General features: G+C 37.0%; 4 protein-coding genes across 4 annotated transcripts in view; 2 read left to right on the forward strand and 2 right to left on the reverse strand.

The window, feature by feature from the left end:
- Positions 1 to 9,973: 9,973 nt before the first annotated feature.
- LOC116198204 (vacuolar protein-sorting-associated protein 33 homolog) lies at positions 9,974 to 18,185 on the forward strand. The gene is made up of 22 exons (XM_031528559.1): positions 9,974 to 10,134; positions 10,232 to 10,271; positions 10,991 to 11,071; positions 11,219 to 11,413; positions 11,518 to 11,628; positions 11,706 to 11,771; positions 11,918 to 12,025; positions 12,114 to 12,158; positions 12,590 to 12,646; positions 13,032 to 13,126; positions 13,295 to 13,346; positions 13,451 to 13,507; positions 13,808 to 13,870; positions 13,955 to 14,061; positions 15,429 to 15,551; positions 15,672 to 15,753; positions 15,866 to 15,936; positions 16,556 to 16,636; positions 17,089 to 17,146; positions 17,459 to 17,514; positions 17,618 to 17,711; positions 17,820 to 18,185. The coding sequence occupies exons 1-22, from the start codon at positions 10,082 to 10,084 to the stop codon at positions 17,907 to 17,909; spliced, it is 1,785 nt and encodes a 594-aa protein (XP_031384419.1). The 5' UTR covers positions 9,974 to 10,081; the 3' UTR covers positions 17,910 to 18,185.
- Positions 18,186 to 18,311: 126 nt separating this feature from the next.
- Positions 18,312 to 21,661, reverse strand: LOC116198203 (U-box domain-containing protein 14). The gene is made up of 5 exons (XM_031528558.1): positions 21,301 to 21,661; positions 20,885 to 21,193; positions 20,188 to 20,304; positions 19,693 to 20,106; positions 18,312 to 19,547 (listed from the first exon to the last, which is right to left on the reverse strand). The coding sequence occupies exons 2-5, from the start codon at positions 21,152 to 21,154 to the stop codon at positions 18,468 to 18,470; spliced, it is 1,881 nt and encodes a 626-aa protein (XP_031384418.1). The 5' UTR covers positions 21,155 to 21,193; positions 21,301 to 21,661; the 3' UTR covers positions 18,312 to 18,467.
- Positions 21,662 to 22,619: 958 nt separating this feature from the next.
- Positions 22,620 to 25,599, reverse strand: LOC116198205 (ras-related protein RABF1). Its single transcript, XM_031528560.1, has 8 exons — positions 25,375 to 25,599; positions 24,949 to 25,025; positions 24,532 to 24,615; positions 24,240 to 24,334; positions 23,987 to 24,092; positions 23,798 to 23,887; positions 23,614 to 23,700; positions 22,620 to 22,905 (listed from the first exon to the last, which is right to left on the reverse strand). Exons 1-8 carry the CDS (start codon positions 25,397 to 25,399, stop codon positions 22,867 to 22,869), a joined length of 603 nt encoding a protein of 200 aa, XP_031384420.1. The 5' UTR covers positions 25,400 to 25,599; the 3' UTR covers positions 22,620 to 22,866.
- Positions 25,600 to 70,664: 45,065 nt separating this feature from the next.
- The window catches only part of LOC116193495 (probable protein S-acyltransferase 15), a 2,769-nt gene continuing 1,344 nt past the window's right edge, over positions 70,665 to 72,089 (forward strand). Inside the window, exons 1-3 of the mRNA XM_031522217.1 lie at positions 70,665 to 71,021; positions 71,692 to 71,784; positions 71,914 to 72,015. Coding sequence (XP_031378077.1) covers positions 70,749 to 71,021; positions 71,692 to 71,784; positions 71,914 to 72,015 — 468 coding nt within the window. The 5' untranslated portion in view covers positions 70,665 to 70,748. The remainder of the gene's footprint in view (positions 71,022 to 71,691; positions 71,785 to 71,913; positions 72,016 to 72,089) is intronic.

Below are 72,089 nucleotides of genomic sequence, written 5' to 3' on the forward strand. Positions count from 1 at the left end.
ATTACATGTGTGTGTTTGTCTTATGACTCTTATTCAGTTAAGTGTCACTGTGGTTTCACCGAATTAACCAAACTCGTGTTTCGACTCTAGATTGGAATCTAATATTCCGCCTATCCATTATCTAATATTTGAATAAGTCGGGTGCACAATTAGTCCGGTCCTTGGTGTTTTGTAACTGAAATAAAATACTCCCCACCGAATCTATGATAGAAAGAAAGAAACACCGAAAACAAACGAAATGGACCACGCGAATGAAACTCGCACCCGAACGGGTTGTCCTTTCTCGTTCATAGCTCTAGGTGTTTCCAACTCCCTAAAGCCTAGGGTATCGGTGAATCATGGAATGACGGTTATGCCCTTGGATGATAAAATTGTGATGTTCGTGTATAAATTGGAGATTTGCGTCACGCGAAGGAGTCTAAGAAGGACTCTCGTGCCCCGACTCGGGCCGCCTCAAATTGGGCCCGGACTCGAGTCACGGCACGTGAGTATTCCCTAGACGTCAATTCTATTCGTGTTACGCATCTCGGTATTTTGAAATTGTGAATTTTATTGGAAAAGGGCATTCACGCCGTTCCGTAAATCATCGATGCGTTTTACCAATTAAGGATCAATTAACCCGATTATTTAATCCAAGTGGTTTAATTAACCGAATGATTCGTCCTATTTCCCCGTTTGTGAAATTATTCGGTGGTGGTAATTTCATGTGGTTATCTCGGTTTTAATGGGGGATTGTTCAAAATTTATGTATCCATCATCTAATTATCATGTGAATAACGAAAATATGAGACACGGATACAAACAATCCCAAGGGACGATTCCAATCATGCCTTACATGCATAATATGCTTAAACTCAAGAACGAAATCTATTTCAACGAAACAAAAGAAAGTCGACGCCATCAAGGTCTCTCAAACGCAAACGGACACACAAACACGTACACATGACACATAATATAACGAAATCCACAAAGAATGACGTCGACTCATACGATGGAAAAAATGTGAAACATGGGAACCGACTCATTTCGGGATGGGAGAAACCACCTTAGACCCGTGTGGTCCAAGGGGACTCTCGGCCACACCCATCCAAGAGTGGCCGTGGGTCCTCATGGCTCACGCGAGTCAAGGGGGGCTCTCTAAACCCGATCTAAGCCTATTCCCACCATGCTAATACGTGGTACATGACAAAACAGCGGCAAAAGGGAACGGGGACCGGCTAGCTTCGAGGAAAGAGAAGTACCCTAGCCTCGGAGGAACCATAGAGGCTCACGGGTCACCCCCTCAAGGCTAGACCGTGGGTTCTATGGTTCGGCCGTGACTCGGGACCTCTCCCGCTTCGATCCACGTCGTCTCCCCTCATGAGATATACATTCATGTAGTTTACGAGCATGATAGATAAAGTAAATAGATGCTGGACGTTGTATGGCATGCATGAGACATCCGGATCCGAGAAAAAAATGCAAGCTTTCACCTATCCCGAACCTTTAAAGCATATTAACACCACACGTAAGTAAATATCAAAGATCCTAACTCCTCTAAGTTAAAAGGGGTGTTACCTAGCCTCGATGTACGAGGGAAAGAATCGGGGAAGCGGCCACGAGAGTCGCAAGACTCGGTTTGGGCGGCTACGGGTGAGGGACCCGTAAGTGGGCAGGCGCGGCAGTCTCGGGAGAACGGCTTGGCACGCTCGCTCCGATCACGGAACGGTGCAAGGTCGGGCTCGTTGGACTCCTAAGAGGCAGATCTAGGTGGGCACGGAGAGCTCCGAGCGTGCCGAACCCTGAATAAGTCGGAAATGGTGAGAGAAGTTCCAGTGAAAACACAGAAAAACTGGTTAGCGAAAATGGACCAAACGGAGGTCGTGCACGGTTGGTCGGCCCTCGGATCGTGACCACCTCTTCACGAGAGAGGGTGAGGGTTGTGAGGAACCCTTTAAACTTGATGGCACGACTCTCCGAAGTCGTGGGAAGAAATGGCACGCGTGGAGGTGTCCGGTGCACGCGGGTAACGCCTAGGAGACCCGATTCTTCATGCGACCAGAACTCAACGTTGGGGGCTTCAAATGGAAAATCTAAGCCCGGAAATGGACTTAGGGGGTGGAAAATATGTAGGCTATGAAGTTTGAGAATTTTTGGGCTAAGTCGGGCCGGGTGGTTACCAGAATACTGGGTGGTTTTCCGGCGGTTTTGGCCGGTTTCGGCCTTGGTAAGGGGAGACGGAAGTGAGGGAGTGGGCTGAGGTTTGAGAGAGTCCTTGAGAGAGATTGGCTTGAGAGAGAGTGAAGTTCAAGAAGTGATTAAAGATAATGATGCAAAGGCTTATAAAGGGGTGATGGGTGTGATGGATGGGTGATGGGAGTTGATAGATGTGAGAGGAAGTGATGGGTGTAAGAGCCAAAATTTGAATTTGTGGAGGGGAGGGCTTGGAGCCGCCGGCCATGGGGGCTTGAGCCGCGGCTCGGGGCTGTCAATTCGAGCCGAGGGTTGAGCCGTGGCTTGGGGTTGAGCCGCGGCTTGATGGCTTGGCTTGGCTAGGCTGTGGGTCCCATTCGGTTGAGGGAAAAGCCGGGAAACGCTTGAAACTTGATTGAACTCACGTCCGACCTCCGATGTCCAATTAATTTGAAGATTTGGAATGCTTGGACTACGAGGATTTGAGCGAGTCCAATATCGCCATACGTCGTGTGAATGAGCGTTCGGGCGACATGGCGGCCCGGGAGTCGGTTTTGCCCTGTTTGGACGTTCGGAGTGGAATTTGACACCCCTTGACCTCCGATTGATCTCTGTGCCTTCTTGCATTCGTTTTGGCAATCCTTTTGCCCCGTGGGGGATCGTTGGCCCGTTGTCCTCGGTCGGGGACCGTTGGCCCGGGAAGGCCTAGGGACTTCGACCGGGATTCTCTCAGTGTGCCCTGAATGCTTTGAGGTGCTCGGGGATTATTGTGAGGTGCTCAGAGATCGTCGTGAGGTGGTCGGGGATCGTTGTGATCCCTATCTTCTGTGGACGTGCCCCGAAGGCTTGCCGGGAGACGTTCGTGAACAATGAAACGTCCCTCGGGAAATCGAGTCGAGTTCCGGAAGGTCATCTGAAGCTTGTTCCCCGACCTTGGTGGTCCCTGGGTGCCTGTAGGCCTATCTTGAGGGGCCGTTTGCTTGTCAGTGGAGCGAACCCCGGGAGCTTTGTCAGAAAAGGCGTCCGTGGGGAATCGAGGTGTCCCGGCTTAAGCAGGATGCCCCGGAAATGCGACCGGACGTGCCGTTGGTCACTTTGGCACTGAGAGGGATTTTTGAAGCCCCATATTGGGCACCTTTCGGTGCTTCGGTGACTCGGTGATGAATAGTGCCACAGTGCCAGCTTCGCGGTTTTCGGGGTTCTTTGTCCGTTCATTCTTCTGACCGCTCTCGTCTGCCTTTCTCAGTGGGCTATGCTCTTCTCCTACCGCTCATGACCTCGTGCCCGCGTATTTTGCCTCTGATTGCCGGGCGATGAATAGTATCCCGGGCTTCGGTCGGGAATCCTCGTGTGGGAAGCCGGTGGGCCAAAATGGGGTGCTGACAGATGTGGACCCTAATGTGTTATCTGATATCGAAATTGTGAATAGGTTGAAAAAGCTCGGGTATAAGAGTAATTTGCATGTGGCGTATTATAGGGGTCCGAGAAAGAGATTAAAAGATGGCTTCTATGAACTTTACGACGATTCGGTCATTGAACTCATAGGGCACCTAGCTCAAAAAAACCATTGCGAGTTATATGTCAAATACAAATTAGACGAGGTCCAGATTGTTGAGGGGGTTGATGGGATTGGAGAGCTTATAATACCATCTCTCTTTTCTGAAGCTGCTCCACACACCAGAATTGAGGGGGTCGAGTCCAATATTGTTGAAGGAGAGATAAGTGTAAGGGAATTAATTGAAGAGAGAGACCAAGGATCTATCGGGGACCAAGCTGAAGGAGTTAATGCTGAGGGAGGAGTAAACGTTGTAAGGGAGGAACCGAGCATAACTGACACTTTTGGTGTTAGATATGAGGTGCAACAACAAAAAAATTCACAAGTACCACCAGAAGATGGTGATGATAGTGGCAGTGAGAGTGGTTCTGATATACTGGAGGATGTACCTGGAAATGAGAGCGAGAATGACGATCCTGAGCTGGCGGCTATTAGGGACCAAGTGCAAATTGCCAAGAAGAATAGAAGAGAAAAGTTGAAGTCTATTAGACTTCAGAAAAATTTGGAATCTGTTATGGCAGAGGCTAAGCAGGATAAAGAGAAAAGGAGATGGAAAAATAAAGGTCGCCAAGCTGCTTTAGGGACTGCGAGTGGAAGGACATTGGAGGTAGTTGAAGAGGGTTACCTGACATATTACCCCTCTTCCGATGATGTTTGCAGTATTGCATCAAAATCTATACCAGAGTATGAATCCGATGAAGACGGAGATACAATGAGAGATAAAGAACCCAAAGCATGTTTCAGAAAATCAGGTACATTTCCTAATTATGAGCCAACATCTAAGATTCCTACCTTTTTTGTTGGCCAGCTGTTCGATGACGGAAGGCAGTTTAAAGATGCAATAGTTAAATGTGCTGTGAAAACCCAAAGAAATTTATATTTGAAAAAGAATTGTAGAGAGTATTTGAGAGTTGGGTGTAAAGGAGAGAATTGTCCTTGGAAGATTACTATTGCATTCATGAAGGATCTGGGTGCTTACCAGGTTAGGAAATTATTGGACATGCATACATGCAGTGTCACTTTCAAGAACAGACGAGTGAATAGCACATGGTTGTCCAGACATTATCTGAGCATACTTAGGACCATGCCCTCTATCAAGGTTATAGAATTGAAAATGTTAGTCAAAGAGCAGTTAGGGGTAGAGGTATCTAGAACACAATGTATGAAGGCAAAGGAGAAAGTTTATGAGTTGTTAGTTTGTGATTTCAAAGTTGAATATGCCATGATGTGGGATTATGGTGATGAGCTCCAGAGATCATATAGAGGCTCCTTTATGTATATGATGGTTCAAAGGCAAATCCCAAATGAGCCAAGTGTATTTGATAGATTCTATGTGTGTTTTGAGGCTATAAGGAGAGGATTTATAAAGGGCTGCAGGCCAATTATTGGGGTGGATGGTTGTTTCTTGAAGACCATTCGCAGAGGGCAACTTCTGACTGCCATTGGGAGGGATGGGAACAACCAAATGTTCCTTCTTGCATGAGCTATTGTTCAATCCGAGACTTTTGATACGTGGAAGTGGTTCCTCAATCTTTTGAAGGAAGACTTGAACATCACTGATGGCTTTGGTTGGGCAATCATTTCTGATCAACAGAAGGTAATGTATATGTTATTTATTATTTTATCAATTATTTTTCTTATGTAAATGATAAATGTTTAACCAGTTGTTTTTGGTAGGGATTGATACCTACAATAGCATAGGTGCTCCCAAATGTAGAGCATAGAATGTATGCAAGGCATATATATGCTAATTGGGGTGGAAGTCACAAGGGTCCAAAGATCCAAAAGCAGTTTTGGATAATTGCAAGTCAACAACTGAAGTTGACTTCAAAGAGAACATGAAGGAGCTACGCAAAATGTCTCCACAAGCTTATGAGGACTTGCTCATGAGACCTAATCTTAAGCATTGGTGTAAGGCCTTTTTCAATCCCATGATTAAATGTGACATTGTGGATAACAATTTGTGTGAAGCATTTAATGGGAGAATACTAGAAGCTAGGTGTAAAACCATTTACTCCATGTTAGAGGATATTAGGAAGATAGTGATGGAAATGATTCACATACAGAGAGTTAGTTGCCAAAGGTGGAACAAAGCATTTGGACCACGAATTGATAGGAAATTAGAGGAGAATCTGAAGTTCAGCAGGTATTGTCATGTCGTTTGGAATGGTGAGGATAGGTATGAGATTATGGCTTGGGGCACCAAATATGTTGTGGATATCAGAAACAAGTCATGTGACTGTAGGGTATGGCAACTGACCAGAATCCCTTGTTGTCATGCCATATGTGCCTTGCTGGATAAGAACCTAAAACCAAATGACTATGTTGATAACTACTACAACAAAGACATGTTCTTAGAAACCTATGGAAAAGTAATGCAACCAATTCGGGACCCTAAGTTTTGGGAGAAAAAAATACTACTTATGAGCCACTTGGCGCACCTAAGTTCAAGAAGAAGAAAGGTAGGCCGAAGAAACAAAGAAGGAGGACCATGTTGGAGATTAATATTGGCAAAGAAGGAGTTCAACAAATGTCTCGAAGCGGGACTAAAATGACTTGTGGCAAATGCAAACAGCTTGGCTATAACAAGAAAACATGTCCATTTATAGGCAAAGACACTGCTCCAGTTGTAAGTTGTAAATAATTTGTGATTAATTATATCAATTCTATTATGGCATAAGCTAAAACTTCTTATTTTAGGAGACTATTTGTGATTCCCACCACAACACCAAAACAGCCAACCAGGCCATTCCAACAGTTGAAGGAACTCTTACAATGAACAATGCTATACAGACTACCAAGGTCCTTTTATTTTTATTTTTTATTCTTAATTTTAATCTCATCTGTTTGTTATGCTCCATAATTTTTAATTTAAACATGTTTGATCTTTAGGGAAAGAAAAGGAATGTCAATGTTGAAGATGTTATTGGCAAGAAAAAGCGAAGGCCACAGAAGGAAAAAGAAGACCCTGGCTCAGCTAGGAGAACAACCGAGAAGGCAAAGTCAATGAATGAGCTCAATGCTGCGACACACTCACACCATGGCCCATTAAATGAGGCATTAACCCTCAGTAACAGTGAGAGGACAACAAATTTAAATGCTAATAAAGGACTCATCATATTAAATATGAGTTCATTGCTATAAGAAATAACTTTTTTTCTTTTTAATTTCATATGCAATATCATATTGACTCATTGTAAATAACAGTCTGGAAATTAAGGTGCATTGAATGTGGGCAGAGAATTTTACTTCCCTAGAGAGACAATTAATCTCAAGCAACTTCAAGTGCAAGCACAAAGGAAATAAAGACAAGAGGAAGGCAACTTCAAGCAAAAGCAGGGAACCTTTGTCAACTCAAGGAAGTTCAGAAGAGATGTAGAAGTGATGCATAGATGTTTTGGATTTTGATGAAATTGTTCTTTGTGAATTTGATTGTAAACAACTGAGAATATTTGGTTATTTTGGCATCATGATGACCTTTGTGATTTTAGGTACCTTTGCGGTTTAAGTATTTATGGATATATATACATATATATATATATATATATATATATGTGACAGTAGGTTGCTCTTACAGACAGAGGACTACTTGCTGCATTTTTTTTTCAACTTTGTAAGAACCAATATGATGTTATTTAATATATAATGTTATTCAAATTGCATATGTTGGACTTCTTGTTGTAGCAAAATGCATATTGCAGCAAATTGAATATTGCTGCAGCAAATAAGCTATTGCTGCCACAAAGGAGTATCTCGTTGTAGCAAAGAAGCAAATTGTTTCGGGATTTCTCAATTTTTCTTCTCCGAATTGCTTTGTTCGTAGCAAATAAACATTAATATGCTTCAAAGTTCCCAGCTACCACATTCACTTGGTAATGGGGCAAGAGATATATTATTTATGCTTCATTCTTCTTCTTCATGGCAGAAATAGCAAGTGTGTTGATCCCTAATCAGTGGCAACTCCCTTAAAATGGCTAGCTTGTTAGTGATACTCACAAAGGAGTATCTTGTTGCAGCAAAGAAGCAAATTGTTTCGGGATTACTCAATTTTTCTTCTCCGAATTTTTCTTCTCTCTGACCGCAAGTTGCTATGGCATGCAAAGGAACTCCCACAAAGGAAATTTTCGAAAACAGTTTTTGATTTCTTGACTGGTGGATCGAAATCGAAGAGAACCACAAATGAAATAGAGACAGGAAATAAATTTTGGATCGGAACTTTCGAAGATTAGAAGGGGATTTGAGATTTTTTATTTTGGGGAATTTTAGGGTTTCCATTGATTGTTGAACAGATGAGGACAAATGATGGAGTTAGGAAGAAAGGAATATGGGGGAAGACGTTTAAAAAGGGCAAAAAAAAAGAAGGATTTTAAGCCACATCAGCATTTATGTGGCCATTTTTGAGAAAACCCATCCTTGTCGGCGTAATCCGTCAACCCATAGTCACTCTGTCAGGCTCCGTTATGCTCTGTTAGTTGCGTGACGAAATATATTTTTAGGACTGTTCGAGCCAAAGTGAAACATTTAGGACTGATGTTTAACTTTTGCTATAGTTTTAGGACTTCTGCAGTATTTTTCCCTCTACTGATATATAATACTACATCTAAGCTATAAATATAATAAGTCATAAAAACATAAAAAAATATTTATTTATTTATGAAAATTAACAAGAAAAATCACAAGTGCGGGCACATGCCTCAAGTCTAGTTTTTTTTTCTTAAATCAAGTCAATCCATATTTTATCTAGTTTCCTCCCTCAAGTTGGCCCACATAGAGAGAGAGAAAGAGACGAGAGATTAGATTGAGAAAGAGAGGAGAGAGAATGGGACCCGACATAGGAATTGATGAGAGCTAGAATTATGAGAGAGAAATTGAAAAGGAATGTTAAAAAAAAAGAGAAAAATGGTGAAAAGGTTCGAAAGGACGAAATTGACGTAAACATATATTTATGTCCAAGATTAAAGGTTGACCAGAGGACATAGACCAAATTGATGTTATAAAAAACCTAATTGGTGTTACAAAGGATCTTATTGATGTTACAAAGGACCACATTAATATAATAAAAGGCTCGATTGATGTAACCGATTAACTCCGTGACTAAGATGATTTAAAATTCATTTCAAAGATCCACTTGATGTAATTCGACTAAATCAGGAACGAATTTGCTAGTTAACTCCCCAAATAAACAAGTGACTTCTTCAAATTTTCTTCCCAAATTAAATTTTCTTCTATAGTACCCAACCTGCCCTTTCCCTTCTCATCTTATCTATTTGCTCATCTCCACTTTCAAAACCCGATCACTTCTCCAATCCATTGTCTTCCACTTCTCTTTTTTTTTTTTTTTTCGACTATTAGGACACCAGTGAACTTAGTATAATAAAATATAAATTCTAATAATTAATAAAGGGGCATGGGTACCAACAAAATAAAGGGACACAAATAATCTATTGAGTATCAAATCTGCAACCTCTTGATTATAAGGTAAAAGCGTATGTGATTACACTACACTATCTTTAATATACTGGAACATATATACCCTTTCTTCTTTTTCCTCCGTCTTTTACGTAATTGCTCAATATTCGAATATCTTATCTTGATCACTCCCCCTCCCATTGCCTATGTATGAGGGGATCTGATTCCGACATTGCAGGGAAATGAATTTACTGTATTTGGGAATTCGGAAACACATTTTCACTCAACAAGTATATTTGGCTGAAATGAAAAATAAGGTTTAAAGTGCAATCACTTTATAATAAATAGCTTAATATTAAGTAAATTACATGTATTTCGAATATATTTTACTTAGAGAAATTAGTTGGGATATGTTATATAGATTCTTAGTAAGTTAATTATATATTCGAAAAGTCTTTTACTTACGATCGTGATGGTTATTTTTGCTAATTAAAATCTTCAATTTTCAATAAAATATTTGAGTGTACCGTACCGCTTCTACTTATAATTGCATTATAGAATTTTCCGAGATGAGCAATTCTCTTTCCATCTTCTTAGATTGTTTTTAACCAAAAAAAAAAAGGACTTGAATCTGAAGTACATCGCAGATGCCTTTACCATGCCCGACATTTTCGATAATCCGAACATATGCCCAGATCGTGCATAAATACATTTTTCTCCTTCAAGCTACTGGGCATGTGCGCGAACGACTTTATTGGGCCAGGCTAAGTGGGCCAGAGCTGGCAATTGGGCCCACATGCTTGGTTATCGGGTCGGATCACAAGGCCCGAATTCCTATAGCTCGGCCGGAGGTTCGTCCTCGTCTCCGTCTTCGTCTTCTTCCTCCCCCGATTCTGCTTTGATCGTTAATGTACAGAGAGCAAGAGATCTCAGCAGCTCTCTTCCATGGCGCAGATTCCTAATCTGGACAATGCTCCAATCAACCTCACGTCTCTCAGGTAGTCCGCAATGTCTCCGCTCGAATTCGAGCTGTCTAAGCTTGAAAACTCTTTGACGAGTCTGATCACCTTTCCTCATCTTCTTCGTCTGAATCAGGGAGCAGTCGCAGAAGGAGCTCCTCAGCATCCTCAAAAACGTGAGTCTGCTGAAACTTTGATACGTATGCTGTTTGTTTTCGGTTGGTTTTGGATGCTATTTGGGACTTTCCGATTGTTTGCCGGGGAAAATGAGAAAGCAGAGGAAATAAGAGAGAGCTGAGCCATACATTTCTCCAAAATTACGCTCTCCTTCGCCTCAAATAGCTGAAAAATTTTATTCACTTGACCTCCTCTAGCCATTCGTTCCACTCGCAATTCTGTGCTGAAGTTTATAATCTTGTTCGGCATTCTTAGCTATTCATTTTGCTCTCAGTCGTATTCATTTGTATATCTGAAGTGATGATAACTGGAGTCTTTAATGGCTGCGTCAACTTGGTGATTCAGAAACTCAGTAGTTGTTATCGTAAGGATTGCACAGTTTCTGAATTCTTAGCTATTCATTTTGCTCTCAGTCGTATTCATTTGTATATCTGAAGTGATGATAACTGGAGTCTTTAATGGCTGCGTCAACTCGGTAATTCAGAAACTCAGTAGTTGTTATCGTAAGGATTGCACAGTTTCTGAATTCTTAGCTATTCATTTTGCTCTCAGTCGTATTCATTTGTATATCTGAAGTGATGATAACTGGAGTCTTTAATGGCTGCTTCAACTCGGTGATTCAGAAACTCAATAGTTGTTATCATAAGGATTGCACAGTTTCTGAAGTTTATTCATTGGTAATGATATTTGTGTTAATTTTGGCCCTTTCCCCCCCCAGATTCGAGGGAAGAAATGTATGGTTGTCGACCAAAAGCTCAGTGGTTCATTATCGCTCATCATCCAAACCTCGCTTCTCAAGGTAATCATAATTTATTGCGTACGTACTGTGTTTTTTAGAAGCTCTACCTGTCATGGAGTTGAAAGTGAAAATTTTCATAGCAGTTCCTGCTTGATGTAACATTTTTAAAGGAGTAATTCATGATTTGTCTGCTGGTGGCATTAACAGGAACACATGGTGGAGTTACGGCATCTTTCTGCGGAGCCAATCGAAACTGATAGCACCAAAGTGGTCTATCTTGTTCGATCTCAGCTTAGTCTTATGAAGTTCATATGCTCACATATCCATAATGACATCTCCAAAGGGTTGCAAAGAGAGTATTATGTATATTTTGTTCCTCGCCGTTCAGTGGCTTGTGAGAAGGTATGAACTTAATACTCATCTTGTCTAAACCATCACAAAGAAATCCTAATTAATCATCTTGCCATTTCACTTGTAGCATGAGTATTTACCTCACTAATTTGCAGATTTTTGAGGAGGAAAAGGTTCACCAGTTGATGACTATTGGGGAGTACTCACTGTACATGATTCCACTGGATGAGGATGTCATATCATTTGAACTAGATCTTGCCTACAAAGTATGTCATATCATTAATCTGGCTACTAGTTTTAATTCTCTTTGAACATCTTCTCTAACCTTTTTTTATCACTTTAGGAGTGCCAAGTTGATGGTGATACAAGCTCGCTCTGGTATATTGCAAAGGCCATTCACAAGCTTGAGGTGGTGCAAATTATGATATATATATATATATATATATATATATAGTAATCTTATTCTTGGGTCTCACTTTCAAGTTTTGACTACCTTTTCATTAAATTTCCTCTTCCCCTGGTTTCTAAATGCAGTGATCTGACCTATTTTTACAGTTTTCTTTTGGATTGATTCCAAATGTGAGAGCCAAAGGAAAAGCATCTGTACGCGTGGCCGATATTCTCAATAGGATGCAGGCAGAAGAGCCAGTCAATTCATCTGATGTAATGATGAATCATTTACTAGTCATATCATGATCTTTGGCTCAATATTTATATTCTTTTTAATTAGTTGATCTTTATGTTTCTTCAGATTGTTGTGCCAGAGATAAATACACTTATCATTCTCGATAGAGAGGTAATTTCTTTCATTACACTTACGGAGAAAAATCCTCATAAGCCTATAGCGAAATTGCTTAATTTTCATACGGAATTTTCATACGGTGTGAAGGCTTCATTACATTAGCATAGCAGATATTATGAATTCTGCAATGTTTCGTCGTTGGTGATCTAATTAATCAAGTGAAATAATCATTTAAAATATGAACATGACTGATATCATGAAACTTTAATCTATGCTCTCCCTTATGCTACAATTGGATAAACTTGTTCTGGTGATTTAAATCATTTACACCTCAATATGGACCCTTGGTGTGTACCAGTCTCTGGTTCTTTCAACTTAAAATTATTGGTTTCCAATTCTTTCTTTAATATGAACGTAAATATCCTGTTTTACATTTCTGCCATGTCTAAACTCAAAAGGATACAATTATAATTTACTGGTTGCAGGTGGACATGGTCACTCCTATGTGTTCTCAGTTAACATATGAAGGGCTTCTGGACGAGGTGAGCTAGTAAAAGGAGGACTATCATACATTCAGTTAATAGTACATGACATGACATTTGCTTGAGATGGCAATCACTCCTTCTGCTCTGGGCATGCATGACGTAATCCATTTAGTTTTATAACTGCAGTAGTGAAATTTCTTTCATCTCAGAGTCAGTGATCTGGCTATGTGAATTTATGATTTTTCATGAGAGATTTTTTTTTTTGCTGAATCTACTGAATAATAATTAGACTGTTTGAATCTTTTCGACTGTGCAGTGATCCAAGATTCTTAGCATGTTTCATGTGCAAGATGTCAATTGTTATCGTAATTACAGTAGATGTGCATTCCTGTTTCTGGTCTTCTGAATTTTCTTCAAATTATCTCTGATGTACTTTTCACAGTTTTTACGTGTCAACCATGGTTCCATGGAGCTTGATGCATCTATCATGGGTGTTCAGCAAGAGGGGAAGAAAATGAGAGTTCCACTGAATTCTAGGTAAAAGTTCGTTGCACAGTCTATTGAGAATTCATTGTTATTGATTATGCTATCTATCAGAAACTATAGCCAATTGTAGTTGCATTTCCTTTTTCATTTCTGCTTGCCCGTTATTTTTATTTTTATTTTTTTCTTGCCACTCATGAATCTTTGTTTCTTGAACTTCAGTGACAAACTTTTTAAGGAGATACGAGACCTCAATTTTGAAGTTGTTGTCCAGGTTGATCTATCATAGAATTTTTTTTTTTATCTATGCATACTTTTCCTTTTTTGTTTTTCCTTTCTTTCCCCCATCTTTAAGATCCATCTGCAGTTTTCTTGCAGGTTTTACGTCAAAAGGCAACATCCATGAAGCAAGACTACACCGAGATGACTACAACTGTAATTTAATATCTTTCCAGAGCTGTATCTAACACGTTTTTAGTTTGCTATTTTGGAAGTAAATTACTTTGGTGAAGTTATATGCAATAGCTATAGCTGTCTGTCTCTATGTTGTAGAACACAAATAGAGAATTAACAGGTTTTTTCGTACTTTCTAGGTAATCATCATGAATAGCTAGGATAATTTGAACTGCCTTCATATTACCAGATAAAATATAGCCATAGTTTAAATAGTTAGAGATGTCTTGTGCCTTTAAGCAACAATTCCAAAGGTTCTGAATATTGCCTTGTCCTGGGCAGACTCAGTCAGTTTCTGAATTGAAAGACTTTGTGAAGAAGCTCAACTCACTACCAGAAATGACTGTAAGTAGTGTTGCTTTTGGCTATCTCAACTTGTTAAAGCTCTTAATTGTATCTTGTGAAGATTTGATGTTTTCCATGATGCAGAGACACATAAATCTTGCTCAACATCTGTCAACATTTACTTCGAAGCCTTCATTTCTTGGACGCTTAGACATGGAACACACTATTGTAGAGGCTCAGAGTTATGATATGTAAGCTAATTTGAAAATCCTTCCTTTTTTCCAATAGATTTTGCATTTGTGATAGACTAGAGAATACCCGCACTACATGCGGAATCATCAAAATAAATATGTGGATTTTATTTTATTTTATTTTTTCGGTATGTACCCTGTTATCTGGAACCCATTGTCCCTGACTAATCCAATTCGAGCCGAGTCGGCTTACTAAGGGATAAAGCTCTCCCGGTGTGGATTTTCTTTATCCACAATACTCAAACCCGAGACCTTGTTTAAGGAGAGCAAGTGCCGAACCGCTTGAACCAATATTCAATTATGGATTTTATACAATTAATAGGCATTTATTTTATACTACCGCTGATTAATTTAATATTTTATTGCAATGTAATGAAAAAAGATACAGTGGTCAAATTCTTAACTGTAAAATAGGAACTGTAACACAACGAAAAGAGGAGAGAAGAGAGAGAAGAGATGAGAGAAAAGGGAGACAGTGAGAAAGAAAGGTTAGTGGGTAGTTTCTATTAGTAATTTTACAATTTTAACTTTAAATTGGTAGCTCCTATAAATTTGAATATATCTAATATGGGCAATTTGGGGAAGAGAAAGTTAGACGAAGAGATTGCTTCTCCTTTTATAATAGTATAGATCTACTTTTTTTTTTGTTTTTTGCTGGATGTGTGTGATAATGTACTGTTTACATACATTAAAGTAGAGTTAACTCTTTGTATCTTCAAAAAGTAACAGTATGCTGGTGATAATTGTCTGTCTTCCCAGTCATTGTAGAACTCTTTTTGTAGTTTAGTCCATTTAGGATTTACACTAGTTTATTGCTCAAAGGGCTTGAATTTTGCAATGCTGGGATCTTTTAAGAGTTTTCTCTTTGGACATGTAAATTGATTGGTGAACTAATTTGGTAGTTCATTTGTAGATTAATCTCCGAGTCCTTATCCATCCCCAATTGAGGTTATCTTCTATCTGCTAATAAAAAGTATACGACTTATGCTGAGACTGAATTCAAAATACAGTAATCTGGCAGTTTGTCAATATCCTTGCCATGCCTAATCATATTCATTTTATAACAAGATTTCCCCTGCCTTTTACCACGTAGAACTCTCAAGTATACGAGCAATGAAATGGTGTTTTCTGCCTAAAGTTCATGCAATACAAATCTTCTCTCTTCAACGTCTTCATTGCTGAATTGCATCTACTAAATATGTTGACTAAATTGTATCTCATTTTGTGTTCTCCCCAATCCTTTATGTTGCTGGAAGCTTGAATAGTTTTTCTCTGGTCTTGGCTGTTATTTAGGAAAGTCAGGATCTAACTATAATTGACGTTATAGCTTAGTTTGACATTTTAGCTTGATGTTGTTTGTTTAACAGATGTTTTGAGTATATTGAAGAGATGATTCATAAGCAAGAACCTCTTGTCAACATCCTGAGACTTCTTATATTATTTTCCGTCACAAACTCAGGGTTGCCAAAGAAGCATTTTGATTATTTGAGGCAAGTATGGCTTGGTTTTGATAAAAGTTAGTTGTCGGTTTTGATAAAAGTTAGTGATTTGAGGCAATTATATTATTTCTTATGTACCTTTATTGAAATCTCTGTCTTCACTTTATTCAGGAGGGAGTTGCTCCATAGCTACGGATTTGAACACATGGCTACACTGAACAATTTGGAGAAAGCCGGACTGTTTAAAAGACAGGTTTTTTTGCCCTGTCTATGTAGAATTTAATTTTAGCGTCTGGATAGAGAAGCTAAGTAGACTGTTTCTCTAAGCAATTCAGTTAATCAACCATATTATCTGAGACTTACAGGAGACAAAAGGCAACTGGTTGACAATAAAACGTGCCCTGCAGCTTGTTGTTGAGGACACTGATACTGCCAAGTACGAGTCTCGTTGAGCATTTCTTTTCTATTTTGTGTTTTCTTTGATAAGGGGGTGCTACTATTTGGTTGTCGCTTGTGTTAAAAAGTAGTGAACAAAGATCTAAGAAACTATGAGCAGAGACCTTCATGGATCTCAGTGAGGATCGTTGTTCCTTTACACTGTTTGGATACACCTCATAAGGGGATCAAAATGATAGGAGAAGAAAAATGTTATCCCTTATTTAGATGTTGTTTGTAAAGGAAGGGATGAGAGGAATCGGTTTACATTGTTGGATGACAATACCTACTCTTTAAAGACATTCCAATGTAATTTGTTGGATTAGAACATTATGTCAATTTGGAGAATTGAGGACCCAAATTTCCTATGACTTCCTCCGGTCCAAAGAAAGTCTTAGAATGCAATGGCGCAGGATAATATGTCTATGCTGATTCATGGTCCTCAACATATGAGAATATGCGTGCCTTTGTTATTGTTAATGTGTCGGAAGATCTTGAAGTATAAAAGTGTCTCATACTCCAGTGATCTATAACAGTATTTGCAGCTTTCTGTTTGATGTTCCTTTATTACTTGATGTGCTTCAGTTGGAAGCTCAGGCTAATTTATGATCTTATTGCAGCCCTAATGATATCGCATACGTCTTTTCTGGATATGCCCCTCTCAGTATTCGGCTTGTTCAGAGTGCTATTCGATCTGGATGGTGGGTTTCTTTTTCTTTTTTCCTTTTCTTTTTCCTTGTTTTTGCTTTTTGCTGATATTCCTCTGTATTTTCTGTTGAGTTAGCCCAATCAACACCTTTCGCTCCTCACGCTTGGCTTCTTTGACCATGATCTAGTATTTTCACATGGCATATTAAATTATCTCTCTGATTAAGCTAATTTTCTCTCGTGCTACATTACAATGGGACAAGTATATCCAAAGAGTGATAGTTAAAGCACCCTGCATCGCTTTCCCTTGCAAATCATAAATTCCAATATGATCTTTAATCGATTGGCAAGTGTATCAGATTTAATTTTATCTAAAGTGAAATGATTGAAAAGGATACGAGTTAATATATGTCATAAGGTCGAAAGCGTCATTATTCTTTTTTTCTGATTTGCATATCTTAGCAAGCTCTCACTCATGCCTTTATATGATCATTTGGTCTTCTAGGCGTCCCATTGAAGAAATTCTGAAGCTGCTGCCTGGACCTCATTCGGAATCGAAGAGAGTACGTTTTCTCATTCTTACCTTGTTGTCTTGCTGATTGTGGTCCACACTAAATTCTCTCTCTATGGCTAAATTAGGGAGTCTCTATAGTGACCATTGCTTGATAGGTCACCAAAAGTGTGATGGACAAAAAGTGATATTGTTCCACCACCTAATAAAATCCACTCTCTTTGATTCTACCAGCAATGACCACATATACAACTTGCTGACAGATTAACATACCGAGATTTTCATTTTCTAAGTTTTTGTTAGATACTGTGGGCCTTGAGGTCATTTGCATTGATTTGATAAATATTTCTTATTACACCTGCAGAGTGGATTTGCTACCAGTCCGTCATATGACTCGCTCAATGGTGCTCCAGCAGACAAGTAATGCTTCGATTTCTATGTTTTACGTGATCTGTGTTCTTCGTTGTTGTCCTTAATAGTTTCTTCACTGTTTCCTTGGATGATGTTTCTTTGTGCATTCCAGATTATCTGACGGAAGGCGCTCCTTAGTACTCGTCGTTTTCATTGGAGGGGTGACTTTTGCCGAGATCTCTGCTCTCCGGTTTCTCAGTGCTCAGGTATGCTTGGACTTTTAACCTTTTATGGTCATCTATTCAGAACTGTTTAGTGTCTGAGTCGAATAATGCTGTCTCCCTTTTCTGATTCTTGTGTCATCTGTACTGCAGGAAGGAATGGCATACGATTTGATTGTTGCAACGACAAAGATTGTCAGTGGACATACATTGACGGAGACATTCGTGGAGAACATGGGCTGATTGTTGTAAGTTGTGCCACATGCTCGGGAAATCTGTCTTCTGAGAATCTCCCCATCCCCTGCTATGATCACCAACGTTTTCCGTTTGAAAGTCTTTTGTACCTCGAGGCACGCTGTTTATTTCTTGAGATCTTGTAATTCGCTTCTCCATCGTGTAATTCCCACCCTTTTGATCATGTGAGGAAATGGATGATTAACTTGATCTTGATGGAATGATTTTCGGAGGATTTAATGTAAGATTGTATGCGTAAATATCTCATTAACATTAACCTGCGAATTTCAGTCTTCCATCTTTCATCTCTATCACCACTTCACTCTCTCTCACTCGAAACCCAATACTTAAGCAGCCTTCCAGCCTTCTTCCACTTGTAATTTGTATCACCACAATCTCGAACTTCTCAGATTTGCTGGAAATTTCAGTCTGCAATTCTGCATTGCACTACTTTCAATTTCACTTGTACAAATGTAATTTTACATCTTTTGAGGAAGAGTATTGATATCAACTACCTCTATAACATTACCCATTACATTGAGAAAAAACAGCACACTAGCAAAGATGTCACAAAGGAGGAGCTGCATCGAGACGCGGAAACTGCTCGAGCAAAGTCCCAGCCTTCCTCTTAGCCCGATCCGTCCCACTCTCCAAGAGCTCCCTCAGGATCTCCTCCGCCCCGAGCTCCCTCGCTAGCCTAAGCTGCTCCAGATCTCCCGAGCAGAGCGACCAGAGGACAGCAGATGCATTCTCCCGGTTCCGTGGTGAGCCAGTCCTGATGACCTCCACCAGGACTGGGATCGGCTCCGCTAGCCCTATTGCAGTCTTCCCCTCTGGGTGGCTGACGAGGATTGCCAATATCGCCAGGGCCTCATCCACCATCCCACCGCCGGAGTCCCTCAGGAGCCCCATGAGCGGGCCCACAATCCCAGCCCGGATTGCCCGGGCCTTGTTGCCCTGGTAGATGCAGAGGTTGAATATCGCAGTGGCAGCGTCCTTCTTCCCCCTCGGAGACCCATCGCACAATAGGCTTATAAGGGCCGGAATTGCCCCAGCAGCACCAATTGCCACCTTGTTCTCGTCCACCACTGATAGGCTAAAAAGGGTTGCGGCGGCATTCTCTCTTGCCTCCATGCTCCCCTTCTTCAGCACGTCCACTATGTCCGGAATAGCTCCCGCATTTACAATTGTCCCTTTGTTGCTCTCATTTATCGAGAGGTTGAGGAGAGCTGTCACCGCATGTTCCTGGGTCCGAGGATCCGGTGAGGATAGCAGTTCCACAAGGAGTGGAATCGCACCAGCCTCTGCAATGCAAATCCTATTATCAGCATTCCTCTTGGCCAGGAGACGGAGCTCACCAGCAGCAGCCCTTTGTTGGTCGGTGTTCCCATTTGCGAGCTTCTCTAGGAGGGCATCAATGGCTGCCCGATCACAGTCAGAAGCACCACTTCCCCCTCCTGACTTCTTGCTCCGGCAGCTGCCTTGCTTCTTTGGAAGCTCGACTCCATTGCTGTCGCACCAAAGGGCGATTAGGCTCTTGAGGACATAGTTTGGAGTCAGGGCTGTGTGAAGGAGCGTCTGCTGCGTCTTTGGGCATGTGCGATGGCCAGCATCAAGCCATTTCTGGATGCACGATCTCTCGTACGTCTGCCAAAATAGAAAAGCAACAAGAGATTGTATTCAGTTACCAATGAATATGATCACTGTGCTTCAACATATCATCTATCAGCTCAAGCTTTCAAATTCAAACTTATCGAGAAACAATTAGCAGAAACTGGACATCCTTAAGCACCTGTCCAGTGGAAACGATGACAGGATCTTTCATCAGCTCGAGAGAAACCGGGCACCGAAAATCATCAGGAATGACTGGAGACCTATGCTTCATCGGACTCTTCTCACCCTCACTGGCATCAGCCTCGGGATTCTCCTTAAGGACGCAGTCCTTTAGCTTCTTTAGCAACGAGGACATCACCTCCAAGCAATTTTCGGGATCGGCCCCGCTAGCAATAACCAGTTCGTGTATCGCAAGCGACTCTTTCTTTAGGTCATTGATAGTCCTGAGCTGAAGCTTCTCCGACAGCCTCTTCAGCACTGTGGGTTCTACGTCCTTCTCCTTCTGTGCCACGTCCAAGTCCATCACGAGCTGTAAGTCAGTCCCTTCCCCCTTCGATTTGGCTCTCTTGAATTGAGCATGCACCAGTTCAATCTGCACACAGCACATAAGAACATGTCCAAAAATCTGACATTTCCATCTTAAAAACTAAGCAAAATAAATTTGACTATCGACCTGTTCGCGAACTTCTTCCGGAATGTCGAGCTTCGTATAAGGGACCTGACTGAGTGCCTCTTCTATCTGCTCCGTCACCCGGTGGAATTTTGCAGCACTCTTGTCCCACTGGAAAGCCTGCAAAAGAAAATCAACTGCTTCTCAACTTCAATAAGAAGACTGATTTGTTTCCATGACAATTTCATAAACTCGACTTCCTAACGAGACCGTATCTAACCAAGGTAGAATAGTCTTTCTCCTGGCACAGTTGGTGCAGTTCTTTCACAAGCTGCATCTATTGTCGACAATATAAGGGAATAAATATTCTCTGTTCTCGACAACAAATTTGCAAGAAAACTGAACCAACTTCACCGGAAAAATTCAGCATTCGGGCTACTGCTAGAATCTCTGCTGCTAATTTTAGGCAAGCTTCCAACAGCAGTCGATAACCGTAGACTTTACGAATATCTCACAAAATCATGCGCTGTTCCTGAGTCTTTGCTGATCAAGTGATCATGATTCCGAGAAACATCAATCACGAAACAAAATCCTTCTACTGCTTCCACGTTATACAAGTCAACAATGCATACCATCCTTAAACCGAATCATTCTAATGAACCGATATAGAAAGAATGCATGTAGTTCTTCACATTAATAAACCAAAGAAACTGAGACACAATCCTCAAAATTCCGATGAATAATACTGAAAAGTTCGCACCTGGTAAAGCTTGCTTCCCTGATTCACAGACTTGAGCACAACCTTAGCAGAATCCAATGCTCTCTTCAGCACCTCCAACCCCTCCAAGTCTTCTTCCCCAATTTCCTGGTCTCCATCCTTGAGCTCCTCAAACAGGGGGCTCAGCAGCTTAATCCTCCGCACCAGGTTGCTGTACATGTTCTTGCAGATGTTCCTGCACTCGGGCAGCCCGGCGATCTCCCTCACCGAGTCGGCGAGCGCCCCTACCAACTCGCCCTTCCGATCCCCCATCTCCCAACTGCACCCTCGGGCGAACAACGATTCCTCCCTCTGGTGATTTCAGGGCAAAACGAGGAATTCCCAGAACAGAATCAGCAACCCTCCATCGATAAAGATTCAGAATTTGAGACTACAAGGCCAAGAGGAGAGAGACCCACGTGAGGGAATTGACTGAATTGCAGCGAAAACCCAACCCGGAAACGGAACTACGACAACAGACAGAATTTCGGTAATCCCCAGGGACGAATAAAGAATTCGTTCCCCGCACAGACAGACAGAGCTTGCAATTCTCGAGCTGTGACGTGGGAAGCTAATGAAGAAACGCAGGAGTCGCCATAGATATGATATGGAAGTAAGGCAGACGGTGATCGCCCTCCCGGTAAAGAATGGAGAACAGAAACGAGGAAACGAAAGAAATGACGGAAATGAAAGAAAGAAAAAGAGGGAAATGATTAAATTCTTCTTCGGGTCAAGGTTAAACAGTGTGATATTGGGTTGGTTTTGTTTATGCAATTAGATGATTATTATTGTGATTGTTGATTAAAAAAAAAAAAAAAAAACCGAGTCGTCGGTTGTCTTCTTCTTCTTCTTCTTCTTCCTTCTGTGGGGAAAGAGAGAAGTTGCAGAGAAAGATGTGGCGTGACCAAAAGGTTTGATGACTTTTTGGACTTCTTTGCTCCCCTTAGCCAACTGCAAAATTAACTAACTCTTTTATCCCCCCCAAAAAAAATAAAAAAAGAAAAAGAAAAAAAGAACTACCTCTATCTATCCCTTCGCCTCCAGGCCTGAACCGACATTCGACTAGCCTCCTAATTAAGAAAAGTCGTGTTTCACAACGCCATACACTGCTCCTAAGACTAGAGAGCGTGTCGGAATTCAAATTTTGCCACTATGAAAATAAAATGTTTAGTGATTATAACACAACCAGATTATTGCGTAAAACTCAACAACAACTGATATATGTAAAAATATACAGTTTATAATTTATTAAAATATCCTTCTTCGCCTTCACATGTATCGACCGCTAGTTGAGTTTTTACGGTCATATAATCATGTAATTGTCACCGAATATTTTCCAAGTCCATGGTCGGTGCACACGCAAGCAATTAGACCTGTCGGCCCACGCTGGAAGGTCCCAATAGTAACGCCGCTACGGTACCGGAAAGGCCAATTACGGTCCTCCGCTATGTCAACGGTATTCGCAGCAGCAGGTGAGAGATCAATCCCATCCACCAAACGCATCACCGGGCCCCGCATCCCGTCTAATCATCACCGTCCATCCCTCGCTTTCCCTAATCACGGGTTCGTCGTGTTCGAGCAGGAGTTGGTGACATAGAATGATATTGATTATCATCATGATGAAACAATAATTTTATCAATCAATTAATTAATCTTCTATCAACACATTATTATTATTGGACCATTTCAATTCCTCGCCTTGCGTACAAGAATATATAAATATATAAAAAAAAATCCCTGAAAAATTAGTTACATCAATTAAAAAAAAAGGGTAAACAATTGGCAGTGAGAATTGGGATAATTTTATTATCACAATACATGTAGAGCAAACAAGAGGGGAAAATAAAGCCACCTTTTATGATAGTGAGAATAGAGCGCCTCGGCATACAATAATGGTATGTACAGACAAAATATATCAAAACACCCGGAGCAACGTGTTCCTTCTTCCTCCCCGTGATGCCGGTCGAGTTCGGGACGCACTTCGATCACGAAGAGGCTGGGCGCGGCAGTCGCTTTGCGATTTCCTGTTCAAGAGTAGATGTTCCGTTATCTCCTCGGCATATGTTCGAGCCCCAACATCACAAATCCAAACAGGAAAGCGAGACAACAATCTAATCACATAGTTGCCCTCTAAATAAAAGAAATTAAAAAAAAAAAGAAAAAAAAAGCCTCAAGTCCAAACCTCTCTGAACCGAAGCACCTTTGAGGGTGGATCTCATGGTGCCCAAGCTCAGCCTAGGAAGGCCAAGTCCTCCTTGGCCAAGATATGCCAACCCGCCTTGCCGAGGCCGACTAGCCTGGCAAGGCAGAGAAGAACACAAGGAGCCCCTCAAAGGCAATATCTCAACTAGATGTAGCGGCAAATAGTTTGGCAGGAACATACATGAGAAATTCAAGGATGTTGTGGTTAGTTTTTCAGTTTCAAATTTGTCAGGAAGAAGCTGGCCTGCAGTGTCTGTCCATAGAAGTAAAGAGCCGAAATACCAAATCAAGTTTACACTGTCACAACTTGCTCAGTTTACAGGGCAGTCACGCAAACAATGTTGATTTTATTAATCCGAAAAAATCTATAGGGTACACTCTGTTCAAGGTCAAGTAATGCAGACCAGCAAGCACAAATAATTGTGGCTTCTCTGTAATCATATTACTGGGACTATAGGGGATCAATGCAAATATACATATTGCAGCTAAGCCAACACATGAATAAAAGTAAATACGTCCAACGAATGTACCTCAAACAGCTGGTTTATATTATCTGCAGTTTTTGCAGATGTCTCGATGAAGAACATCCTATTCTTCTCAGCATACTCCATGCCATCCTTTCAAAACAACATGAATTTGCATCAAATACATTCAATTGAACATGGCAATTAAACGGCTAACAAATTACAATCAACTCCAGATTGTTTCCCTTACCTGGTCAGAGACCTCTCGATTCTCAAGAAGGTCAGCCTTATTGCCAACTAAAGCCATCACCATATCAGGGCTACCGTGTTTCTGCAACTCCTGTAGAATAAAACGTGCCTTCAACAATCTCGTCCACAACATCACTTCATTCAAATAATACAGAAACATCGACAACTAAAATTTCCAAAAGAGAGATACCTTTACCCAATACTGGGCCTTCTGAAAAGATTCAGGGCTTGTTATATCGTAAACCACCACTGCTACTGAAGCACCTCTATAGTAAAGTGGTGCAAGAGCTGCATACCTTGATAAGAGAAGGCAACCAATTCACCTTTTGATAGGAAAGCATCAATGATCCAGTAAAGGAGATGGCACGTTGAAGAAGACAAATGAAAAACCTAGAAAGACTATTTGTCATATTAAGATACATCAACCAATCCAACTTCAATACCTCTCTTGACCGGCAGTATCCCATATTTCAAACTTGACTGTCGTCGAATCTTGCAATGCTATAGTCTGAGACAGGAATGATGCTCCAATAGTGACCTGAAAGTTTCAGAAGAAGTTAATTATCAAGAAGGACCTTCCTCGCATAATCAAATGCTAAAGCCCAGACGCATTATGGAGAGAAGGATAATGACAAGGATCATAAGGAATTAGCCAATAAGATACATTTCATAAGAATCATAAGTATATTTAAAAAAAAAAGATGTAAAATTCAGAAAGATATCGGGATCCCTTGCCTTGGATGTTGGATCGAACTGACCACGAACGAATCGGAGAACAATACAACTTTTACCGACGCCTGAATCACCAAGCAATACTAGCTGTAGAAGAAGATTGCAGCAGAATGTGAACTTGTCATGGAGATTTTGGAGAATAATAAAAAAAGGTACCCCTTCCTTCCCGGGCAAAACTTGCAGTCGGATGTATATAGACAACTCAATCACAAAAACCAAGGAAACATCAAAGAATCCCAATCGTGGGAAGTCAAATTTGAAGAACAGCTTGGAACATTGCTTCTAGCAGACTATAAGAATCACATAAAAGAAAAATGTAATTTTGCCATCTAAAACAAATAATTCTCTGAAAAAAGCACGACTTTCGTGTTTGAGAATACTAAAGAAGATGTTGCGAGAGAAAACATGACGCGGATGAACCTTGACGCGCAGATTTTTTGCATCAGTTGCTCCACTATTCTCTGAATTGAGTCCACTCAACCTTCCCGAGTTCCTATCTGCGAACAACCAATCCCAATTCAATTGAAAAACACCACGCGAATTCCCGAATTAACCACGAAATCTATCAGAGCCGCGCCCAATTCGAACAAATGCACCAAATCAGGACACTCCCACAGCTCCCCCATTCGAGAAAACAGAAACAGAAACCCTAATTACTGAACGCTAGAACAATAATCGACAACAATCACACGCATAATCACAAAATTCGATCCGAATTACAGCAGAGCCCAAGAAGGAACCAGTGATTCTAATAAACTAATCAGCTGAGCAAACCAGACAACCGCAGAATTCACCCGAATTGAATCTTGTTCAGATGAAAGGATGACCAAGAGACGGGGCTTCTACCTGGAAGGGAGGAGGAGCAGCCCATCGGTCACGCACGTACGCAAGTAAGTGTCCGGAAAAGGGACGGACGGAGGATCGCTGACCGTCGGACGAGAGGGCTCCAGGGGGGGAGCGAAGAGGCGGAAGCGGTGGTGGGCGGTGTTGGCCTGAGAGTCTCCGATTAAGCTGTCAGCTGACTGGTTTTTCCATGAAAAGTCTCTTTCGTTAACTTTGCTTCCTCACCATAAACACGGCCCAAAACGCACCGTTTTTGTCTTGCTTGTCTCCCAACTCATTCCCCCCCTTTGGATTTTTCGACAAAATAAGTTGTATTTTGTTAAATACGATATTTCTTCGCACTTACGTACGTTAATCGCATCATTTAATCATACTTCTAAGAAACAAATTTCTACTAAAACATGTGATGAAATTGCGTGAGTGTTCTGTCATGAATTCTAACAACATCACGTGACTTGATCAGTCGATCCAGGTGGAGAGAAGAAACGTTAATTTTGATTGATGCGTTGAAAGTTGTTACGATAAATGTCAAACATAGTATTTATCATGGGCGTTGACAATATTGGCCTAGAAAATCCTGTCTAGTTTCTTGTTTAAGATAGAGAATAGAAATGTGAAAAAAACCATCATATTGATATACCACATCGTTCGCAACCTTCAATTTGGTATATGAATAAATTTTGTCATCAATTTCATACACCACGGTCGATTCCGTCTATCAAAATATTCAAAATGACGTCGTATTGATATTTGTTTTAAAAAATATAGATTAAAAGCTACGTCGTTTTAGATATTTTTGATAGGCAGAATCGAACGTTGTGTATAAAATTGGTTGTATGTATCAAATTGAGGGTTGTTGACAACATGGTGTATTAATTTGATACTTTGCTCTGCTAGAAATAGAATAGTCCAAGAAACAAGACCAAATAAAATATAGCTGGCCATAACATAAATAGGTCGAGTCGCGGATTGCTCTAACTGGGCTCCATTTGTCTTCACGTCTTGGGCCTCGATCATTTTTCTGTCCAGTCATGAGATTTCTTAGACCTATTAACCCGTCTCGAATCATCGTCAATCCCTCACAAGGTGTTGAAAAAGAGTGTAAACAATAAGTTTACATACATTTACAATGGGAAAGATGAATTCGTCGTCTCCTCGATCCGAATTTGGATGCACGGTCAGTCAGATGATCCAGATTGTTCAGGTCCATATCCACAATCAATAGGTCGTCCGATCTTCATTGAATTTGTTGCTTTAGATATTTTTTGAAAATAGTACCTTTGATTTCGCGGTTTGGCAACTTATATGCCTTCTTTGGGATTCTTCTACAGTATAAAAATTTCTTATCAAAAGAACACGTAAAGTAGTGGTGCACGGTCTAACTTGATAATAAAGAATTCATGTTCGATATTCACTAAAATTACATATACTCTATTTTATTATACTAGATCTATGAGCTTCCCTTATAATCGAAAAAAAAAATTCCTTCACGTATATCATCTATGGGACATACCAATTGAATGTACTAAAATCGAGAGTAATGATCTTCACAATGAAATAAATATGTTTCATATGTACCCACAAAAAAAAAAAATCCTTCCTGTATATCTCCTTTGGCTGTAAAAGCACAAATATGTTGAAGAGCCCCTGTGGCAAACATGTTACATGTGTTAACTGAATGGCATGTACTAAACTTTCGGCCACTTTTGGCAGTTTAAGCATAAATCGTAAGCCATGGCACCATAAAAAAAAAATCCCCCAAAAATGTGCATTTCTTAAAATAAAATTATGCCGCGGTATATCTTGAGAAGAAAAAGCCGTGAGTGATCACAGAGAATAAAGTATTTTATGCTTATGTTATATATGTCACTTGGTACGATGAACTAATGGGACAATGATTAATAATCCACAGTCGAGTAGTCATTTCAACAGTGATTAATTATACTGTGGGACCAGTCGGACACGAGATATCTTCCCAGGAGAGAGGAGACTTTTATTTAGAGGAAATATAATAATATAATTATTTACACCCTTAATGGATCTGGATTAAACTTGATTAATCGATAATAGGGTATTTGTGGAATACAATATAATACAATACATTCTGAAATACTATAGCATAAGACAACTTTGATCATTTCACATTGCAGTATACATCATGGCTATCTTTGCCTATCATATATATACACAAGAATAGGAAAGACTTTACGTCATCACCATCCTTATATAACCTTTACTTTTCCATATACATATATATATGAGTATATGTTACCCGAGCAAACTCTAGCCGGGATCATTCTATACACAGTAACTATGTCAAGGTTCTCGAGTGTCGTTCTTGCTTGGAGACGTACACAGCGAGGAGCCAAGGGGTTGATAGTTTATATACCGGCTCGGTGCTGAATTGTAGCGCCTCCCCTTGGGAAGGCAGCTCTCCACGCTCCGGCTCTGGTTGAAGCTGCCATTCACTGGACTTGGTTTTGGCTCCAGGGTTGCATATTCTCGGGGGCGTTCTGAGTTCAGTGGCCTTGCGGCGGCCACAAAAACTGCATTCGGGGAGATTGTGGGAGAAGACGCGAGGAAGAGGAGCATGACAAAGAGTAGCAAGGCTACCGAATTGCTCGACATTTCGGGAGGAAATGCGAAATTAGATTTGTGAAGTCGGAGGTGGAGAAGCCAATGCAAGACGGGGCTTATATAGGATCATGAGGACAAGAAAATTATGTAGGGATAGATGAAGATATGACCAGCTCATCGCAAGTACTTTGTGACCATTCAATGAGGAAACTGCCCGTGCACTTCATTAATGGTCAGTCCTAGGACAGACATTGTCCCGCTCAGTAGTCAAAATTCTTCTTCCTTAATATCTCTTAATATAAAAAAGCGTATAACTTGATTGCGTACGTCCTTGCCTAGTAATCAAGAAATCTCGAGTTTGATATTTAGGTTGGATCACTCTTGCCCTTTGTTAGATATTTAGTATTTCGATTTCATTGTACTAGCTTATGGACCTCCCATGTAACTTTTAAAAAAAAAATCTCTTAAGGCAACTGCCACTTATATTACAAACTACACTATGAGTGAACCGATTTAAGAGCTTGAAATTTGTTGAGAGTTATTAATTCAATTGAAAAAAATAGACATAAATTATTTGGTTTATACAATATTGAATATCACAATTTATCAATTCGAGTTTTTATATTGAAAATTAGCTCAATCATTTATAAATCCAGTATTAATATCACCGGAGACTTGGAAAAAAGCACTTTGTTAAATCTTTGATACTTGTGACTTGTCTCATCATTTTGAAGAGTTTTGTGGATAATTAGAAATGATATTTTCGGCCTGTTCTCGGGTGCCATCAACTTGGTCCAAGTCAACTTGCTACTTGCCAAGGTGTACCTATAACACATGGAAACCCATGAATGGACCACGTGGAAGGGAGTAGCTCACCAATGTAGCCAACCTATTAAGTGGAACACAATTTTGGGATTCGGAAATTGGTGGCTTTTATTGCCAGTCCCTCTTTTTCCATCATCTTCCTTAACCTTTTGTTCTTCTAATTTTGATTTTGCAATGTGCCACTGATTGCGTGGCAAACCCAACCATAAAATCTTTCCCATGGCTTTGTGCAGATTTTGAGGAAGACCATATCACAACCACTATAATATCCTCTCTTAAGAAATCTCACGTGAGAATTCATTTTATCGGAAGTAAAATATTGCACTTAACATATCTTCTTACTTGTTTTAGTAAGTCGAGTTCCCAATAAATTTTTGATAGAAAGTCAATTTATCAAATCAGGTTGCATCCTCTAGCTAAACATACATTCGTTCATTCATTCATTTCTATACTATGTTATCTTAAGCCTGTTCGTGTACACTCTCAAAAGTATTAATTTATTTCGTAAATCTCGCGAAACAATTATACTTGATTTACAAAAGTCTATTTTACATTCTCCCATTCTACTATAGCTACATACATTGTAACTAATTATCTCGCTTAATTCTTGCATCGTACGACATACCGTTTTCGATAGATGCATACCGTTTAGGATCATGTCAAGATACACTCAGTCAAACACATGACGTGTTGAAATTAGGGAAGATGTATATGGAGGATATATTGGGAGTTTGCCCATTAATGGACTGTGGTAACAAAGAGGTCTTTCTATATAGGGAGTAGGGACAAGACTATGCCTCACATGTTGTCTCAAATACGTATCTTAGGCAGATGAAGGAAAGCCCAGCTCAGAATGATGAATTGATTAATTCATCTGCACGTTTGAGGGGCTAGACAACCTGTTGTGATCATTCAGATTTTTATGCTATTTGGATCTTCCACGGGATAATGTTTAGTCCATCGTAGAATAAAAAATAATGGCCGCCGACAATAGCCAAAAACCAAGCGATATTGCCCAGAATTATGTGCACAAAGCGTCATTGGTCGTGAACCGAATGGTAATATTCCTAGGTGGCATTTGATTACTATTAGATTGCTTCGAATATTAAGAACACATGAAAAATCGACTTTGTACTAGGTACAAGCTTCCCATTGACCACGTGCACAATGGCATCCATCCATATCCATATATATAGTAAAATTGATTCCGACAAGCAATTAATGGGCCTATATTTAATGGGTTAGATATATTTATTTGCTTTATTTATCAATTAATTTTCATAAAAATTTCTTATTCTTATTAAATTTGAAAAATAAATAAAAAAACTATATGTTTCCATTACTTTAGCCACTGTTTAATTAAGATTGAAGATATGATATAAATTGAGATTATTTATATAATTATAAAATATATTTTAATTATAGTATTCATATATCCATTTATCTATATATAGTAAAATACATATGAGGAAGCTCCTCAGACTAATATCATTTAGAAAATTATCTATCTATGTAGATAATATATTAATATATATTAATTAGTCTATATAAATGACAAATGCATAATTTCATAAATATAAAAAATTCAAATTTAAAATTTTCAAATTATCAATGGGATAATTAATTAATTAATTAAATGACCTAAAAGCAACTTTCTTATTTAAAAAATTTAAATAAATAATGTAACTTTATGTTAACAAAGAAAGGACACTAAAAGAAATAATTAATTTTTATTTATGTAATTTTCAGAAAAAGATAAAGATTATCACAAGAGACTAATTTAGTGGAATTAAAGTAATTTGAAAAATTAAAATTTATCACAAATTCTGTAAGCTTATGATTCATTAAAAAACTAACATTTAAACATTAGAATCTCCCAAAATAATATATTTAGAGCAAAAATATATTTAGAGCAAAAATATATTTATGACTTAGTAAAAATATAAATTGAATAGCCGTGATAAATCAATATATTGATCATTAATCTATATATAATTCATATTGTCTAAGAAAATAAGTTACAAAATTTTTATTTAATCATTTATATTTAGTCTAATATTATTGAAGATTATTATTTTGAGTTTCAAATTATTAATTTATTTTTACTAATAAGAAAAGTTATTATAAAAAATAAGAGTAATTCTCATAAGAATATTAATAGGTATACAATAATAAACTCATGTAACGCATGTGATTAGGGCTGGCAATTCGTGTCGTGTCGTGTCTATACGGGTTCGTGTCATCAAAATCATAACCCGTACACGACACGATTATTAAACGGGTCAGGTTTTGAAAACACGAACACGATCTGTTTATATTCGTGTCAACCTGGACACGACATGTTTAAACCTGTTTATCGAACCGTGTCATAATAGGTACACGTGTCTGTACACGACACGATTATAACCGGTTATCCGACACGTTAACACGACCCGTTTATTCGATTAGTCCGGTTACACAGACACGTTAACACGACCCGTTTATCCGATCAATCCGATTACTAGACCCGTTTATTCGACACATTAACACGACCCGTTTATTTGACACATTAACACGATTACGACATGTTTATTTCGAAAAGAAATTTCTAAAAAGTTAACCATGCTCATTTCATTCATAGAAATGGATCATAATCTAGGAAGTACAAAGATCATGAGATATAAGTCTACTCTTAAGTCTTAAAAAAAGATTACAATAACATGTAATAGCATGTGGTATGTTCAGCTGGAAACAACTTTGCAGATTCCGAAGAAAAATGAATCCCGAGTCACCAATTGCATCCCCTGTGGAAGTTCCCAGGCATGGATATACTGATCATTCTATGGCCGAGCTTCTAGATGGCCTTCACGAGAGGACTGGTTTGGCTAGAGGAATAAGCAAGGTAGTTGCTACTGATTTTGATAGTAATTTTAATCCTCGGTATATATTTGAACTAAATTTGTTGCATACTGAAGTCTAGCCGAAAAAGAGGGCAAATGATGCAGTCTGCTGGGAAGAGAAGCGTGACCACCGTGCTGGATAGTGAAGATGAACCTATGTCCATGGATGCAGCAAACTGAGCAAACACCTAAACAACATCTCCAATCAACAACACCTAAACACATCTAATCTTTCTTCTGCACGGAATTAAAGATGCAGCAAAACAAAGTGCAAAATTGGACGAAATCAAAGATGTAGCAAACTAAGCAAAGTAGAGCAGGGAAGGGGAGTGCAGAGCAGCCAGCAAGGATACCTGAGGTCGAGGTCGTGTGGTTGAGGTCTCGGTGACGTCGCAATGTCTGAACAGTTAGAGAGGGCTCGAGGTCGAGGGCTTAACAGTCGACGATTCGAGGGTCGCAGGGTGGAGGTCACTGCGCTAAGGTCGCGAGGTCGAGCCGGGTTCGAGGTCGACGTCGTCTTTGAGGTCGGAGAGAGGGCTCGAGTCGAGGTTCGCGGGGTCGCGGTCACGGGGGTCCGAGGTCGCAGGGTCGAGCGGCAGGAGGCAGGAGCAGGACAGGAGGCAGGACCGCAGAAGCAAACTGAGCAGTGAGTTGTGCTGCAGGAGGAATTTCAAAATTAGGGTTAGTGGAAGGATATATTGGTAAATTCGATTAGTTGAACAGGTTAACGGATTACACGATTAAATAACACGATTAAACACGTCTAAATAAATATGTTTAATCGTGTCTAATTGGGTTATGCGGGTTCAACCCGTTAAGACACGTTTATTAATCATGTCTAAACGGAACCCGTTTAGACCGAATATAAAAAAACCTCAACCCGAACCCGTTTAACTTCGTGTCGTATCCATGTCGTGTTATCGTGTCGTGTCAAATATTGCCGGCCCTACATGTGATAGAATACTAGTTGATTAAAGTAAAATTTATTCAAACATTTATGTCACAGTTTATACCATTATTATCAGAATTGGACCGGATTGGCCAGTTCGATCGGTTCAACCGGAAATCGGCACCCTCACCGATCCGTTCTTAGTGAAGAACGAATATGCACGATTGAACTGTTAAACCCACGAAACCAAACGATTTTTAAGCAAAATCTCTTGGAATCGGCCGGTTTAAATTATTATGTTTGGGGCAAGACTCGACCTCCTAACCTCTCACTAGCCTCCAATACTACACCACTCACTAACCATGCAGGCCATGCTTCTCATTTGGTCTATGTTCTGCAGTTTAAAATATTTATAGTTATTGGATAATTATTTTTTAGAGACAACTATTGCATGAATGTATTCCGTGTAATTTTTTTGAATTGGTATATGTTAAACAATGATTTTCTTAATAATATAAATAAAAATTATATTTTAATTAAACGTGTGGTCCGACCCATCGAATCTCCAATTGGACCCGTAAATCCATGAACCTTTGTTGTTCTCGGTTCAGCATCCGGTCATGTTTTGATAACATTGGTTTATACTCTTCAGAAAACTTATATTTTATTTGCAATTTACAATATATAAATAAGTGATATTGATTTGTCAAAACTAAAATAGAGAAGAAATTTTAGAATTTAGATAGATCAGAATTATTAAAATGAAATATGTGCCAGTTAGATTTATATATGATAACTAATAATTGGTTAATAGATTAATTTTGAAAAAACTGGGAATATAATTTGTTATACTATATTTTAAGAGCCATATTTCTTTTATATATATGTGTGTGTACTTTAATATCTTTAAGTTTAATGAAAGTTGTTAATATGTTTTATTATCTATTGAATCTTGTATTGAAATAAAATAACATTTTTTAATTTCAAGTATTAGTAGGGAAAAAATAGTCAAACTCTGTGAGCATGGAATTACATATTTCTAAAATTCCAATTTTTCTATGTGCCTAAATTCTTATAAATAAATAAATAAATATATATATATATATATATATATTGCCAAAAAGAATATAAGTGCTAGCAGTGTATTTTATTTGTATCAAATATTCTAACTTCAAAAATATATATGACTTTCGCCTATCGAAAAGTCAAAACATCATTTTTATTTTATTTTATTATTAGATTAGAGTTCTTTACTATTATTTGTAAATTATATTTGGAAAGGTAAGCGTTTATATCTTTTCTTTGAAATTGAGGAGTAAAATTCATGAAATAAAAAAAAGAAGGGAAAAAGATAAAAACCCCCATTGTGGTTTGGGGTTAGGATAAATCACAAAATGTTATTTTATTTGGGACCATTAGCCCCCCTGCGGTTTGCTCCGTCAGAAATAAGGGGTTACGGCGTTAATTTTTTTTCATTTTCAGTCCTTAATCTTTAACCTTTTAATCATTTTGATTATAAATCTTTTTATTTTATCATTCATATCCTAAACTTTCTATTTTGTTTCATTTTAGTCCAACAAAGAAAATCGAAAGGGAATCAAGGTCGGGACCACCAATCGGCGACCTTGACCCCTCTACCTTGGTTATTGGCGACCTCTGTGGATACCGGTGACCTCGATAGAGGGGTTGGGGTTGCCGATTGGCGGCCCCGACCCCGAATCGACCGGGGACCTCTAACTCGGAGTCCCTGGTAGATTCGGGGTCGGGGCCACCAATCGACGACATCGACCTCTCCACGGGGGTCACTGGTGCCTACAGAGGTCGCCGGCGACCTCAGTGGAAGGGTCGGGGTCGCCAATTGTCGACCCCGACCCCGAATCGACTGGGGACCTCCTCTGTGGGTATCGGTGACCCCGGTGGAGGGGTCGGGGTCGCCAATTGGCTGCCCCGACCCCCCTTCCTTTTCGATTTTTTTTGTTGGACTAAAATGAAACAAAATAAAAAGTTTAGGATAAGAATGAAAAAAAAGATTTATAACCAAAATGATTAAAAGGTTAAAGATTGAGGACTGAAAATGAAAAAAAAATTAACGCCGTAACCCCCTATGTCTGACGGAGCAAACCACATGGGGCTAATTGTTCCAAATAAAATAACATGGTGCGATTTGTCCCAACTCCAAACTACAATGGGGTTTTTTGTCTGTTTCCCTTTTTTTACCCTCCAAAAAAATTTCACAATTAGTATGTCTATACAATTAACCAAAGAGTAAATATGCAATTTAGTCCCTAACTTTGCGAGGTCACATTAAATTAGTCCCTGACTAATTTTTTACATCAATCCAGTCCTCAATTTTTTAATTTACCTCTATTTAGTCCTTGTTACATCATTCAGGTCCCTTAGTTAGCAAAATTGCATCAAATTGATTCTTGTTACATCAATTGAGTCCATTACTTAAGAAAATTGCATCATGTAGGTCCCATGGGTACATCAATTTAATCCTTTGTCACTTTATTAAGATCCTCAACAATATTGCATCATCTATAAGTGCTGACACCGTTAAATGAAGGTTCCATATCACATCGTTCTAGTCCAACATTACATCAAATAAGTCTTTATTTATTTATTTTTCACCAAAAACATTTTGTACAATAAAAGGGTATAATTAAAAATATACATTTTTTTAATTAAACTATTTATTAAAAAAAAAGATGTAAGTCTTCGTCCTCTTGTGCGTTGGAGTTTCGGTGAACTAGAGGGTCGTCTTCTGGCATGCCCAGCCTCAGGAGCCCCGATTTTGGCAGGTAGGGGGGCTCGCAAGCCCCCGACTCGTCTCACTAAGGTTGGGAGGCCCTGGTTCAAAGAGAGAGAACGCTCGAGTTAGAGCTTTCTCTCTCTTCGAACCAGAGACTCCCGACCCTTAGTTTGACTAGCTCATTGCTCGCGATCCCCCTGCTTAGGTTCGTGTCATGAACCCAGATCCGGGCTCGTCAGACCAGGGGTAGGTAGCCCCTGGTTCGACGTGCCCGAGGCTCGCGAGCCCCCCTGCATGCTCAAATTAGGGCTTCTGAGCACCCTGTCTACCCAGATCCAGAAGAAGACTCTCTAGTTAGACGAAGCTCCGACGAACTGGAGGAGGAAGACAAATAGTAATTCGTCTTTCCTTTTTTTTTTAAAAAAAAAGTTTTAATTGAAATTTATTTTTTAATTAATAAAGTTTTAATTAGTTTTAATTAAAATATATTTTATTAAAGTTTTAATCCTGGATTAGTTATATCCTTGATAGTTAATGGTAGTTTCACACCGTTAGCCTAGAGACCTAACTCCAAGGTATAGGGACTTAATTTATGTAAGTTGGGACCGATTCAATGTAACACCTATCCTTGAGGACTTCATCGATGCCATTTTGCTAACTGAGGGACCAAATTGATGTAAGTTGCAAAAGTCGAGGACTGGATTGATGCAAAAAATTAGTCAGGGACCAATTGATGCAACCTCGCAAAGTCAAGGACTAAATTGCATAGCTCGTGTTTGGTTTTCGAATTGGATTATGATCCAACTTAACTTAATTTTGTAGAATGATTGTAAATATTTACAAAGATATGAATGAGTGAGAATATATATGTATATATATATATATATGTGAAAGTAAATTAAAAATTTATTATCAAAAAATTGATTTATAAAAATTATTAAGAAAAAGTATGAACGAGAAATTGTTATTAAATGGAGAAAAAAACAAAATAATAATGATTGTAGTGTTAAATTTGAGAAAGAATAGAGTTGAGTTGGTAGAGTAAAAATTTTTATTAGAAAACCAAACGAAGCCAACTAAAGTTTTGTATTACACCCAACGAAAGTGGAGTAGAGTGTTATTTTGACAATTGTAATTGTTTTTCTCAAAAAATACTACATGTAATAGTTTTTCTTCTATAAAATTTGTGAAGAAATAATGATAAATTAGGTGCTATTGAAGTGTATAATATTTTTCTATTGTGATATTTTGGGTTCTAGTAGATCTCTTAATTCTTTTTTCGATCATGTCCTTTTATTTTAGCCAAAAAAAAATTAAATCATTCTCAGTGAAAAATACAAGGTTAGCTAGTCTTTTTGACTTCGACTAATAATCGTTTCTAAATTAATTTGGTTTTGACCATGAGATGCCTTTAATAAGTTTCAAATCCCGCTTGAAATTAGCGATTCCACTTGAAGCCTATATATTGGCATCGTATATAATATTTTAAAAACCGCATCATTTATTAACAACCAAGGGTTTATATGTTTTTTACATAAGTATTTTTATTATTAGTTTCAATTATTTAATAATTAATATGTTAAATTAGAATATTCACAAAAAGATTTTTTCGAGACTTGCGGCATCACGTGAGTTGCATTCCAGTAGATACATGAAAACGTATCCGTCCAAATATTATGATACCACATTTCCCTAGGCATTAGGTTCGGGAATAATGATATCTCCAACATTTCAAAACTAGCCGTCACCCCACCGGTAGTAGGAGAAGAAAGGATAGATGCATATAATTTTTTTTTTATTCCTAACCTTTTTTCCACATTTTTAAAGATTTGCCTATGAAATTTGTTTGTTTTTCAATTGTATCCCTTCTTTTGATTTATTATTAAATACTCCAAACAAATTTGAAAATCAGCATACATTAAATAATGAAATTTATAGAGAGATGAAAATAGGTCCGTCAAAATATTATGTAGCCACGTGTCCCTACTTTTTATTTTTTTTCATTTCTAACCTGTTCTTTCTCATTTTAAAATATTTGCCTATAAACTTTGATCCTTTTTTTTTGACCCTTTTTTCGATTTCTTCTCACATTCTCCAAAAATTTCAAAATTAACATGCATTAACTAATACAACGAAGATTGCATCCTGTCAAGGTAAGTGAGTATCATCAAGCAAATTTCTTTCCTCAAAATGACATTACCCACAAATTTGTGTATATTTTTTTAGGTGAGTTAAGAGGAACTTCAACGAAAGTCAGTGGCCGCTGATAGCCTTGAGGGCGGTCTTCCATTGAAATGATTAAACCAGTTACATGAACCCATCAATTAATGCATAAATTAAAATGAAAATCGAATGTTGCAAAAGATTGCCGAACAATCTATGGCAAAAATAGAGTGGCTGCCCCGTCGCCGCTAGTCTTAGCGGCGGACTTACCTTGAAAACGATTAAATCGGTCATATGAACCAATCGATTAAATTGTAAATCGAGATGAATGTTGTAAAAGTAAACCAAATGATTTATGGGCGAAAGCCAATGGCCGTCGCCACCACTAGCCTTGCCGGCGGTCCTTGAAAACGATTAAACCAGTTCTATAAACCATTCTATTAAATCGTAAATTTATTTTATTAAATCGAATGTTGTAAAAATAAACCGACCCCTATAAATTGGTTTTTTTCATCTAAACCGATCCACTATAATACGACCACATCATCGACACGTCATCCACATGTCCATGTCATCAATATCTTTTTAACCCTAAGGCGGTCCTCCAAATTTATTTTATTGTATATGTACCCCTATGAATTTGAGATGAAATTGAAAGTCATAGGGGCGAAACTGTTACCTTACAAAATAGACGGATTGAACCAAAATAACATTCTACCATGGAACATAACTCAGTGTTCCATCCTAGAATTTGCCGATATATGTATACAGAGGTCCATAGTGGAGAATGAAACGATAAAGTGGATAGTATTGGAGAATCATAATATTTCTATATTAAATTATATATAGTTTCCGTTCTTTGCTTTACCCCCATCTTTTAGCTTATTTTCTTTATTTAGATCCTTCTAACTCTCATTTTTATCTTTTTAGACATGCCCTCTGATATAAAGCAGAATTAACCCATCAAAATTGTTTAGGTAGATTTCAACCACCCAATACTTGGAAAATATAAATTTATAATACTTTTAATAGTCAAATTTCGTTAAAAGATATATAGTATACATATGTTTAATATTTTATATATATCATCCAATCACTGTAAAATTTTATAAATAAGATGATTCCATTAGTTTTATTTAATGAACTGCATTATCGTATTTAAAACTAATTGAATGTCTCGAGTTTGGTTTCAGCGAGATACATATCATACTTAATATAACATAAATGGTGCATAGGAAAAACAACATAATATAATAATCGAAAGAAATGATGATGTAAATATATAAATAATATACTTGATGTATATAGTTATTTGCACCTGTGTCAAACAAAGCAGTTGCATCAACTTTCAATTCATGGTTTATGACAAGCGTGATTTTAATTAACCATTTGTGAGCAGAAGGTTCCCCTACCATGGTTAGTGTTTCATGCTGGTCATTTTGGTTTTGGTCCAGAACTTCTTCTGGTTTTTTATCCTGGTCCATCAGGTTTTGACCAGAGCTAGCTGAGGGTTTTGCAATCTCAACGAGTAGCTCTTTCAATTGACCGATTATCGAGGAATGTTGTTGTTGCTCAAACTTGAGGCAATCAACTTCATTCCTTAAGATTTCAATTTCCTTTTGGGCATCAAACGAGGTTTTATAAGCTCGCCTCTTGTCATATATATATATATATTGCTAATCCGGGGTATCCAAGCTTTGCCCGACTAATCCCCGGGGCTTCGTGAGGCCCTGGCCATGTACGGAGCGGGTAATCACCCCAAAGCATTCTGGTGGCTCCAAGGAGTTTTGAATCTGGGATTGGGTGAATACTTGAGCTTATCCTTAACCACTAGGTTAAACCCCTCAAAGTTTTTGCAACATATATTTTAACCTAATGCATATCGTGATAAGATTTTAATAACTATACTACATAAAAGAAAAGATACAGCTTAAATAAAAATTATAGATAGAATCAAATGATACTTAAATACATAATTTATTTTTTTATGACAAGGATTATTTTTATGACAAGGATTTTTTCCTCTCCCGGGTCATGGACTCCCGATAAACCCATGGATTCAGGTAAATTCGTGTACAAGTACATGTTTAAGTGGTCTTAAAAATGCTGGGCAAGCAAAAATTAATTCAAAACCATGATATCATGGATTTCGCATGAGCGTACACATATTGTCCCACAGCCAAGGGCGGATTGTTTTCCTACTATATATAATATCAAAAACTTATCAAAACCTTTAAATCATATAATAAGTTAGGTTGATATAATAATATCTAGATATTTACTATAGTAATATAACTAATGAAAAGTACATCAATCTAATACTAGTAATGAGATTTTCCTATTTCTATATTATTCAAAATAGACATGGAAATTATAAAAGTTTTCGGAGTTTCTAAATATCCTTTTACATTTTTAAGGAGTCATTAATCACTTGAAAAATAAAATATTCAGGAGGTGGGAGTTTGCACTTTGAGCATACGTGGTGTTTTTCTCTCACACTGTTTAGTTTTTGTATATTTTTGCTAGGGCAAAGGCCGCGCTTTGCCGCGGCAAGCAGTTATAATGTAGGGATAATATATATTTGTATAATTACTTTTTTCCTATAATTTTTGTATTATTATTATTATTATTATTATTATTATTATACTGTTACTTCTCGAATTATATTATCTTATTATATTATCCTTGTTAAAGCTCCTACGTTTTTATATAAAGTACCTAATGTAAATCTTGGAACAAAAATTTAGCTCGATATTATAAGTTTATATTATACAAAGATACGAGTTTAACAATATATTTAATGAAACTAACCATTTTATTAAATTATTCGTATTTTTTATTGGTTAGTCAAGATTTTATAAATTTATTAATCATGATGTTGTTTTAAAATTAAAAGAGAAGGATTTAATGATATTATTTTTTACCAAAATAAAATGGAAAATGATAGAAGAAATAAATGCGGGATCTATTAGAACCCGAGACATCACAATTGAAAAGTATGCTAACAATCCAATAGCACTAAATTCATCGTTTCTTTATCCACATGTTTTATACATAGAAAGTTATGCACAATATCATTTTCAGGGAAATAAATACATGAGTATAAAAATGATACTACCCACTTTTGCGAAATGTGTAATGTTCTTTTCTTTTATTCTCTAACTTGGGTCAGGACTTTACTCGACCGATCCCCAAGTGTGAAATGAATTAGCTAAATGTATATGTAGATGTGATATACTAATTTTATAATTCTGTGGAAGATATGAGAAATAATTAAAAGGAGGAATAAATATAGAAAATATTCAAAGTTTGTAGAAAAAAGTCAAAAATGGGAAAGAGATTTGCCAAAATAAAATGGAAAATGATAGAAGAAATAAATGCGGGATCTATTAGAACCCGAAACATCACAATTGAAAGGTATGCTAACACTCTAATAGCACTAAATTCATTGTTTCTTTATCCACGTGTTTTATGCATAGAAAGTTGTGCACAATAACATTTTCAGGGAAATAAATACATCAGTATAACCCACGTAGGTTGGTCCAAGCGGTTCGACACTTGTTCCGCTTAAACAAGGTCTCGGGTTTGAGTCATTGTGAATACAGAAAATCCATGATGAGAGAGGTTTACCATTTAGTGGGTCGATTCAGCTCGGCTGGATTAGTTAGGGCCCAATTGGGCTTCTGAATATCATGGTTCATATCGAAAAAATTGCATGAGTATAAAAAATGATACTACTCCACTTTTGTAAAATGTGTAATGTCCTTTTTCTTTTATTCTTTAACTTGGGTTCGGACTTTACTCGACGGATCCTCGAGTGTGAAAGGAATTAGCTAAATGTATATGTAGATGTGATATACTAATTTTATAATTCTTTGGAAGATATGAGAAGCAATTAAAAGGAGGAATAAATATGGAAAACATTCAAATTTGTAGAAAAAAGTTAAAAATAGGAAAGAGAAGGGTAAAAAACAAAAAAGAAAAACATAAAGATCATAAATGAGGGGAGAGGTTTGAACTCCAGTTAAGTTTTTTTTTTTTTTGATAAATAAGATAGGGGCTTATATTAATGCATAAAAGGTACATCGAAGTTTGGATAACCCTCAAACATACAAAAGGAAGGAAAATTTGACTTATTACCAAGTTGGCTTAAGTCATGAGTTTGAGAGTTATCCGTGCGTGGAGTCCAAGTACATTTCCAGTCCCAGAAAAGAGCTAATAATCTAACGATATCGGAGACTAAAGGTTTGATTTCCCAAGGGGAACGATGTAGAAAGATGATAGCGTCGATTAGCAGTAGGGCATCTGAGCTAATCCAAATCTTTCGCCATCCTTGGTCAAGTGCCACAGAGATTGCGAGCAAGACTGCCCGGGCTTCAACATGCAGAGGAGAAGCCATCTCTGCTTTAGAGATCCATGAGTGTGATATGGGCATGTTTGGTTGGCTTCTAATTCCTACGAGGCTAGCGTTCTCTGTGGTCCATGTAGCATCAATGTGTATGAAGTTCCACTCTTCAGAGAGACTGTCTGCTTCCTCTTCACGGGGGCCAATTCCCGAATTGGGCTCAAAATGAGGCAGCGGTGACTGACAGGTATTGTATTCCGTGAAAGCGCATCTGATGCTGCGAAGGCAGTCGAATAGGTCTGCAATGCGTCCTGCAAATAAGATATCATTTCTTAGAGACCAGAGATGATATAAAATGATGGAACCATAAAGAGAGAAAGGTAAGCTGTTGGTCAAGTGGCGAGAAATGTAAACATGAGGATTCGCAATGAACTTGACAATATCAACGGGTGCTATGCATGGGATTGCTTCAACGCATATATCCCATGGTGATTCCCTCCAAGTAACACGATAAAAGATACATTCTCGGAAGAGATGTGCAAAGTTATCCGAACTGGTACGACAAAGCGGACAAGGAGCATCGCTTTGAGAGAACCAGGGGAGGCATTCCCTAGCAACTCTCCATAAATGGATTTTCAGGCGGTCATGAATCTTTAAGCTCCAAAGCTTTTTCTAGTTTGTGGCTTGGGTGGTGTTGAATCTGTGGTGTTGGTCCACAGATTGAATCATTGTAATCTTCTAGAGGGATATGGATTTTCAGGATATTTCTTACCGTGCCTTGATCGAAGAGACTCAAGAGCATAGGGGTGTTCCATCTTTTGGGATGGAAGAGCATTAGGTCGCATACCTTGGTGTCTGGTTCGGCTTGTATACCTATACTCGGGATAGATTTAAAGGACGGATTACCTGGGATCCAAGGATTGTGCCATGTGGAGGTGGAAATGCCATTCCCAATGGAGAAACACGTACTTGCCAGAAGTGTATTTCCGCACCAAAGAAGTCCTTTCTAAATGCTTGAAGTGGAAGCTGGAGTGCGTTGGGAGGGTGCAAGGGGACTCTTATACTTGGCCTTCATTACACGCGAGGCTAGGCTATTTGAGCTAGAGGTGAGGGCCCAGGTCGTTTTGGAAAGCATGGCGCGATTGGAGTCTTCAGCCCTTCGAAAGCCCAAGCCTCCGGATGCTTTAGGCTGACATAGTGAGGCCCAACTTTTTAGCGTGAAGGTATGTCCTATTTCTTTTGAGTTCCCCCACCAGAATCGACTTGTAGCTCGATCAATTTCATTGAGAGTTGATTTAGGAAGCCGAAATAAGGACATTGTGCATATGGGGATTGAGGAGATAACTGAGTTCACTAATGTAGCCCTTCCCGCCCAAGATAGAGATTTTGCTTTCCGAGAGGATAACTTGTTTTTGATTTTATCAATAATGAATTGGAAGGAATCTTTTCGCTTCTTCTTGACAAGGAATGGGTTACCAAGATAGCGGGAGTCTTCTTTGAGCTTTTTCATTCCCATTGCATCTTTGATATCTCTGCGAGAAGCGGCTGGTGTGTTCTTTGAGAAGTAGACTCCTGATTTTGTGAGATTGACCTCTTGTCCCGACCATGAGTAGAATTTATCAAGAATATTCTTAACGTTATTTGTATTAGTGGTGGTTGCTCTTACAAGAATTAGCAGGTCATTGGCGAACATTAGGTGAGAGATTTTGGATGCGCCTATGTAGATTTGGATTCCTCTGATGGCTCCTTGCTCTTTAGCCCTGTACATGAGGTGGGACAATATCTCCATGGAAATGATGAAAAGATAAAGGGAGATTGGATCACCTTGTCTTAGACCTCTTTTTGGGGAAAAATATCCATGTGGTGACCCATTTATGAGGATGGACATTGCGGAGATGGAGATGCACTGATGTATCCAGGCGAAGAATTTATCATGAAAACCAAATTGCCTGAGCACTGTAATTATGAAGCTCCACTCTAACTTGTCGAAGGCTTTCATACGGTCAATCTTCATGGTGACCCAGCCTTTTCGAGCCCTTGTTGTCTTCATTGTGTGGATGATTTCTTGTGCGAGAAGGCCATTTTCATTAATCCATCTTCCTTCAATGAAACCAGTCTGATATGGAGCAGGGGTTTGAGTCTTTCTGCAATGATTTTGGATATAACTTTGTAACAGACGTTGCAGAGACTTATAGGTCGAAAATCCTTGAAGGTGGAAGCCTTTTTGGATTTAGGAACAAGGGTGATGAAAGTGTTGTTCCATTCCTTGAGGATTTTTCCGGAGATGAAGAAATTTTGGACTGCTGATGTGAGGAGTGGCTTGATAATGTTGTCGTAGTGTTTGTAAACTAATGAAGGGATGCCGTCTGGTCCGGGCGCCTTGAGATTTGGTATGGAGTTCAGGGCATGGGTGATCTCTTCTGGGGATGGGGTGGAGGTAAGGAGGATGTTCTCTTCATTTGTGATGATAGGTTGCATTAATCCTTCAAGATCTTCCGGGAAGGTAGGGGAAGTTGAGGTGAAGAGGTCCTTGAAATTTTTAAGGAAATATTTGCCGATGCCTTTAGGGTCTTCTATCCATTGATTCCCTTCTCCTTTTACAGCAGCGATATGATTTGTCCTCCGTCTGATGATGGTGGAGAGGTGAAAGAATTTGGAGTTTATGTCGCCATTTTTTAACCATAGTTCCCGGGATTTTTGGCGCCAGATTAAGTCCTTCCTTAGTAGAATCTCATCAAGCTCAGAAAGCAGGGAGTCCTCCCTTTGTTTAGTAACAGGATTTGGAATATCACGCTGAAGCTCATCGAGTTCTTCAATGATACCTGCAATTTTAGTATCACAAAGGCCAAAACAATTTTTGTTCCAATTTTTCAAATCCTTTTTCATGATTTTAAGCTTGGAGGAAAATTGGTAAGCCTTTGAGCCTTTTATTTCAAAATTCCAGGCATTTTGAATCACTTCATTGCTGCTTGGATCGCGAGTCCAAGCCTCTTCAAAACGGAAAGGTTTTGGGCATTTTGTAGATTCCATCCAAAGCTTGACTAATATAGGATTATGATCAGATTTAAGGCTAGGCAGATGCAGAACACTAGCTTTAGGAAACAAGAGACACCATTCATCAGTTGCAATAACACGATTAAGTCTTTGTTTGATATGAGCAAGCCCAGATCGTTTATTTTTCCAAGTAAAAGTATTTCCACTGAAACCTAAGTCAATGCAGTCCGAGAGGCTCATAAAATCATCAAGGTGGGGGCGGCTTGAGGAAACAAAAGGTTTGCCACCCCTCTTATCATTGCTAGAGCAAATTTCATTAAAATCGCCAACAAGCAGCCAAGGACGTTTAATATCAGTAGCATGGTTGGCTAGTTCAGCCCAGAAATTGTGCTTTAAGTGAGCATACGGGGGGCTATATACACAAGTAACAAACCAAGAGGCAGGTAAAATAGCATGATCAATGATAGCAAGAATATAATGAGGAGAGTGTTGGAGGATTTGTACCTTGAGTTCCATATTCCAAAGCAAGCATAGTCCTCCAGCTGAATTTGTAGTATCCACTGAGAAAATACCGTCCAACTTGCATCGTCGAGCTAGCTTCTTGCATCGATCAAAATCAATTTTAGTCTCGGATAGAAATATCATGTTGGGCTGGTGTTTATTTTGGAGGAGTCTCAAGGCGCGAACTGTCGGGTCTCCTGCCATTCCCCGACAGTTCCAAGCAAGGAGACTCATGGGTAAGTTGGGGGCATGCTTGGGCCCGCCTCGTCGGCCATTTGGATGCCATCGGGGGTGTCTCCATCTTCTATCTCCTCCACGTAATAGAGCTGATCAGGCTGCTGCCATGGGGATATTGCCATTCTGTTGGGGGTGGCGGTGTAAGGTGCAGCTCGCTTAACGAACTCTTCTGTAGGAAATTCAATTTTTCTTTTCCTGGCGAGTGGGCTGTAGAAAACAACGGTGGCTAAAGGGAAAGGGAAGTCAGGCGAGTAATGGGCCAGATAAATTGGACCCGTTGGGGAGAAATCGTGGGCCTGGCTACTGGTGATTCCCAAGTAGAGGGAGTCCATCGGGTTGTTTTGCTGGCCAGTAAAATCCTAGGCTTGGCCGAGCTGAGATGGGCTTCATTCGGCCTCCTCTTCAAGCCCATCTTTCTGGGCTTTTCCTTCCAGGAGTGGACCGGAGCAAAGGTCCAAATCCCTGGGATTCTTCAATTCTCTGTCGTACACAGAAGCTAGGGGGACTGAGGAGGGGTTTGAGCAACGGTTCCTTCCTCAGTGTTAGGGTTAGGGTATAGCTCGGATTGGAGGTCAAAATCAGGAGCTAAAGTTGCAAGATTGTCAAGTATGTTGAAGATGATTTTGAATTTCGGTTTCTTGGGAGCGGTGTCACCTTTGTGAGTTGGAGGTTTGGGGGAAAGGTAGGGGGTGTGCAGAGAGCCACTGGGTTCGGAGTCAGGTACGCCTGAGGGAGTGTTTGAAGGGGGAGAGTCGGGGACGGCAGCGACCTAAGGTGGCGGGAAGTCATTCTTTGGGTCGGATCTAAGCCATGGACCGTATTTGTCGGGGATAACGGGCTGGTCTGAGCTGTAATTCCCCTGTTCGTGGCCTAGGGTGCCACAATCGTAACAGAAAGTTGCAAGTTTTTCATACTTGAAGTAGACCCATGAAGCCTAGTTGTTTCCTCTGGCAATTAGGTACCCCGAGCACATAAGTTGGGAAACAAGAACCACTTCATGCCACTCTAACTAAGTTTTTGTGTTAGTCTACTTCTCTCATGCTTTGTATTTATCAATGGAAGTGGGAGATGGGATACTTGGTAGCATTTCCTTCACTGATTGTGGAGCAACAGTTTTAATATATTAAGATATTGATATATTCAAGGGAAATAGTCTGAAAAATTAATTATTTTCATGAAATTTCTCGATCTATTAATTTCTTAAAATTTGGCATGAAATATCACAATGTTTATCTTCGTTTCCTTGATCTACCCTTCTGTTAATTAGGCCATCAAAACTGCTGACTTGATCGTTAACGACGCTGATATGGTGGACGGTTGCCTACGTGGATGGCACGCTACGAACTTTTTAATTGAAAAATCACATAGTTTACTTTTTTCCCCTCATCTACCAAAATATCAATAATATTTTTCTCATCTACCAAAATATCAATAACTTTGAAAAATCACATAATTTGCTTATGTTCAATCGTCTACCATAATATGGCTTTTTTTTTCAAAAATCACATATACCAAAATATGACTTCTTTGAATGACTATAAGTTTGAATTAGGGACCTATATGTATATATATTGATTTGAATGTTAAAAGAATTTTTAACAGAAAAGAAGTGTTAGAACAATTACAAGTTTGTTATTTACAAATCAAAAGAGTATTAATATATGTTATCAAATTAAGTAATAGAAGAATTTATATATATTATATTGTAAAAACAATAACCATGTCAAAATAATAATTCCAATAGAACCTGTGCACACCAACATCTATAAAATTGTAGCATGGTTATTTAGCATGGTTGAACTTGTTGGACACGTGGATCAATTACTTTAGCATGGTTCAACTTATTTTGGCATGGTTATTTTAGCATGAATCATGTAAATATAGATTTCTAGAACAAATTGTTATTAAATTTTGATAATGCAGATATGATGAAAATGTTGAAGATAAAAATTTATCGCATCTGCATTATCAAAATTTGACATCTAAACTACAAACATAAAATTGAAAAATCCTATAATTCTAAAAAAGTTTATGTGTAAGAAAAAATCAAAAAGCTGAAGAACTCTCCTTCAAAAATCTAACTGTGAATGTACCTAAAATTAAATTACATACATGCGAGAAAATAACAATTAGTCCTAAATATCTATATATATATATATATATCTATATACTTTAAAAATAAAAATAAACTTCATTTTTCTAAAAAAAATTAAAATCAGAGAAAATAACTACCAGTTCAATAAATCTATATTTATTTATTTTTAAAATTTAAAATAAAAATTAAAAAGCAAAGATAACTCAGAGAATCGATAAAATAAAGAACGGTCCCATAAATCTATGACCATATATTTCTAAAATTCACAATTTTATTATTTAGAAAAAGCTCAAAAGATTGAGAAAAAATTCCATTAAAAAATTAAGTATTCTACGACCATCTGGCACGACTCACTTTTATCCTACTTTCATATATATATATAGATAAGAATTTAGACATATTATACTAGAAATGCAATAACCATGATAAAACCATTTCAACAGAACTTGTCTATCAAGTTGAACCATGCTAAAATTTTATAGATGTTGATGTGCACAAATTCTGTTGGAATGATTATTTTGGCAGACTAAGTGATTTTTTAAAGTTATTGATTTATTGGTAAATGAGGGAAAATTAATTGATATTTTGGTAGATGAGGGTAAAAAGTAAACTATATGATTTTTTGGGTTAAAAAATTTGTGACATGCCATTTGTATGGCCCAACCGTCTACTACATCAGTGTTGTTAATGACCACGTTAGCAGTTTTGACGGCCCAATTAACGGATTGGTAGATCAGGGAAATAGTGGCAAATGTTGCTATTTTTCAGGACAAAATTTTAAAAATTGGTAGATGGATTAATTTCATGAAAGTAATTGATTTTCTATGCTATTTCTCCATATATTTATATTGATATTGTTTGATTTATAATAATTTTTATTATAAGGAGTTACCTATATATATTTATGTATAAATAAGTACGAGTGTCTTATACTAATAGCAAAATTATCTTATTTCTAAATGTATTAAATAAAAACATGAAAATAACAAGAGTGTTTAAAATTTCTAAATATCCTTCTACATTTTTTAAGGAGTGCTAAATTAATTGAATAATAAAATATTCAAGAAAAGATAAAGATGGAAATTTGCAATTTGAGCATAAATGATTCTTCTTTCTCGCGTTCTTTTAAATTTTATATATTTATATATAATGATCGATTAATTGGTTGATTGATTGATACTTTTAGAAAATAAAATGTAGTATAAAAGACACTTTCAATGCGTTTGTTTTTGAAGTTAAAGTCACGAATTTGTGATTGTGATTGTGATTGTAGAAGAAGACAAAAATATATGGGGCCCACCAGTTGACTTTTGAAATATGAAATGAATGGAAGGTATAGATAATTAATTATAATGGGATTGTATTTTAATAATATATGGGGTCCACCAATTTGACTTTTGAAATGTGTGTTTTGTTGTGTAGTGTTTTGAGTTAAAGTTAAAGTTAAAATCTTAAATCACGACTTTGAAAACAAACGGAGCATTTTAATCCTTAACCTTTGACTTTTTTGCCACTTTAATTCAGACTTCATACTTTCTGGTGAAAAAAGACTGAGCTGATAATTTATAATATAAATTTCATTTTGAAAATTTAAATTTAAAACAACACAAATAAAAAAATAATTTTCTTTTAAAAAATAACGAAAGAGAGGAAGTGAGGGCATCTCTACTCGCACCCCTCTCCTAGATGAAGTTTGTCGACAGGGTCAGACCACACCGTTGGGGAATGGTGCTCTACAAGGATGCCCTCACCTTCTCTCTTCTGATACCTATTTTAATAATTTTTATTTGTTTTGTTTTAATTTTAAATGTTCAAAAAAATAATTCTTTATTAAAAAAATTATCATGTCAACCTTTTTTAACAGAAAGTATGACGTTCAGACCAAAATGATAAAAACATGAAAAGTTGAGAACATAAATACAAAAAAAAGATTTAGAGTGAAAAGGAAAAAAAGTCAAAGATTGACGATCAAAAATATTTTTTTCCAAAAAATACTATTCATTCAATAAAGTAAATAATCTTTGAATAATATAAAAATGTAAATTTTTATTGAGTTTAATTAATTCTGAATTTGAATTTAACAGTAATAAATTTTGTCAAATTTTAGTGAATAATAATCTATTTCACGAGCCATAAACTGCATGCGCAATCGAATTCACTATAATAATAATAATAATAATAATAATAATAATAATAATAATAATAATTTTAAATAATTATTCTACTACCTATATATCATAATTTTTTTTCACTTGAATAATCGGCATTGATTTAATGAAAAACATTTATTTGAATAAAAAATAAATAAAAATATAAGTAATATTAAAAATATTAATTGATGCAAAACTATTTAGAAATAAAACTATAAGTGCAAGTTTTAAAAACAATATAAATAAATAAATAAATAAATGTCAGGTAAACCGCACAATAAATAGGAAAATAGAATAAGCAAATTTAACAGAAGAAGTTAAAGTAAATTCTAGGAGAATCGAAATTTCTATTCTACAATTGCGACATTAATAATTAAAGATTCTTTTTAGAAACTAAAAGGTTTTAATTACCTTAATCTTAATTAAAATAGTTCCCTTCATTTGATTTTCCTAATCTTATTTATAAAACATATATAAACTAATGTTTCTTATGTAAATTAAGCATCTAATTAAGATAACTCTATATGATGATTAATTAATTTTCTTATTCATTGTTAACTTGAATATTATCAAAGAGTTAATCTTAGAATCAGACAATAATTAATATTTTTATCAAATTAAATAACAAGATATACAAATTGCTATCACAAATAATAATCCAGTGCAAGACGTAGGTGAAAAGTAAATTGATAATTGTAGTGTTTGGTGTGTAAAGTAAATTGATGGAAGATGATGTAAATTTATAGTTTCGTAGTTATTTGATAGTCATATTATTTGCCGTGGAAATATAACATGTTGCATCACAAAGTGAGAGTTAAATTTTAACCTTAATCGAATTATAGTTAACTGCAAACACAAATTATGATCTACCATATTACGAATTAATATGCAATTCTTTTACAAACTACAAATATTTATTATGGTCATCAGCTATTGATGGTGTGGCAATTTTCTTTCCCAATACAATTCACAAATACTTGCCCCATTGAATTTTCTTTCCGACGGGAAACCGATTTGAATACATTTTTCAGGGATTCATTTTCCAGCCAAAGGTGCGAAAATCCATGGAAAAGGTCTATCAATCCATTTAATCCGGAATAATAGAATTCCACGAACCAAACGGCCCCTTAGTTTATGCAAAACATGTATAAACTTAGGATTCTTTTACTTACGGATTGATCTTAATTACATTGAGCACGAACCGAGCGATGAAGTTGCTTTTTTAGTTGCCTAATGCTGAAAATGAAGCTTAACTCCACTGTTGATTATGTCATGAATAAAAATAATCATTTACTTGACAATGGGAGAAATTATTGCCTAAGTTAAGATCTAAAGGTCGCATATGAATTTGCGAATGGGAAGCTTATAAACGTGTAAATATGTTACATCGTTAATTTAAAAAATATCCCCAGTTAGCACAAGCTAATGATTTTTCAAAATAATAAGACTTTTTTTTTCCTCAAACTCAAACAGTACTGATAATCCTTCATTGATATCTAAATGGATACATCGGTCAACTGTAAATGCGGATACAAGGGAAAATACCTATGCATAAATTACAAGAGCGAGATACACCAATTGACCCACCAAGCAAACTACAAAAAAAAAATAGGCTTGAAAGCCACATCGTAAGAATATTACAATTGCACTAAGTCTTCCTGAAACCAATGATCCCAGTTGACGATCTTCCTGTAACAATTCTCCATAGACCCTAGTAAAAACCGGGAAGGGGATATTCAATCTAGTCTATTAATCCATCATAAGTTTGTATCTCCGTTGTGGGAGATAGAGCATGGAGGATGTTTTGGGTCGGTAACTGTGTGCAAGTTCCTATCACAAACCACAATCCTATACAGAGCATAATTAGCCTGATGCTAAACACCTAAATCCCAAGACAATCAAACTAAGCAAATCAAAGCAGCTAAGCAACTAATTTTCTTGGTCGTTTCAAACCAGCTACTGCCACCAAGCGAGCCAAGACTTATCCAAATCAAGAACAGAAAAGCAAGCCGCAAAAAGTACACATCTAATGCAGAGATCTCAGTCCAATAAATAACTTATGTACAACAATGAAATAAAGTACTTTTAGACTTCAAATAATCGAAAAGGTTTTAAAAGAAAGGAAATATGACTCTTTATTAGAGTGAAACATTTGATGCTTTAATTTAATTGTTTAGTAATTTAATAGTACTTTTATTGCCTGTGATAAACCTATAAAATACAAAACACTTCAATTGAAATACTACACATTTAAACCAAAAATAAAAATAATAAACGGTTATATTAATTACGAGTAGAAAAAATGCTAAACACATTAATTGAAATATTAAATATTTGACTGAATATGTTAAATATGTTATCATGATAAAATGTCATGTCAAAAGGACTTAATTAAGAAGAAGTTTTAAAAGAAAGGGACACAGAAATATAGAATTGAGACTTGAGTCCCAAGATAATTTTTTTTTCTTGTCTAGTAAATAAATTATCTGCATACAAAGCCCAAAGCTTCCATAGGCCAAGAAAAAAGGGTGACATTGCGTCAGCGGCCCAATTTTCCGAGTCATAACCACATCATTAATGGAGACATACGTACATGGGATTGGGAGTAATCCTCGATCAATTCCCATAATGTCCCATCTTGGTAAGCTAAAGTGAAAGCCAACTTAATTTCATGGGTTAATTGATTCTCCCAAGCATTTCGATGGATTACTCATTCCAAATAAGTTGTTATCGTGTTTGAGATGACGCTGACCGTTCATTTAATTATCAGCGCTAAAGTCAGATCGCACTCAACGGAAATTATGAAATGAGTGTCGCTGGCTGCTGATAGTGCGCCGTCAGTCACATGGATTAATCATACGCACCCAACGAGGCCATGTGCGATGATGAGGAGCCTCGTATGTTGGGTATCCCTCCAATTTGAAGGAAGTTGGGCTCAAATTGTATTGGGCTTTTATCGGGCTTTAATAAGCCCAAGAACCCATTTTTGTTAGGGTTTATTCTTCAGCAAATCAGCTGAGGTATAAAAGCAGCAGCAGACTGCAGTAGCTGCAGAAGGTGTCTAGCAGCGGCAGAGGAGCTGCAAGCAGCAAAACAGCACAAAGAACAAAGGAAGAGCAGAGCCGAATTCTGCTCAACAGGGGCAGCGCGCAGCTGGAGATCAAACCTCGATCGGGACATCAAACGAACTCCGATTGGGACGAAATTTTGACAGCAGCTTCACAACATGTGGGGCTAACTTCTGAACGGTCAGAATTTCTATTCGAGCTCTGTAGGTGCTGTTTCAGCTGATTTTGTGAACCACCCGGTGTGGGTGACGAATTTAGTATTTGGGTGATCCAAGAGAGTGTTTCTCTTGAGTTTGGTGATCCAAGGGTTTACCCTTGATGAAAGACATTGTATAACCTTCATAGTGGATCGTTGATTCGGAGTTGGTCCCGTGGTTTTTCCCCACATTGGGGTTTTCCACGTAAAATTCTTGGTGTTGTTTTACTTTACTGCTTGTTGGTTGATTTGATTAGTTCCTATCTCGATTACACCAGTAGGAGAGGAAGATTAATTGCTGCGTTATTGTTTGGTTGAGTACATCCCTAACCCCAACATCGTAAGCACTATCGATTTCCATCTAGGCAATTTTTGTTTTTGGGATAGTAAGTTATTTGATGCATGTTCTCTCAATTATTTTCCTCGGAGATTCTCTTGATAGTACAGTAGTAGTTGCGCAAGTACTGCTCTGGAACGTAAGATAGCTTTGCAATATTTTCATGACCTTCTATTTGAACCAATGCTAAATTAAAGCCTATCATGTTGTACCTAAAAAGAAAAAAAGAACAAATTCTGGTGGTAAAAATCAAGGATCCATGCTATAATGGGAAGATCATATACTTAGATATGATGCATTGGGATGGTACAAGGTTGTTGGCCATTGAGCAGGGCATGTAGCCCCCATTCTACTGAATTATTTTAAAAAAAGTTGATAGATTTGATAAATCAATCGTACTTGGGTAGGCCCATCCGAGATTGGTCTTAATCAATTGTCGCTACCAGATGAAATGATACCTTTTACAATGATGCTCATAGGATCTATTCCCTCCATTTTTTCTCGTAATTCAAAACAACGAAATGCACAATAATAATTAAATGAATTAGACCTCCAGATGGGAAGACAAATGATTACAAATTAGAAAAAGGAACTCAAAGTAATAAAAAATTTCGTAAACTTTGTTTTGTATAATGGTATGGTATATATAGTGCCGATTTCTTATATTAAGTTACAAGTGTATTTCTTGGATATTGATACATCCGAATGTTATAGTCATTCGTATGAATACATCAGTAGTCAGTACGTGATGTAAAATTTAAAAATTTATCAATTTCTGGGATACTGCCATAAAAAGTAGATCACTGTGTGGTAAATTACTCGATAGAATTACGATATATACTATTGTATTGTTCACATGTATTGTTGGAATATCTAGAAATATACTATTGCGGTTGAGGCGAGCGGTTGCTAACCTCAACCAGGCCAAGGCCAAGGGTAAAGTTCGATTTCATCATAGCTTTTTAGGGAGGACGTACGCTTATTGATAAGCTATCCATTTATTTGTCTACTCCTTTCATGTCCTACATATTCAGGCCTGCAACTCGATCTAGCTATATATTTACCGTACTCAATGAGGTACGTACTATTTCTGGGAATTGGGTACACATATATTTTTGGTCAGTGGATATAAACTCGATCTAGTTTTTTTTTTCTTGAGCAAAAAAAAAAAAACTACTACTAAATGTTCCTCAAAGCATACACACATCTATAAAAACGTATAAACTTGTATCCTTTCGAATATTAGGAGGAGAAGGTATTAGCTTTTCATCATATATAAACTTGCATTTTTTTTAGTATTGTGAGGGACAGCACGAAGATTTTTCATACTATTACAATTTTCTTTAATATTATATTATTTTAAATAATTTAATCTTGTCGAGATAAAAGAAAATGAAAGAAACTTTGTTCGTATAAATATTTTATTTTGTTATATTAAAATTAAAAAATAAAATAAATTATTTAATTGATGAAAAGAAAAAAAATATCGCCATTAACCTTTATTATGCCCGAGCCCTTTCATTACTTTTCTCACCAAAATATAAACATGAAGGAACTGATGAATTAATAAGTCGATTTGTTTGCAATCTGTGCTCTTTTTTTCCTTTTCTAGTTATATGGTTCCATAAAAATTTTTCTGTCCCAACACAGTCAATCGTTGAGATTGTAGAAATACTGTTCACATATATTATATTTCGATCATAGAAGAACTTTCCTTTAACTTCTAATATTATTTCCTATCAGTAGTTAATTTGGTTAGTATTACTATCCTCAATTGAACCTGTACTTTATTTTGTTAATTTATTCTCCCACTAGCATATTCTATAGAAACAAATTTGAGGATTAAATACATGTTTTGTACTAGTAAAAAATATATTCAGAAATATTGAGTACGTATTACAGTAGAAAACTTCATGATAAATTACTGATATAAAGATAAAAAGATGATTCATGCACGCATTGGCCAAATTGCTAGTGCATATATAAGATAAGTACCAAATGATGACGCTGAGCGACGACAAAATTATAATCATGATTACAATACTGCCTATTCTCATATGAGATTTTAGGTTCGATTTAATGGAGCTAAAATGTTTCTTTATTAACTCGTAAAATTTATATTCATAGTATTAGGCATAGGACGGGTATAAACAAAATATCATCACTTATTTTCATATTAAAATTATTAAATCATCCTTAACTATTTTCTCATACCTTTTCTTTTTTATGCAGTCGAAGGACAAATGAAAACGGAAAAGAAAAAAGAAACTAAGAAATTAATCATATCCAAGTATGAATGATAGTGTTGAATCAGTGGGCCATGAGACACAGTCAAAAACTAATTATTATCGAATCCAGATATATATTGGCTTGTTTGATTTCAAATTTTAAAATCACACTTTAATTTAATTTTACCAGCAATAAAATAAAATAATTCATATAAAATCAAATGGTGTGTCCTATTTTTACTACTATTTTTTCACAATAAAACAAAATAATTCATACAAAATCAAATGGTAGATCCCATACATAACCATTTATATCTCTATTTTTTAGAAACAAAATCTAATTTTAAAATTATACTTTAAAACCAAACGCAACAATATATTTTACAAAAAAAAATTCCAGATATATAGTTATCGATCGCTCTGCTATTGAATGATGCTGATTTTTTTTTTCTATAAATTATAGTTTCATGCATTAAAATTTTCTCAAATGACCTAAAACTTTATCCTTACAAAAAATTGGCACGCTTTCGTCTTGAGATTTTCTCAAATAATACTTAGCTCCATTCTTAGGAAAAATGCTATTCCCTTTTGATTATATTGACTAATACTGTTAGAATAATCATGAAATATTCTGTTAATTTTTATATCTATTTTGAATTTTCATAAAAACAATGAAAGCAACAACAACAACAATAATAAAAATAACAATAATAAATAGATAAGATAAGAAGCCATGGGCCCAAGAGAAAGGTAGTTGTGAGCCAACTTCAGTGATCACCCTGACTTCTCTGTCTTTTATTTATTACTTTTATATTTTTATAATTTTTGAAATTGACATTTAACCATAATGTTGAGAATATTCTAACTCAGGTCAGCGGCTATTGAGGACTCGCGGATAGCCACCAACCTGATCGATGAAGCCCACAACTCTTCTATCTTTTATCAATAATATTAATTATTATTATTATTGAAAGTTAAAGTATATAATAAAATTAAAGAAATATTCTACAAAATATAATAATGGTGTTGACTTCAACGTGGTTAAATGGAGAGCTAGCGTCAATTTTTCCTAAGAATGGGACTACGGGTCATTCGAGGAAATCTCAAGAGTAGAGAGTGTGAATTTTCCTAAGAATTGGGTAAAGTGTAATTCAAGAAAATCACAAGTGAGAGAATGTAATTTACGATTTTTTTAATTACAAAGAAAATTAATAGATCTAATATAAGGAAATAAATAAAAGGGCATAAGTACTTTTACTGACAAGAATCGAATCGAAAACTCTTAATTATGAGATAAAAGCACGTACCGCTTCACTGTAATCTCTTCCTCGAATGGCGTTGAATATTTGAAAATTTGTGCATACACTTCCTTCCCGAAATATATCAATTCTCGGTAATACATTGTTTGCTCGAAATGCTCCTGAACGGGGCCACTGCCTTTCATGTAGATTTGGACAAAGATCATAGTGACAAAAATATGCTTAAACGAAGTTATATTCTATATTGAAAAGAGCCGTTTATAATATGGAGGAACTTTATAACTATGCTAGACATATGCCCGTGTTACACACAGAGTTTATTAGATTGATAAAATATTTGTTCTCTACATGTAACCAAACCATTTTTTAGCAAATTTAGTCTGTAGATACATCGGGTTCCTTTTTTCTTCCCGTTCTCTATTAAATTATGAAAATATTATATAATAAAAAATAAAATAAAATATGCACAAATTATGATATAATAATAATAATAATAATAATAATATGTTTCTGAAAAAAAGGGTATGCGCTGTTGATTGGGGAGAAAAGGAAAGACAGAGTGAAAAGACGGGAGTGGAGAAAAGAATGGTAGAGTTGGGTGGTTATTACCGCAAATTTACGATTATGCCCTCGATTTTGGATATGTGAAAAATGAGGCGATAGCTTTTTTCGGCCTTTAGTAAAGAAGAGAATAGAAAGAGATTAACGTGGAGCTTACATGAACAGATATTTAGAAATTCATGTATGACGTAGACCATTGGAAAAGAATCTTTAGCTGGAAAGCCAGTTAATGAAATAATTCATTAAAGAGGACTTAGTGCAGTAATATACGTTTCTATTTAATAATCAAGAAATCTCAAATTTATTATTCATTGTAAAATTACTCACGATCTCTTACTAATTATTAAAATTTCTATTTTATTATATTAGATTCACGAACTCTTATTACGAGAAAAGTAATTCATCTATCACAGGATCAATGAGCTGTTAATTGGCCCATATAAAAAAACACATATATGTAAAGAATACATATAGAACTTATATATATATATATATATATTGTAGAGACCTATAAAAAAATGTATATCTATAGATTAGCATGCACATGACATTTTTACCGTGTTGAAGACTTGGGCATTATTAAAATGTGAAAATCGAGAGCTCACATTATATTATTTTTTTCATCTTATCTATTGCATTTAGGATCTTAATTTTTTTTAGTTACAAAAAAGACTAAGATATCTAATACGAAAAAATAAAAATTTATATAAGTGACACATGTAGTATTATTAAAAAAAATTACATTCAAAATCTCTTTATTCGTATATAAAAGCATATATCACTGCAATGGATCTTTTTTTTTTCTTGAGGTTCATTAGTTATTGAACCCCAACAAAGCAAAATAGGACGCCTTATTGTATAGCTCATGTATATCTTAACTAGGTTTGTTCCGCAGAATGTGGAGAGATATACTGTATAACATTCACATTATCAAACATAATATATATGATTCCTAGACTATGAGAACTACCTCGGACTTAATTTAGTTAAATATTTCTCCCAACTCCGATTTGAAATTATGTTGTTATTTATTGATAGAATTATACCATAAAACGTGTATTTATTGTTTGTTTTCTATTTTTTGGGATGAAAACTCTGGAAAAGCGTACATTGCACGCGATGCTGATGCGTAAACTAAAAGAATATATGAGTATCAAGCGAAGAATTTTTTAAGGTAGACTCGGTAAATATTCAAATTATGATACTATGGGGTGCATTTGGAACATGCCTGGCATTTATATTCCCTTTTCGTTATCTCATGTGCAAGCCTAGTTCGATTCATTGAAGCTGCCCCATATATCTTTTTATCATTGAATTATACGAAAGCGATGGCGTATATATGCAAACAACATATACATACACATGTATATCTAGCTAGATTTTTATATATAAGCACTCCATCAAACAGAATTCTTCATCACCAATTCTCTCTCTCCCTCTTCCTCTCGACCTCTCTATCCCCCATCCTTCTCTCCTTCTGATCATTTGTGGATAATATTTCTTGCCAAAACCAGATTGAGGATTTAGATCTCCCAAAGCCTGTAGTCGTATAAATTTCCGATCACAATCTCCACAACAGAAGCAAATCTTTCCCTTTCATCTGATTCGATTGGGAGGCAGAGATGATCAAGTCATCGTTTGCAGATGCAGCTTCATCAAGATTCACATGCCGGCCTCTACGTTCGTCAGAGGTACCGTGTTTCTCGGACAGCTATAGTAGGTTCTGGTATTGGGAATCTTGATGATGCTGCATCGGCAAGAGATGACTCTAAATCGACCCTACACCAGACTTTGGATGGATCATATTATTTTGCACCGATAAATATGGAGCCAGGAAGGGTACGTACATATGCTAATTGTTAGTTAATTTCTTTTCTACTAGAACTTCTGATTATATGCGTGATTAGCCATACATATATATGTTTAATTATAAAAAAACATATATATATGTATTTAATTAGTTATATGGAAGGGTAGCTCAACTTTTCTATGGTGATTTATTTAGTATTGATAGCTTTTTCAAATGAAAAGCGCCTATCAAAGTTTGTTTATCCTTGGTGACAAGAAATTAAGATTTGAATAAGACCATGGAAAAAATTTCTACAGAGGTATGCAGTTCTTACAGATTTTTTTTCTTTTCTTTATAATATCATGAGGTAATTCAACTTATTTGCTAAGACTACTTTCTGCTTGGGGTGCCGGTTTACCCAGGCGTAGCTCATGGAGATTCTTTTTTCCCGCTAGGCTGCTCGTGGAGATTTTAATCTCTAGCTAGAAAGATTTGTATAGGTTAACTTTCCTTAATTTGTTATGTATTAAGCAAGAGAGAGACATAAACATATTTAAGTATATGTATATATCTATATATTCTCATGTACAAAATTTTCACCGAGAGCTTGGTTTTTCTATTCAAATACTGCGAATAAATGTTTATCTCCTTTGCCATTTCTTATTTTTCTGATTTCTCATGATGAAAATATTAGAAGATATGATCACTTTAATTACTGTTTGAGATTTCTTTTAAGAATAAAACCTTATACAACTTTGTCATCGGAAAAAAGTTCTGAGTGATATCTACCTAAAAAAAAAAAGGGTTCTGAGTGATCGACCATCTTTCCGCTTTGGTGTCAAACTTTCACTTTGATTGTGGTAGCAAACTTATCAATCTTTGCCTTGTAGCAGTGATCACAAGGGGGTCAAATATCAACGGTATGTCTAGTTTCATGATTTTTTTTTAATGAGAGTAGAATTTAACAAGCTTCATGATTTTTATCTTTGAATCTTTTCAGAACGAATTTGATATTATATATCAAATGAGTTCATACTTCTTCTTCTTCTTCTTTTCCAATTTTTGTGCAAGCCCTACACAAGTACGTATGTTTTGCGACCGGCTAAGTACCAGATTTGCTTAGAGAAAAAAACTGATCTATGTTTGGACTGGTAATCGCTTCAAGGATGTTCTCATGATTTTTCACATTATTTTGCCAGATCGAATTACATATAATAACCGCTGCTACATATAAATCTTTCACCAATTTAACATATGTTGTTGAGCTCTATAGTTGATATTCTTTGATAGTAAGCATCTTGAATAATCATAAGCAAAGCTAATGTTCCAATCACTTAATATGGTCAGGGTGTCGAATATATTTCAGTTTGCTCTCTGAGCCATATCACATGATCTTCCTGAAATTAGATCCGGAATTATCGACCAAAAAGAAGAGTATTGGACTAAACCATGAAATTGTACGTATATGTAAAAGTATGGCTGAACTTAACCGTGGATATATACATCATAATCTTTTATATAATCTCATTATACATGCATGTATGAATTTGTCAAAGCTAGTCACATTTTGGTATTGCTATCCTTCCAGGTTTCTGTTTATATATGTTGACTCCCTTATCAAATTTCAGATGCATACATGTGAAGATTATATGAATACCTAACACAGTATATATGTGTGTGCTCCATGTTGTGTCGTCCGGTGTTCCTTTTATCTTATATCGAAGGGAAAAAATAATAACAATAATAACTTCAAATTTAAAAAGAAAATGAGGAAGTTTTCTGTCATAGGAAGTTTACATAATATGTGAACATTCTTAATGTTAGGTAAATGATATTGACACGCTAATCAATAAGTCTATGCATAAAAGGAAGTTTGTTCAGTTCATTCATGGATTGTTGCAAATAATTAATTAGCACATGTACTGGAGAATTAACTTTCGGTTCATTTTCAAGTCTATATTATTTAGACTAGTCCTACATCTTCCCAAGAGATACAATTGACTCATGTTAGAAACAGGTAAATAGCACTAAGTGTCTCAAAATTGGAAAAAAAAGAGAGTAGAAAATGAGAATGAAATTTGGAAGACATCGTTTTCAACCTAAAATTAGGAGCTCTTAAATTCGATTCTCATACAGTGAGATGCCCCATGCTCCTTGTTGGGAATATAAAAGTCAATTGGATAAAGTTAATCCCACATCGGAAGTATAAAAGAAAATAGAGTGGTTTATATGGGATTGAGTCTCACAACTTATCAGCTCGATCTTTTAAGTTAAAAGTTGAGTCCAAGTCTATGTAAGCCCTGTAGATTTTAAGATGGTATCAGAGCTCATGGTAATGATCCTGGGGCTCGTACGCGCAAGAGCCTACACCACGCCAGTGAAGTCCGAGTCCGGAAGTAGAAGCCCAGCTCGTAGTCATTGACCCCCCTCGCCCGAGTGTGGAAGAAGAAGCCCACCTCGAGGTAGTTAAGGCTCGAGTCCGAGGGCGAGTGTTGGGAATATAAAAGTTAATTGAGTAAAGTTAATCCCACATCGGAAGTATAAAAGAAAATAGAGTGGTTTATATGTAATTGGATCTCACAACTTAAGCTTTTAAATTGAAAATTGAGTCCAAATCCATGTAAGCTCCGTAGATTTTAAGACCCCTCTAGCTAACTCCCCTTGCTCTTCCATTCTGAGCCTATTGATCTCCTTCGTAAACAGAAAAAAAGGGTAGAAAGCGAATATACTTGAATTGAATGATGGTGCAAATGAATACACAAGCTAAAAGTATTTCAGATGGAGTGAATTGCAGGTACTTACGAAAATGGGTATATAGTAGAGACTAGGGAACTCTATGATCTGGTCCGATCTTATGAGGTCCTGAGTTTGATTTTCCATGATATAATGAATAAGTCTATGCATAAAATGAAGTTTGTTCAGTTCATTCATGGATTCTTGAAGAATGAAAGTGGGAACCATTCTTCACGATTATGGTTGGAATTTTGTCCATCCTAGGCTGGATTATATTAGTACTCTTGATTATAGGGGGTGCAGGTATAATGTTTGTTCATTGAATCAATTTCTCATAAAGATCATACAGTTAAAGAAAAATCTTTTGTTTGTTTTTATGAAAAGTTGGTCGAAATGGTTTCACAACTGTGTACATACCTTTGATTATTAGGATTCATAGCATCAAAGTATTGATAAGAATTATTTCTGATGAGAATTTGGATGGTTTTGATTTATACATGTCCAATGCTAATCTTATTTAAGATAGTTTATTTCAATAGGCATGTCACTGCCTTCCCTCGACAGAGATAACGAATGCATCTGAATAATCCCATCGCTCAAAAAGTAACAAAAGTTATTATTGACTTTGCATTGGTTTGATTTTAGGCCCAGTTCTTAGCCTTATTTTGCTATAACTCCATTTTCTGGCTGGTTATTATCAGAGACGGACGCAAGATTTAACTCGAGGGAAGGCGATTTTCTTGGAGGGGCAATAAGAACATTCACTTTCCGACTTAAGAGGGGACGAATAATAATAATTTCATCAAAATTTGAAGGATGATATACAAATTTCCTTAGAACATGGAAATTTTAGGAAGCGATTGCCCCTCTCAGCCCCTGGAGGGTCCATCCCTGGTTCTTATATATATACTTGACCATCCTCTCCCTACTATTGTTGCAGATTTACCAAGTTGGTATTTTTGTTGTCTCCTGTAAAGATATTGATGCCGCGAACGTGACAAAGTTAAGTAGAGAAAATTCTTCCCCCATGCATCAACTGCATGCAGAAGTCATCCATGCATGCATGCATGCATTCACCATCAGATCAAGTAAAAAAACATCGATGAAGTTTCATCTACATTATGCATGCACATTGTTTAATTTTTTCATTCTTTCAGTTTAGTGTATGTGTGGTAGCATTCCTTTTCTTGATTTATTTTTGAGTCGTCTATCGGTTTAAATGACAACTGTCTATTGTTATAATTGGCTTCTTGATATTAAATCCACTATTTCGCATCTTTTTTTAAATGAAAGTTACTGGAATCCTTTTGGAATTAATTAGGTGATTTCTTTCCTCCCATCCTTTTTATACTTTCCGAACCATTCATTCCTATTAAATCCATCTTCTATATTCAGTTTCTCGAAAGTCATTAAAATCCTTCGGAGTTACACGAATAAAACCTTTTCTTCTCTCCATGATCAATGAAACCAGTAATTCCTAATGCCATAACATAGGTTGCCGAGTAGCAGGCAAGGCCATAAAATCAAAGAAAAATATTTGAAGGTGTATTCTCACTGTAATTCCCCATCCCTAGCCTCACACCTTAGCAATTCACTTGTCAATGCCCAACAATTTCCTCATCCGATGACTACATCAAACCTCTCCTTTATTCCTTGGGTACCAGTTCTAGGATCGATCGAGGATATCATAGGGCCGCTGTATGAGGGTAATCAGACAATTTTTCTTGGCTCAGGTGGTCGAGCACAATGTCCCTGACCTGTTTTAATATTTTAGTTAATATTTTTTTTTGTCCTTTTCTTTAAATATCCTTTCTATATTCTTTTAACCCTTTCATAATCTAATATTATCAAATTCCTTTTTATTTCCTATAATGTTCTTTACCCTCTCTTCTCCAAAATTATCAACTTTACATATATATAGATATATATCTTTCTCCTTTTTTCAAGAACCCTTTACTATAAAAAGATATAACCAATAATTTGACCCTTTCATTATCTAATATTATCAAATTCCTTTCTATTTCCTCTAATGTTCTTGTAAAAATCCGAAAATTTTTATACGATAAAAATCGATAAATACACATTAATTTTATTAAATATAAAGAGTATTTCGAAAATTATAATCTTAATTGAACGACTAAAAATACCGTAAAATATCACGATCCACCGCCATTTTTAACCAGTAAAACAATTGAGAGTATATATTTCGGGAGTGAGCTTGATGTCCAGTGAATAACCACAACATAAACTAGCTGAATCATTGCACAAGTTCAGTAATATCACAAAAATATCATCGAGATCTCCAAAACTCAGATTATCCTAGTGCCCTTTCTCAACTCCCAATCATAGTGACGGCTTCACATTGGCAGCCTCTTTGCTCCAAGTAATCATTTCCTACTGATCGGCTAACGACTGGCTCAGGACGCCACATGACTCACCAACTTCCATCAATCCCGATTGTATAACTCAAAATCTCACTACTCATTTTCAAATATCATAATCGATCATATAAAAATACATGCATGATTTGAAAGACTGACATGACCATGAAATACAGTTATAAAAATATTAGTTTTGTTCTAAATTTTGTTTTGTAACAAAACAAACCATAAGTTTTCTAAATTGTCTCAAAAATGACATCCGTTATAAATTCCGTCAATTTTGCATACGTGGACTGTTAACTTCAGACATAAATTAATAAACAAATAAGATAGGTTAAATAAAAAAATTCAAATTTTCAAAAAAATTTCAATTTCATCATAAATTTGGTATGTAATGAAAAAAACCATATGATTTATCAGATGATGTGTAAACTTTGTGAGTCTCGTGAAGTCCACATAGGTAAATAGAAGGCAAACTTAACAGAATGGTAACGAGAGGTCAAATCTAAGACGATTATCAAAATATGTGGTTTTTTTGTACAAAACAAAATTTAAGACAAAACTGATACATTTTACAAAATTTAGGTTTTTTTTTGTGTAATTTGCCCTAAAATTAATAGTTTGGCAATAGATTACTCACCTTGTAACATTAAAATACCGAAATCGATTCTTTACTATTTTTCTCAAAATTTCTCTCACGCTGCTCTCGGCTTTTCTATCAAACTGCTAAAACTTGAAATTGAATGAAATGGCCCAGAATTGAACAAGAGGCAAATTTATAAAGGGGCAAATAACATGGCGGTGGAATTGATGCATTTGAGTGGCCCGCGGGGGAAAGTGAAAGATTGAAGGGAAATGGACACATGGAAAGCAATAGGAAGTTTATCTCCTTGAAAACAAAAGTTAGTATTAATTAATCATTAGTAAATTTAGCGTTAAATTGCATAAATTTGAAAAAAAAAGTATGTGTATGAGAATGTGAAAATCTAGGATGTTACAAACTCTCCACCTTTAAAGAATTTCGTCCCCGAAATTCATATTGTCAAAAATAATTTTATATCCCACGGGCTCAGGAGATCGAAAAATCTAAGCTCTGATACGAATTGTAAAAATCTAAAAAAATTTATACAAAAATATCGATAAATACATATGAATTTTCATAAATATAAAGAGTATTTTGAAAATTATAATCTTAATTGAACAACTAAAAATACCGTAAAATGTCATGATTCACTGTAATTTTTAACCCGTAAAACAACTGAGAGAATATATTTTGGGGGTGAACTTGATGCCCAGTGAATAACCACAATCTAAAGTAGCAGGATCATAGCACGAGTTCAGTAATGTCACAAAAATATCTCGAGACTTCTAGAACTCAAATCATCCCCTTGCCTCTTCTTAGCTCCCGACTACAGTGGCGACTCCACACTGGCAGCCTCTTTGCTCCAAGTAGTAATTTCCTATTGTTCGGCTAATGACTGGCTCGGGCGTCACATGACTCACCAACTTCTATCAATTCCAGTTGCACAACTCAAAATTTCACTACTCATTTTCATATATTATAATCGATCATATAAAAATACATGCATGATCCGAAATATTAACATGACCATGATAATTCAATTTTAAAAATACCACTGTAACGATAATAAAAGTACTAATATAGGAATAGATTACTCACCTTGACAAGTCCCACTAACATCAAAATACCGAAACCGATTATTCACTATTTTTCTCAAAATTTCTCTCACGTTGCTCTTGACTTTTCTCTCAAACTGCAAAAACTTGAAATTGAATGAAATGACCCAGAATTGAACAAGAGGCAAATTTATAAAGGGGCAAATAACATGGCGGCGGAATTGATGCATTCGAGTGGCCCGCGTGGGCAAGTGAAAGATTGAAGGGAAATGGACACATGGAAAGCAGTAGGAAGTTTATCTCCTTGAAAACAAAAAGTTATAGTATTGATTAATCATCAGTAAATTTAGCGTTAAATTGCATAAATTTGAAAAAGTATGCGTATGAGAACGTGAAAATCTAGGATGTTACAGTTCTTTACCCTCTCTTCTCTAAAATTATCAACTTTATATTTATATCTTTCTGCTTTTTTGCAAAAATTCCTCTATTATAAAAAGATCAATCATTTTGGTTGCCTACCTGATGCAAGAATTTATGGCTCAATAAAAATTCAAGCTTTCAATTTTTTGTAGTTTATATAAAATGACCGAAATTAATTTCCTATTACTTTTTATTTATCTCAATGGAAAGCCCAAATAGTATGAAATGTTGTATCATATTAAATTACAATATATGATAATAATAAAATTACAAGTTGGGTAAAAGTAAAGTAATGAAAATTTCATGAAACCCAAATTACTATTATAGTAATTTTAATTATAACAAAATGAAATGCTAAAGGAATGATGATGCGGTTAGTGATGATATAATATAATATGATAAAATGGCTTTGAACCCGCAACAATGTGCGGGCATTGACCTAATATTATTTATAAGTATAGTTATGGTAAGTAATTAAAACTGGTCCGCGTATTGACCATACGGGGGCAGTGTTTTTTAATAATTTTTTCGAATTTCTTTATATTTTCAAAAGTTTTTATGAACTTACATAATTTTTAAGGAGCTCATGTGCAGGAGTAGAACGAGAACGGAGTATGGATTACAGATGACTCTATTATGCGTGAAATGGCAGTTCGACTTTTTAAGGAGCTCTACGCATCTTCTCAGGATCCAATTCCTTTTAGTACAGATCATCATTTTCTAGCTCTGCGATCCGATGCTCGGGACATTCTTTCAGCCCCAGTTACAGCGGATCGGATGGGTTCCAAGCGGTTTTCTATCATGCCATTTGGGATACTGTCTCTGGTTCGGTTGTTGAGTACGTGATGGGGGGGTTTTCTCGTTATGGAAGCCCATGGCGGAGGTTAATGCGACTCTATTGGTTTTAATTCTGAAAATGCAGAATCTGGAGACGATTCACAATTTCAGATTGATCAGCCTTGCAACATCTCTTACAAGATGGTCACTAAGCTAATTGCCAATCGGTTTCAGCAGTTTATCCCGGGCCTTATCTCCCCGAATCAGTCTAGTTTTGTGCGGGGCCGCCATATCCAAGACAATATTATTATTGCTCAGGAGTTGATTCATTCGATGGTCGCATGAAGAAGAGGAGTCGATTCATGACCATTAAAGTTGACCTGGAGAAAGCGTATTATTGCTTGAGGTGGCATTTTATTGCAGATACTCTTCAGGCTGTGGGCATTCCTGAGTATCTAGGGAGAATTATTATGGACTGCATTTCCTCTGCCACGATGCAAGTCTTATGGAATGGGGATCTCACGGACGAATTTTATATAGGTAGAGGAATTCGACAAGGCTGTCCTTTGTCTCCATACCAATCTGTTTTGTGTGTGGAGCGTTTAGCTCACTTAATCTCGTATTCAACGGATGCTGGTAGGTGTCGGCCTATCCAAGTTGGCTCTAGAGGCCCCCGATCTCTCATTTGATGTTCGCATATGACCAGTTACTTTTCGCAGAAGCAACGGTGGATAAGACGAAAGAGGTATGTGCTGTGCTTGATGTATTCTACAAGGCCTCATGCCAAAAAGTGAGCTCGTTGAAGACAATGGTTTACTTCTCAAATAATGTTCCTATTAATCCCTGTCGAGATATCTTTTCAGTTAGCGATTTTTCTATGGCTGATAACCTTGGCATGTATTTGGGGTTCCTGATAGTTCATGGAGTTGTTCAGAAGTCTCATTTTCAGGAAATGGTTAATGGGGTTCGCAACCATTTAAACGGATGGTCAACTTCAACCCTTTCTATGGCAAGGAGAAGGACACTCATCCAATATATTCTTCTTGCTATCCCGTCCTATACAATGCATGTTGTGAGTCTTTTGGTCAGAATTTGTAACGAATTAGAGAAGATATGCCGTGATTTTTTATGGGGGCACTCCTCAGAAAGGCGTAAAGTTTATCTCGTAGAATGGGACATCATAACTTAGCCTAGGGTATCTGGCGGTTTAGGCTTGAGGAAAGTAGCTGATTTCACACGACTCTCTAGGGTAAGATTAGATGGGGATTGTTTACGAGGCCTAATGAACTATGGGCTCGGTTTCTTTGACATAAATATCCTGGGAGGGAGGGCCCTAATTTTGCACTCTTAGCTCAGCTCAACCAACAGATTCTTGGCTTTGGAAGGAAGCGGTATCAGCTTGGAATAAATTATCTAGTGGCATCAGTTGGCTAGTTGGAGACGAGAATCGGGCATGATTCTGAGAGGATTGTTAGGTTCCAGGTTGTGATCTTTTACTTGATGGTGCGATTGCCGTTGCACCTAAAAGTGAAACTTTTCGGGAGAGACTTGTACATGACTTTGTTACTAAGGAGGGGAACTGGCGATGGGATGCTTCTACACCTTTTATTGATATTTTGACCCTTCTTCGTATTGCTGCTATTCGTCCTCCTATCCTGGGTATGGGTCATGATACCATCTATTGGAGACTCTTTACCTCAAGTGAGTACTCGGCTGCTTCCGCTTATGCACTTCTCACGGACCAAGCCTGGAATTTGCATGAACCTCTCCGGAAATCTATTTGGTCTTGGGATAGACCTGGGAGGATTTGGGTTTTTCTTTGGTTGGTGGCTCACAATCGACCGTTCACCAATGAGCATTGCGATCAACATTGTTGCGTCCTCTCTGTGCCAAAGATGTAACCTTGCTCCAGAATCAGTCCTCCATGTACTCAGAGATTGTTCTCTCACGAAGACTATATGGACCGGGTTGCATGGTTTATGGGGTGTCGAAAGCTGATTTGAGAAGTCGACTCTGTGGCCATCAAGGAACTTCTCATAGGCCATGAGGTAGGAGCACCTCTGCTTCGCCCTCTTCTTTCTATGTCTCGCCGTTTGATGGCAAGGTATCGGGAAGTTGTAGTGGCTCATACTTACAAGGGAGGTAACTGTGTGCGGATTGTTTAGTGCGAAGAGCTGTTTCTTTACCTTTGAGTTTTCACTTTTTTATGTTCGGTTTCTAATGGCCACGGTTCTTTATTACTAGGTGATCTCACATGAACCTCCATGTTCCGGTATTGCACCTTTTAGTTCATCCGGGGTTTTGCCCCATTATCTACCGAAAAAACACTTACATAATTTTTCATTTTTTTTAATCCCTTTAGTCCTCCCTAAAACGTTTGATGACAATCTTCTTTATATATTTTTCACCATCCTTTTCAAGCACGTCTTCTTAAAAATTAATTTTTGAAATTGAGCATGTACTATTATGCTGTAGAAAAAGTTATATTATAATTATTTATACTATCGGCAAGTATATGTTGTCACGTATCTCTTTTTTTTTTTTTCCCTTCTTCTCTATAAAAAAACTTATGCTGTACTTTAAAAAAAAAATAAGAAGGGCTCGGGTTTGGCCTTACTAATATTTTGAGATAAAGATTCAATAAAATTTCTTATTAAAAACTTATTGTACCAGCCGTATCGTTGGGTCAATTTCCTAGCTAGCTATATGCATAAACATATGACATCTAAATTACAAACTGGAGAAGGAAACCGTTGGTGTAACTTTTCCTTGCCACCATTGCCCATAATGAAATAATTTGGTTGATTAAGAGCCATCAGATTAGAAAGGAGTTGAAAATACATTAGTAATTTCAAATACTAACTTTACCTACCAACTCATAACTACTCCCGTAATTTCCTCTATCCCCCTCCCCTCCCCTCCCCTCCCCTTTCCCAAGCCATCATCTCAATCCTCCTCTCTCCTTTCACACGATTTTCCATTCTCATTTTTTTTTTATTAATTTTATTTTCATTGAAGAATTTATTATCACCTATTAAATAAGGGATTACTCTCACCCTTAAACCGTAGAAAATGTCTATATCAATATGTTTAAAATGGCTCTATGTAAAAATATATATAAAAAAAAAGTTATATAACACCATGCATAGAGCTAGTCAGACTCTCGTGTATGTAAAGTTAACAAGATAACTAGAAGAGATGAAATCAGCCCAAAAAACACAAGAGTTTAATATAAAGCCCAATCAGAAGCCCAAGCCCAATATTCATTCAATTGCTACAAAATTTGATGAAGCCCAACCCATAAGCGCGAGCCGAAGCCCATATATCTCAATCTTCCACGGAAGAACAAATCTTTTGGGCCCCTGAAGTTTTGTCGTCGAGCTCTTTGCCCCCTGAAGTTTGCACCCAAGCAAAAGTTTAGTGCTCAAAGTCAAAAGTGGTATGTAGACAAACTTCAGGGTGCAAAGTATAAATTACCAAATTTCCTGCCTTCTGATCTGACGAGCTAGCGGAGGAGTTGAGACTCGGAGCTCCGGAATCAGCTCGTTCTTTCTTGTTCTTCTTCCCGGCGAAAATCCGCACCATGGAGTGGGAGAGACTCCTGTCGATCCCGGTCTTCGCGGTGTTGCTGCAGATGGGGTTCGTGTACTACGTCACGGTGTTCTCGTTCCTCGACGATTGGCTCGGGTTGCGGACCTCGGTGGGGTCGTTGAACGCCATCATCTTCACCTCCTTGATCTGCTACTGCCTCTTCTCCTTCTTCGTCTGCGTCCTCACCGACCCGGGTCGCGTTCCGCCCTCGTACGTCCCCGACGTGGAGGACAGCGACGTCTCGGATCAAGAAACTAAGCAACCCGTGAGTCTCGATTTGTTGTTTTCTGGGTTGAAGTTAAAGGAAGCTGCTTGATGTCCCTTTTCGGTTGATCTCATGAATATGTTAGACGCCCATTTCTTGGAAAATGCTGGTAATGATGACGATGGTTGGGATTCTGATAGATAAAATGAAGTTCTGAGCTCAAGTTTTGCCGTGAACAGTTGCAATATGTGTCGCAATATTAGTTTTTTTAGATAAATGAATCTCTGTTTGCATGTGTTAAGAGGTGAGACTGCTGCCGACGAAAAGACATCATAGAAAGCTGATGAGTGTGTAATTTCGGTGAAAATCAGGCATGAGGAAGTGTTAATGTCTGAGGAAGTAAGAAATCTTCAAGCCTTTGGTTGTTGAAATTAAATGTTGTTTCAGTGACCCTATGGATTTTAACGGTTAAGTTTGAACTTGTTGTTTTTCTATTATATTGTTGTCTTTTCTGATCGGATATCTTGGCTTGTTTTCGTATTTTATGAATAGATTTGCTTGAAACATATTAGCCATTAGGGATCTTTCTACTAACTTAATATTGGAGTATAGCATGTCTCAGTCGTGTGATCGTAAGTTGCTGTAGAACAACCTTGTAGTTATGCTCAATTTGTTTCTGAAGTTTGGGATTGTAAGTTCACCTGAAGTATCTGTGTCACGTTTCTGATAGGTCATGCTGCCTAGGAAATGCGACACTTGCTCCAACTACAAGCCTCCGAGGTGTCACCATTGTCGGGTTTGCAAAAGATGTGTCTTGAGAATGGTAAGGGCAGTTTGTGCATAAATCCATCCTGGAATTGTTTGGCTCTTCGACAGTCCTTTGGTTTTGCTTGGTATCTGTATGAACTATGTTGGGCCATTCCAGAACCTCAGAATAGTAACTTCAGTGCAGGATCACCACTGTGTATGGACAAACAATTGTGTTGGTTATTGGAACTACAAGGCTTTCTTCATTCTTGTGCTATCGGCAACCTTGGGAAGTATATACGCTATGGTATGTTCCATGGATGGTATTGATCGTTATAGCCTAGATAAGAGGCCTCGAATTTTCATTAATTTTCTGCTTGC

This window comes from Punica granatum, chromosome 2, assembly GCF_007655135.1.
Source record: "Punica granatum isolate Tunisia-2019 chromosome 2, ASM765513v2, whole genome shotgun sequence".
Taxonomy (NCBI): Eukaryota; Viridiplantae; Streptophyta; class Magnoliopsida; order Myrtales; family Lythraceae; genus Punica; species Punica granatum.

Bases quoted from the DNA above. Each gene is read 5' to 3' on its own strand.
- LOC116198203 (XM_031528558.1), bottom strand. From the start codon at position 21,154: ATGGGGGATCGGAAGGGCGAGTTGGTAGGGGCGCTCGCCGACTCGGTG. The intron at 20,305-20,884 runs GTGCGAACTTTT...TTTCTTTTGCAG, and splicing joins AGGGAAGCAAGCTTTACCAG to GCTTTCCAGTGGGACAAGAG. The intron at 20,107-20,187 runs GTCGATAGTCAA...TGCTGTGTGCAG, and splicing joins CGGAAGAAGTTCGCGAACAG to ATTGAACTGGTGCATGCTCA.
- LOC116198205 (XM_031528560.1), bottom strand. From the start codon at position 25,399: ATGGGCTGCTCCTCCTCCCTTCCAG. The intron at 25,026-25,374 runs GTAGAAGCCCCG...GGTTGTTCGCAG, and splicing joins CTGCTCCTCCTCCCTTCCAG to ATAGGAACTCGGGAAGGTTG. The intron at 24,335-24,531 runs GCAAGGGATCCC...TGAAACTTTCAG, and splicing joins AGTTCGATCCAACATCCAAG to GTCACTATTGGAGCATCATT.
- LOC116198204 (XM_031528559.1), top strand. From the start codon at position 10,082: ATGGCGCAGATTCCTAATCTGGACAATGCTCCAATCAACCTCACGTCT. The intron at 15,937-16,555 runs GTACGAGTCTCG...ATCTTATTGCAG, and splicing joins GAGGACACTGATACTGCCAA to CCCTAATGATATCGCATACG. The intron at 17,515-17,617 runs GTAATGCTTCGA...TGTGCATTCCAG, and splicing joins AATGGTGCTCCAGCAGACAA to ATTATCTGACGGAAGGCGCT.